Genomic DNA, 72,089 nt, shown 5'->3' with positions numbered 1-72,089 from the left:
TTTGCCCATTCCTCTACCTTCCAAAACGTTACTAGATATCCATAACACGATCTCTAAATTTATTTGGCAGGGGAAAAGACCCAGGATAAGACTAAAAACCATGTTTATTAATAGAAGACGAGGAGGTATGTCTCTGCCCAACTTCACTTTATACTATAGAGCGGCCCAGCTGGCCCAGCTAATAAGTACCAAAGCAGACAAACATAGCGCACCCAGATGGGTGAATCTCAAATCTCACTTCCTGACCCCATTCACTCTTCCAGGCCTCATGTGGTCATTGCAGAGGCTTCCGAAAGGGATCAATGCATCAGCTCCATTCACAGCACATTCCCTGATGTTATGGAGGAAGGAAAGATTTAAACATTCCCTACAATCCAAAACCTCCTTAATGACTCATATTTTTCATAATCCAGCCTTTCCACCAGGGTTGGAGCCTCGCCCTTTCCATTGGTGGGTATCTAGGGGTTTAATTACCCTTAAACATCTTACTTCACCATTCAATATTCTACTCACCAAACAAGAGTTCACCCAAAAGTACACCCCACCAAACTCTGAAATATTGCGTATCATCCACATCTTTCACTTTGCTGAGCAAATTTTAGGACACGGTGTCACCCACCGCCCATCAGATTATGAACAAAAATGTTTGAATGACCCACTGGGTAGGGGAGCTATCTCTTTAATATACTCAACCCTGAATGCAATACCAGAGGATGAAAAACTCAAATATATGACTCAATGGGAAAGAGACTTTAATATGATAATGTCCCCATTGGAGTGGCAAAAATGTTGCTGCTCTCTTTCTAAGGGTAGTCTCCAAACCTCCTTAGTTGAGACATACATCAAGCTCCTACATAGGACATATTTGGTTCCGAGCAAATTACATGCCATCTACCCAAATTTATCGGATCGGTGTTTCAGGGGGTGTGGAGCTCTGGGCGACTTGAAGCATACGTGGTGGGATTGCCCGATTGTATCCGCTCATTGGCTGAGGATTAAATCTATTGTGGAGGAGCTATATGGTGGGGTGATTCAATTAGATGCAACGGTGTTCCTACTGGGGGCCAGATACCCTGGCTTCTCCAACAAACTTCATAATTTAGTCAATCAACTGCTCCTGGCCACTAAGCTACACATCGCAACGAAATGGAAAACAACTACCCTTTCTCTTTCTTCAATAATTGACAAGATAAACACTATCATGCTATGTGAACGAATACAAGCTACAAGAGATGACTCATGGGAGTCCTACTATCAAGTATGGAGGCCGTGGATCGAAAGGAACTCTAGCAGTAATCTTGACCAAGTCTTAACACTATCACTATGAGGTCAATTTAAAGTCTGATAGACTTCCTTGGACTCGCCCCTTGTGCCCAACTATTGATAGTATTCTGATGCAGTATTAGATCTCTTATTCCCCCCCCCTCTTGTCTTTTTCAACCACCTGTCTTCGTCTACGTGTTTAATTGTAGTATTGTTTAAAACTATCAAGGTTAATCTAGAATTTGATTACATTTATGTATATTCCACTGCATGGGACCTTGTTGTGAAACTTTCTTGGTTTTTTGGAAAAATAAAAACATATTGAAACTAAAATGCGTGAAATCTAAAACTCGCCGTCCTCATCAACTGAAGGAACAGTCAGCATAAGCTCCTTATCTGCTGTGTCAACTTTCTTCAGTAAAGATACATGAGAAACTAAATTAATTCTCCAGGGCGAGGGGATGTCTAATGTCTATATAATAACCACTTTGAAGGGTCCTACAAACTTAGGCCCCAGTTTTTTAAAGGGATCTTCAAACGCAGATTCCTGGAAGGCAAACAGACCATGTCCCCAACTGCAAACAATGCCTCCCTTCTTTTCTTGTCAAAATATTTCTTTGACCTCCTATTAGCCTCTTTCAGATTATTGAGTACATTGGTCCAAACCCTGTCCAAATTTCCAGAAAAACTCTCCTCCTCAGGCACCGCTGCCCCAGTCTTAGAAAATGGACCGAAAGATGGATGCCTCCCTGTACAGCAAGAAAAAGGAGAACACCCAGCCGAGGAAGACGTATGATTATTAAGAGCAAACTCAGCTAGTGGTAAATATTCCGACCACATTTCCTGATTGTCTGCTACAAAACATCTCAAAAACTGCATGACGTCCTGGTTCTTCCTTTCGGTCTGTCCATTGGACTCTGGATGATAACCTGACGAAAATGACAAATGAACCTTTAATCTGTCACAAAAAGCACGCCAAAAGTGAGCCACAAACTGTGGTCGTCTATCGGAAACAATGTCCGTGGGAACCCCATGGAGCCTGACAATCTCTTTCACAAATGCCTTAGCTAGAGTCTTGGCGCAGGGTAATTTATTGAACGGGACCAGATGACACATCTTACTAAACCGGTCCACAACAACCCAGTTGACAGAAAAACCCTCAGAGACTGGCAGATCGGTGATAAAATCAATAGCAAGATGTGACCATGGCAAACTAGGAACCTCCAAAGGGCACAGCAACTCTGCAGCCGGGGCATGTGAGGCCTTCGACCTAGCGCACACAGTATACTGATGCACCCACTTGATGATTTCTCTTTGCCACCCTGGCCACCAGAAACTTCGACCGATCGACTTTCTAGTTTCTGAAATCCCTGGATTACCCGCCAACCGAGACTCATGACATTCAGCAAACAAAGCTCTCCGCAAGGCTCTAGGCACAAATAATTTACCATATGGAGTGTTAGATGGTGCAGCATTCTGAGCCTCTAGGATGCTACTCTCCAACTCAGAACCCAATGCTGCCACCACCACCCCTCTCTGCAAAATACATTCCTCCTTCTCAGTATTAACTGCTGGAGAGAAACTACAAGACAAAGCATCCGCTTTAACATTCTTTGTCCCAGGGATATATGTGACGGAGAAATGAAACCGGGCAAAAAACAGTGCCCACCTACCTTGATGGGCATTCAAACGTTTAGCAGCTTTCAGATATATCAGATTCTTATGATCAGTAAAAACCTGTATCGGATGTCTGGCCCCCTCCAAAAAATGTTGCCAATGCTCAAACATGAATTTAATAGCCAGCAACTCTCTGTTCCCAACATCATAGTTGAGCTCAGTCTCCAAAATTTTTTTAGCAAAGAAAGCACAGGGACACACCCCATCCTCTTCCTCCTGGGACAGAACTGCCCCCACCCCTACTGAAGAGGCATGAACCTCTACCAGAAATGGCTTGGTCTCATCCATCTGGATCAAAACAGGAGCTGAGCTAAACCTCTCTTTGAGATGCTCAAAAGCCTTAATAGCTTCAGAGGACCGTTGGACAGTATTAGGACCCTTCTTGGTGAGATCAGTAATAGGTTTAGCAATCACGGAAAAATTCCTTATGAATTTTCTGTAATAATTGGCAAACCCCAAAAATCTCTGAACCAACTTCATACATTCAGGCCTAGGCCACTCCAGCACTGCCTGAACCTTCACCGGGTCCATCTCAAACCCATCACTGGAGACAAGGTACCCCAAAAAACTCATTTTCTGTACCGCAAACTCGCACTTCTCCAATTTAGCAAAGAGTGAGTTTTCACTCAAAATCTGTAGAACTTCGCAGACTCTCTGCCAATGCGACTCCAGATCAGGTGAATATATCAAAATATCGTCCAAATAAACAATAACACTCCTACCGATCTACGACCTCAGAATGTCATTAATGAAATTTTGAAAAAACGCAGGCGCATTAGTAAGGCCAAAAGGCATCACCAGACACTCAAAATAACTTTCCTGGGTATTAAAGGCTGTCTTCCATTCATCGCCCTCCTTCACCCGCAGCAAATTATATGCGTCCACAAAGGTCAATCTTAGAGAACCACTATGCTCCGGTTAGTAGGTTAAACAAATCCGGAATCAGTGGCCACGGGTAAGGATTGCGCACAGTGATTTTATTAATCTCCCGAAAATCCAGACACGGCCTATGGCCCCATCCTAATTTTTGACAAAAAATAATCCTACAGCCACAGGGGATTAAGAGGGTCTTATATGACCTGCAGCTAAACTAGTCTGTAGGTATTTCTTGAAGGCCTCCCTCTCAGGAATCGTCAGATTTAATAAACGACTCTTAGGAAGTGTGGCACCTGGAACAAACTCAATAGCGCAGTCATAATCTCTATGGGGTGGTACAGCTAGTGACTCGACCTCCGAAAATACCCTCCAGAAATCCTGAATGGCTTCAGGTAACTCCTTCTTAACAATAGCAGCAATGTGGACATTGCAACAATTACCATAACACCCCTGACCCCAGGACCTTAAAGTACTAGACGACCAGTCCAACAAAGGATTGTGCATTTTTAACCAGGGTAAACCCAGGATGACTGGGCAAGGTAATTTGGCAAGAACAAACAAGTTTATACACTCCTGATGTTCGATATTCGCAATAAGTGGGAACCCGGAAACCTTTCGAGAAATACACCCATGTTCCAGAGGAGTGTTATCAATAGCCACAACTAGTGTTGAGCGATACCGTCCGATACTTGAAAGTATCGGTATCGGATAGTATCGGCCGATACCCGAAAAATATCGGATATCGCCGATACCGATATCCGATACCAATAGTCAATGGGACATCAAGTATCGGAAGGTATTCTCATGGTTCCCAGGGTCTGAAGGAGAGGAAACTCTCCTTCAGGCCCTGGGATCCATAGGGATGTGTAAAATAAAGAATTAAAATAAAAAATATTGATATATTTACCTCTCCGGCGGCCCCTGAACTCAGCGCGGGTAACTGGCAGGCTTCTTTGTTCAAAATCAGCGCTTTTAGGACCTGAGAATCACGTCCCGGCTTCTGATTGGTCGCGGGCCGCCCATGTGACCGCCACGCGACCAATCACAAGCCGTGACGTCATTCGCAGGTCCTTAACGCGCTCATTTTTTAAAAATGAGCGCGTTAATGACTTTCAAAGACGTAGCGGCTTGTGATTGGTCGCGGCCACGCGACCAATCACAAGCCGCGACGTCACCGCAAGCTATTAACGCGCTCATTTTTAAAAATGAGCGCGTTAATGACTTTCAAAGACGTAGCGGCTTGTGATTGGTCGCGTGCTGCGACCAATCACAAGCCGCTACGTCTTTGAAAGCCATTAACGCGCTCATTTTTAAAAATGAGCGCGTTAATAGCTTGCGGTGACGTCGCGGCTTGTGATTGGTCGCGTGGCCGCGACCAATCACAAGCCGCTACGTCTTTGAAAGCCATTAACGCGCTCATTTTTAAAAATGAGCGCGTTAATAGCTTGCGGTGACGTCGCGGCTTGTGATTGGTAGCGGCCACGCGACCAATCACAAGCCGCTACGTCTTTGAAAGCCATTAACGTACTCAGTTTTAAAAAATGAGCGCGTTAAGGACCTGCGAATGACGTCGCGGCTTGTGATTGGTCGCGTGGCGGTCACATGGGCGGCCCGCGACCAATCAGAAGCCGGGACGTGATTCTCAGGTCCTAAAAGCGCTGATTTTGAACAACGAAGCCTGCCGGTTACCCGCGCTGAGTCCTGGGGCCGCCGGAGAGGTAAATATATCAAAATTTTTTATTTTAATTCTTTATTTTACACATCTCTATGTATCCGATACCGATACCCGATACCACAAAAGTATCGGATCTCGGTATCGGAATTCCGATACCGCAAGTATCGGCCGATACCCGATACTTGCGGTATCGGAATGCTCAACACTAGCCACAACAGAAATAGGAGATGACAATGGTTCAGAATCAAACTTATATTTGTCTAGGAATTGTTGATCAATCAAATTAAGTGCAGAACCACAATCCACCATTACCTGAAAATCAAAGGAATGACCATGATATGTGGTATCACCAGAAAAAAAAAACTCCTGCTGACCATAAAAACACAATACAAACTGGAGTGTTACTCCTACTGCCTTTTTATTTCTTTCCCTATGTGAACCTCACATTGCATAATAAAATGGTCAGCCTTACCACAATACAAGCATAGTCCTTCAGCGAACCTCTTCTCCCTCTCCTGGGGATGAGAGGACATCATCCCAAATTGCATCGGTTCCCCAATGTTGACGGGGCTATCCTGAGAGACTGGGTCCAGCATTATAAGAGTCTTCTCTTCACTCCACCTGTCTCTTAATTTTCTATCCACACGGATAGCTAACTGCATAGCAGTTTCCAAAGTATCAGGTGCAGGATATGCAATGAGCCAATCTTTAAATCTTTCACTCAAACCTGCTAAAAACTGACTTTTGAGCACTGGGTCATTCCACCTGACCTCTGCGGACCATCGTCTGAACAGGGTGCAATACCTCTCAGCATCCACAGAGCCCTGTTTTAAGTCGTCTGAGCTCTGCCTCAGCTGATGTGACCTGATCAGGATCATCATATAACAAGCCCATAGCAGAAAAAAATGCTTCTACTGATGTCAAGCAAGGATCTTCAGGATGTAATGAAAACACCCAGATATGGGGTTCACCTCGCAATAAAGACATAATAATCTCCACACGCTGTAATTCGCTCCCTGAAGATCTGGGTCTAAGCCGAAAATATAGTAAACATGCATTTTTAAATGTAAAAAATTGCTGCCGTTTACCAGAAAAAAACTCAGGTAATCCTACCTTAGGTTCTTCAGGGCGTGCTCCAGTGCAATTACTCACCTGCTGTTGAAGATTGGTTACTTCCAAAGTTAACCCTTACAAGCGTTGAGCAAGTTCCCGGACGCTGCACATTTTGAAAGAATCCGGGAATTTTTTTTTTTATATGTGTGGCTGGACAAACTGTTACAAAACTGCAGCACAGAACTAGGAGAGATGGGGGAAAGCAGACCCTGCACTAAGACTATGCTGAAACCCTACGATGGATTGGGCAACCCATTCCTTGGGAATAGAGCCACCGGCTATCCTAGTCTAAACTCAGCAAAGACCTATAGATAAGGGGAAGGAAGTCCCTAAAAGATCTAAGGACTGGGTACAAAAACAGGTCACTTCCTAATAGGAAACACAGAGAAGGCTGCAGAAACAAACTGAAAACATAAACAAAAGATAGCAGAACCAGAGATCCCAGAACTGCAAAATATCAAACACAGGAAGCTGTCTAATCACCTAGCCAGAACTCAAGCAGATTAACACTGTTGTCCAGCAAGGAATGGGAGGCAGTTGCTGAGTAATAAAGGGTGATACAATCACCTGACCAAGACAACCCAGCACCAGGGGAAAAAGACCAGCAGCCAGAAAACCTCAACAAGATCGAGGATGGTAAAAACAAAACAGATTATAACAGATCGCGCATATTCCAATTAAGTATTAAAGTTGTCAAATTATTGCAATTTTTTCATCTTCTGAGTATTTTTGGCAAATTTCTCAGATAACGTGAGCTGGTTTGTCCTTTGCAGTGTCAAAAAGGGCCGGCTAGGCAATCTTTGCTGCCTCTGTGAACTGCACACTCGTGACCGGTGCGGTCCACAGCCAGAGTTGAAGCTGAAGATGCAGTGCTTGTTATGGTTGCATCACTTCATGTCTGTGTGGGAAGCTGCAATGTAACCTCCTCATCTTCTTCCTTCTCCATCTTCTCCATCTTCTCTGCTGAGCTACTCAGCTGGGTAATTCTGGATTCACACCAAGTGGGATCTGCCACCTCATCTTCATCCTCTCTGTTGTCACACTTCTCTTCCTGAGAGTCACCCTCCTCCTCTTTCTGCTCTGACACAACAGTACAGTTGGTTTGCACCTCTGGTATCTGAGTCTCATCAAGATCACCTCCATAATTGGTGGCTAACATTTGGTAAAGCGGGTCTGGATTCTGCTTGGACCCAAATTCATCCAGCCCCGGATCCAACATGAAAGATTTTGGGGCAGTAGTGCAGATGCTTTCCTCTACTGGATTCTGTAAATCAGAGGTCTGTAAAGACCTCTGATGCCCATGGAATAGAATGTGTGATCAGCTTGGCATAATGGCCCATCTGTGTATTGCACCATCACATAAGAACATTGTAGTTGTATTTAGATTCAGGATGCTAAACGAACATGATTGACAATATTGAAGTAATTTGACACTTGTTTTCAAGTCTATTTACACACAGCGGCACGCGGACCTCAGACTTGGCCGAAGTATCACCTGCCAACAAGTCAATCACCCTAAGCACACAGCTAAAATAACAAAGGAGTGGCTTCAGAATTACTCTGTGACCATTCTTGACTGGCCCAGCCAGAGTCCCGGCCTAAACCCAATTGAGCATCTCTGGAGTGACCTGAAAATGGCTGTCCACCAAAGCTCACCATACAATCTGACAGAACTGGAGAGGATCTGTATGTTAGAATGGTAGAGGATCCCCAAATACAGGTGTGAAAAACTTGTTGGATCATTCGCATTCTCATGCCATAGTTGTCAAAAGGGTGTTTCTACTTAATACTGACAGCTTTTCTTTTTGAATAAATTTGCAAAAATGGCTACATTTCTGTATTTTTTCAGTCAAGATGGGGTGCAGAGTGTATATTAATGAGAAAAAAATTTACCTTTTTGAATTTACCAAATGGCTGCAATGAAACATAGAGTGAAAAATTTAACAGGATCTGAACACTTTCCCCACCCACTGTGTGCCCATATATGTACTGGTTATATATATATATATATATATATATATATATATATATATATATATATATATATATATATATATATACATACATATACTGCTCAAAAACATAAATGGAACACTTTGGAACACTTAAACAAGAGAATATAACTCGAGGATGGCACTTCAATGTGAGCTGTGGCAGGAAGGTTTGCTGTGTCTGTCAGCGTAGAGTGCAGAGGCTGAAGGCGCTACCAGGAGAGAGACCAGTACACCAGGAGACATGGAGAGGGTCATAGGAGGGCAACAACCCAGCAGCAGGACCTCTATCTCAGCCTTTGTGCAAGGAGGAACAGGAGGAGTACTGCCAGAGCCCTGCAAAATGACCTCCAGCAAGCCACAAATGTGCATGTGTCTGCACAAACTGGTAGAAACCAACTCCATGAGTATGGTCTGAGTGCCCGACATCCACAGATGGGGGTTGTGCTCACTGCTAGTGTTGAGCATTCCGATACCACAAGTATCCTACCTCCTAATGCAGGACAATGCCAGATCTCATGTATCTGGAGTGTGTCAGCAATTCCTGCAAGATGAAAGCATTGAAGCTATGGACTGGCCCACCCATTCCCCAGACCTGAATCCGATTGAACACATTCTGGGACATCATGTCTCGCACCATCCACCAACGTCACGTTGCACCACAGACTGTCCAGGAGTTGGCGGATGCTTTTGCCCAGTACTGTTGTAGGAAGGTCATAGAGGCACATGGAGGCAACACACACACAACAGAACATAATTCCAGGCCTTGAGGCATTTCCACTGAAGTTGGACCAGCCTTTGTAATTTAATTCCACTTTGATTTTGAGTATCATTCCAAATCCTGACCTCCATGGGATATTCATTTTGATTTACATTCATCATTTTTATGTTTTATTTTTCTCAACACATTCCACTATGTAATGAATAAAGATTTGCAACTAAAGTTTCAGGTATTTTAGTGTTCCCATTATTTTTTTGAGCAGTGTGCATATATATACAGTACAGACCAAAAGTTTGGACACACCTTCTCTTTTAAAGATTTTTCTGTATTTTCATGACTATGAAAATTGTAAATTCACACTGAAGGCATAAAAACTATTAATTAACACATGTGGAATTATATACTTAACAAAAAAGTGTGAAACAACTGAAAATATGTCATATTCTAGGTTCTTCAAAGTAGCCACCTTTTGCTTTGATGACTGCTTTGCACACTCTTGGCATTCTCTTGAACTTTTGGTCTATACTATATATATATATATATATATATATATATATATATATATATATATATAAAGAACTGATACCACTGATACATATCCTAAATTAAACACCGGGATATAATCCCATATTTATAAGGACAATACAAAAATTACCAGGACACTCCAAAATAGCCAATCCTACAAAAACCAAGGAGTAAGAAAGTCCCATATGCAAGTATAAGACATTAAACATTAAGTTTATTAAACATATAAATCACGTACATACAAATCAGCAACACAAGATACAGGGATGATGCGTGTACAAAAGACACTAACACTGTAATAACACCAAAGGCATAGCAGGCGGATAACCTATAACCGGATATAGTACAACATACATCCCTAAAGTGCTTAGTGCAAAGTAAGGTGCCAAGATGCATGAGGCTATATCCCTTCAAAATATAGTAATCATAACGTGTACTCAATCCTATATAGGGTTATCAAGGAAAGTAAATAGATAGAAGTAGGTACACCGCCAATCTTACCCATATAAATGTGCCAGTGCGTGTCGCCAGCAGCCCCGACGCACGTTTCGCGTTGGGCTTCCTCAGGGGGCTGTGAGTATGTGTGTATCTGAGCGTTTATTTATCTAGAGGGAACACCTGGAAGCAATAATCAGCGCCATCATTGGCGCATGCGCAGCGTCATGCAGGCCAGTATGCTAAGCATCAGATCCGGCGCTTCCTGTGACAGGGCGGGTAGAGGGAAATCCCTCGTGACGTCTAAAGCCCACCGCGTCACATACTGGAGGCCGGAACGAGATGCTTACCGGACTCTGCCGCACTGCGCATGCACGCACGCCTGGAACCACCATATTGGAGAAGGGCAAAGCAAGCACCGAAGCAAAGGTAAAATGCAGCAAAAGAAATATGTAAATAGAATGTCAATATCATCAGGCTGCAGTCCCTACGTGATATTATGTTCTAAGAATTCATAAAATGTACGACCGTAGCCTATCACATAACATCCTTAGGGCCGGGGGAACTGCACGCCGGAGTCCGCCGCACTGCGCATGCGCGCGTGCCACTGCCGCCATGTTGGAGAAGGGCAGAACCAACGACGTTATATAGAGTAAGTGCAGCTATAAAAATATATATATGGAATGTCATTTGCATCTACCCATAATCCTTTACTAACATAGTATTAAAAAGTGAAAGCCAAAAAGTGTGAAAAGTGTAGATTAATAAGACCCAAAAAGGGAAAGGAGCCTAATGATCTAGACCCATGAACAAGCATAATAATACCAACTTACTAAGAAATTGGCATAATAAAAACTAGTGTATAAGAAAGTGTATAGGGGAAACAAGTTCCTCATACATAACAATTACGCTAATATATAACAACGATGTGTCAATGTATGCTAATAACGCACACCAGAAAAAAGGTGAGAACAACACAAAAAGCATGCTAAGAAAACACTAAAAACAGTGAAATAAACTAATAACAAAAAAAGAAAAAAAGAAAAAAGAAATAGTGAACACATTGGTGTTTGTCCAATTTCACTCCAGTACAGCATATGGAAGGGTTCTTGTACGATGTCCCGCTAATGATGCATCATGATGTCCAGCACAGTCCATAAACGCTCAAAAGATGGATGATAAGAATGTGGCAATACAACGACAATACTAAAAGAAAGGAAATTAAAAACACACAATTAAAATCCAGAAACAGGTAGAGACCTAAATCTGAACCCCATCAATTACAGGAAAGATGCAAAACTAAGTGTTAGGACTGGCGGAACGCACCAAGAGAGATGTAATGGATGCGTTCGCAGTCCGGGGTCCACCGTGCAGGTGAAACCTGCTGCTAGGACATGACAGACGATATGGCGGTACTCATAAGTATACACGCGTGGGTTAAACCTCACCCAGCGTGAAGAAAGCGATCCTGTTGCGTCACAGGATCGCGGTACCGCACATAGAGCGCGAGCAAGTGGTCAGCGAACTAGACCCCAACAGGGATAGTAGTCCGATTAGACCCTTGCTGGCACTACACCACAACTGGGTGTGAAAAGTATATACAATAGAGGCACCGAAGTGCAAACTGTGCCGTGCTGGCAGGCACCACTAAGTACCCAGACACGGGTCAGGAAGCGCACACAGGCGCGTGGCGCCGCACTGGCGGTCACAGCAGAGGACGCTGACACGTGTGTGACACGTTGAGTGTTAAGTCGGGCGCTAGATAGCAGCCATACACCATACGCGAACAATCATACAGTAGGGTAGGGGTATTTAAAGGATGACTTGCACTCACAACAAACACACGTATAAAGTTGTACACTAGCGCATGGCCGTGCGGTCATGCGCAGTTTATATAGCTGCAGGACAGGAAGCGGCCACAGAAACTTTGCCCTTCCAAGACCTGCCAAGAGGACCAATAGAATGCGCTGCAGAGTCTGAGCACACGACCCTCGATCTCCAACGGGAGATCTTGCCCTGGGCATGCTCAGTGTGCGCAGACAAGGACTTAGTCCCAGAGAAGTCCACTCGCTGCTGACCAGTATTGGCTTTAAAGGCAGAAGCTGGAGAAGCAGCAGTAACTCTTCTCACAGAGTCAGACTGAGCGAGACGCTGGGATCGACGTCCCTGCTGAGCAGGCTCCACTGCGGCTGGAGGAGAATGGGAGACCGCAGCGGAGACGGATCGAGATTCCCCCTGTGCAGCAGAGGAAACTCGACTCCTAACATTACCCCCCCTCCTAGGGCCCCCCCCTCCTTGGGCCTCGCTACGTTCGAAGGCAGCAATGAGCTGTGGGGCCCGAATGTTTTCAGCAGGCTCCCATGACCTGTTCTCTGGACCATAACCCTTCCAATCCACCAGATAGAACTTTTTGCCGCGTACCACCTTACACCCCAAAATAGCGTTCACCTCGTAATCGTCCGTAGACGAACCCGATGTCCCGGCAGATGACTCGGAAAACCGGGACATGTATACGGGTTTCAAGAGGGACACATGAAAGGTGTCGGTGATACCCAAGCGTGGAGGAAGAGCCAGGCGGTAGACCACAGGATTAACCTGTTCGAGAACCTTGAAGGGACCCAAGTAGCGAGGAGCAAACTTAGTGGACTCAACTCGCAGCCTGATGTTACGGGCGGAGAGCCACACCAAGTCGCCAGGGACAAAAGTCGGAGCAGGGCGCCGATGAACATCGGCGGAGGACCTCATTCTCTCCTTGGAGGCCCGAATGGCATCCTGCGTGCGATCCCAAATGTCCCGTGCCTCCACAGCCCAGTCTGCCACCCTGGGATCAGCGGAAGACACAGGCATGGGCACTGGAACACGCGGATGCTGGCCGTAATTTAAGAGGAATGGAGTCTGACCGGTGGAGTCGGCTACGGCATTGTTAAGTGCAAACTCTGCCCACGGTAGCAAGGATGCCCAGTCATCCTGTCTGGCAGAAACAAATTGTCGCAGATATGTGACCAAGGTCTGGTTGGCCCTTTCTACCAACCCATTCGTCTCGGGATGATATGCCGAAGAGAGATTTAACTCAATACTGAGTAAACGACATAGCTCCCTCCAGAATCGAGACGCAAACTGGGGACCCCGGTCACTAACAATTTTGTCTGGCATACCGTGTAAGCGAAAGATATGCTTGATAAACAAGACAGCCAACGCCTGTGCAGATGGTAGCCGTGGAAGAGGCACCAAATGCACCATTTTGGAGAAATGGTCGGTGATCACCCAGATAATGGTGCAATTACGAGACTTGGGTAAGCCCACCACAAAGTCCATCCCGACCATCTCCCAGGGCCTGTCAGCCACGGGCAGAGGGTAAAGCAAACCAGCTGGCCGTTGCCGAGGAGTCTTGTTCCTGGCGCAAGAGACACACGCCCGAACGTACTCCGTGACATCATGAGCCATATGCAGCCACCAGTATGTCCTCGCCAGTAACTCAGATGTCCTTTTAGTACCAAAATGTCCACCCACCCTGGACGAGTGCGCCCAAGAGAGAACCTCCGGCCGCAAACTAGATGGAACAAAAGTCTTGCCCGGGGGCACAGACTCCAGCGAAACCGGGGCCACGGTTCTCAAACTCTCGGTGGGGACAATAAGCCGAGGCTCCTCCTCCTCCTCCGCAGATGACACAACGGAGCGAGAGAGAGCATCGGCCCGAATGTTCTTCTCCCCAGAAAGGAAATGGAGGGTGAAATGAAACCGGGAGAAGAACAAGGACCATCTGGCCTGGCGAGAATTCAACCGCTGAGCTGTCTGCAGATACACCAAATTTTTGTGATCTGTGAAGACTTGGAAGGGAAAACGTGCTCCCTCCAAGAGATGTCTCCACTCCGAGAAAGCCAACTTCATGGCTAGCAACTCCCTGTCCCCGATGGAATAATTCCTCTCTGCTGGTGCGAAGGTCTTGGAGAAAAAGAAGCAAGGATGCTTCCGACCTTGAGCATCCTTTTGGAAGAGGACTGCTCCAGCACCAACAGAAGAGGCATCCACCTCCATGATAAATGGCTTATCAACATCGGGGCGATGAAGTATGGGAGCGCTAGCGAAGTGTGACTTTATAGAGATAAAGGCCTTGGAGACCTCCTCAGACCACAAATTAGGATTTGCCCCCTTCTTGGTGAGGGCAACCAAGGGAGCTACCAAAGTTGAGAAATGCGGGATGAACTGGCGATAATAATTGATGAACCCCATAAAGCGCTGCACCTCTTTAAGAGAATGAGGTTCCTGCCAGTCCATCACAGCCTGTAGTTTGGCAGGATCCATAGCCAATCCCTGGGCTGAGATGATGTAGCCTAGGAAAGGTAAGGACTCCTGCTCAAACATGCACTTCTCCAACTTGGCATAGAGGGAGTTTGCCCGTAGGAGGTCGAAGACTTTGCAAACATCTCTCCGGTGGGAGTCAATATCTGGAGAGTAGATGAGAATATCATCCAGATAGACTACGACCGAGGTGGAAAGCATATCCCGGAAGATATCGTTCACAAAGTCTTGGAAAACGGCTGGGGCATTTTCAGAGCCCAAAGGGCATCACCAGATATTCATAGTGCCCATCCCTGGTGTTAAAAGCCGTCTTCCATTCATCCCCCTCACGGATGCGAATCAGGTTGTAAGCACCCCGCAGATCTAATTTAGTAAATACCCTTGCTCCCCGAAACCTATCGAACAGTTCAGATATCAAAGGCAAAGGGTATTTATTCTTAACGGTGATGGCGTTAAGACCCCTGTAGTCTATGCATGGACGCAATTCCCCACTCTTCTTCTGCACGAAGAAGAACCCTGCCCCAGCAGGTGACACTGACTTCCTGATGAACCCTCTTGCCAGATTTTCCTGTATGTACTGTGACATTGCCTACGTCTCCGGGAGAGATAGCGGATAGACTCGACCCCGGGGAGGCTCAGCACCAGGCAAGAGGTCAATAGGACAGTCATAGGGGCGATGGGGCGGAAGGGTCTCCGCCGCCTTTTTGGAGAATACGTCTGCATATGACCAATACTGCTTGGGGAGAGAGGATAGATCTGCGGATACCTCAGTAGTAGCAACCTGAACGCACTCCCTCTGACACCTACCCCCACAAGATTCACCCCAACCCAGAATTCTGCCTGAGGACCACTCGATATGAGGAGAGTGGTACCGTAGCCAAGGTATTCCCAACAGGATCTCATCAATTCCTTCCGGAATGACGAGCAGAGAAATTATCTCCTGATGAGATGGCGACATGGACAGAGTAAAAGGGATGGTCTGGTGTGTTATCTGTGAGGGCAATGTCGACCCATTCACCACTCGCACCCTTACTGGTTGAGCAAGCATAACCAAGGGTATTGCGTGACGTTGGGCGAAGGCAGAAGACATAAAGTTGCCCTCCGCCCCAGAATCCACGCAGAGCTCTACCGAGTGGGAAAATGAGCCAATAGTAATTGTCCCCTTAAAGGACAACTTAGAGGCAAACGTCGCCGTGTCTAGTGTACCTCCACCAACTACCACTAGACGCTGACGTTTCCTCGACCGCTGAGGACATCTGGTGGCTAGATGTCCTGACTGCTGGCAAACATGACAGACCCTGAGTGCACAAGCGGTCCGGGACTTAGATCCTGCTTGTGACACCTCCCTGGCCTCATGTGACTCAGGAACCAGGACTGGAAATTCAAGAGGTTTGGCAAAAGTAGGAGCCAGCCGAAACCTCTGCCTACACTGGGCTCGCTCTAACCTCCGCTCGTTAAAACGGAGGTCAATTCGAGTGGAGACAGTTATTAACTCCTCCAGTGTGGCAGGAATCTCCCTAGTGGCCAGAGCGTCCTTTACGTGGTCAGCCAAGCCCCTCCAAAATATGGGGATAAGAGCTTTATCCGACCAATCCAGCTCAGATGCTAAGGTGCGGAATTGGACGGCAAAATGACTGACCAAGGACTCACCCTGAGTTAATGCCAGCAATTGGAGCGCAGTATCATGGGTGACTTGAGGTCCTAAAAAGACCTGTTTCAGAGCGCTCAGAAACAGCGGAGCACTCTGCACCACATGATCGCCACGCTCCCACAGCGGCGTAGCCCATTCCAAAGCCCTGTCCGACAATAGAGACAAAATAAATCCCACCTTAGCCCGCTCTGTGGGAAAACGTGTAGCCAGGAGCTCGAGATGAATAGAGCACTGACTCACAAATCCCCTACAAAACTTGCTATCACCAGAAAATATTTCTGGCAGCGGGAGGTGAGATAATGTCGGAACAGGGGTGGCAATGGACATAGTAGCTGCAGCCACGCTGGCAGCCTGTACAGCTACTGCAGTAACATCCACAGCTGAGGTCGCGCTCTCGAGAGCCGCCAACCTACCCTCCAGCTGCTGGATATGCCGCAGAGATTGCTGTATGTCTGTCATCACTAGCCAGACCCTGGCGCTAGTGTAATGTTAGGACTGGCGGAACGCACCAAGAGAGATGTAATGGATGCGTTCGCAGTCCGGGGTCCACCGTGCAGGTGAAACCTGCTGCTAGGACATGACAGACGATATGGCGGTACTCATAAGTATACACGCGTGGGTTAAACCTCACCCAGCGTGAAGAAAGCGATCCTGTTGCGTCACAGGATCGCGGTACCACACATAGAGCGCGAGCAAGTGGTCAGTGAACTAGACCCCAACAGGGATAGTAGTCCGATTAGACCCTTGCTGGCACTACACCACAACTGGGTGTGAAAAGTATATACAATAGAGGCACCGAAGTGCAAACTGTGCCGTGCTGGCAGGCACCACTAAGTACCCAGACACGGGTCAGGAAGCGCACACAGGCGCGTGGCGCCGCACTGGCGGTCACAGCAGAGGACGCTGACACGTGTGTGACACGTTGAGTGTTAAGTCGGGCGCTAGATAGCAGCCATACACCATACGCGAACAATCATACAGTAGGGTAGGGGTATTTAAAGGACGACTTGCACTCACAACAAACACACGTATAAAGTTGTACACTAGCGCATGGCCGTGCGGTCATGCGCAGTTTATATAGCTGCAGGACAGGAAGCGGCCACAGAAACTTTGCCCTTCCAAGACCTGCCAAGAGGACCAATAGAATGCGCTGCAGAGTCTGAGCACATGACCCTCGATCTCCAACGGGAGATCTTGCCCTGGGCATGCTCAGTGTGCGCAGACAAGGACTTAGTCCCAGAGAAGTCCACTCGCTGCTGACCAGTATTGGCTTTAAAGGCAGAAGCTGGAGAAGCAGCAGTAACTCTTCTCACAGAGTCAGACTGAGCGAGACGCTGGGATCGACGTCCCTGCTGAGCAGGCTCCAGTGCGGCTGGAGGAGAATGGGAGACCGCAGCGGAGACGGATCGAGATTCCCCCTGTGCAGCAGAGGAAACTCGACTCCTAACACTAAGTTGCTCATTCAACCCTGATGGGGACATGGTGCCTAAAATAGTTATCCAATTGTGCTAAAGTGCGCTTCCAATCTCCCCCTCTAATCCCACCTCTCACATGATCAATACCAAAGATCTTCAGATCTTTAGGGTTACATTCGTGGTACAGCCTAAAATGGTGGGGTATAGTTTTTAAGGTAGCAATATCATCCACCTTCCCAGCTCCCATGATGTCTCTTATATGCTCACGTGTCCTGACCCTAAGCTCACGTGAGGTAAGACCCACATACCTCTTTGAATTTACCAAATGGCTGCAATGAAACATAGAGTGAAAAATTTAACAGGATTTGAACACTTTCCCCACCCACTGTGTGCCCATATATGTACTGGTTATATATATATATATATATATATATATATATATATATACTGCTCAAAAACATAAATGGAACACTTTGGAACACTTAAACAAGAGAATATAACTCGAGGATGGCACTTCAATGTGAGCTGTGGCAGGAAGGTTTGCTGTGTCTGTCAGCGTAGTGTGCAGAGGCTGAAGGCGCTACCAGGAGAGAGACCAGTACACCAGGAGACATGGAGAGGGTCATAGGAGGGCAACAACCCAGCAGCAGGACCTCAGCCTTTGTGCAAGGAGGAACAGGAGGAGCACTGCCAGAGCCCTGCAAAATGACCTCCAGCAGGCCACAAACGTGTATGTGTCTGCACAAACTGGTAGAAACCAACTCCATGAGTATGGTCTGAGTGCCCGACATCCACAGATGGGGGTTGTGCTCACAGCCCAACACCGTGCAGGATGATTGGCATTTGCCACAGAACACCAGGATTGGCAAATTCACCATTGGCGCCCTGTGCTCTTCACAGATGAAAGCAGGTTCACACTGAGCACATGTGACAGACGTGACAGAGTCTGGAAATGCTGTGGATAGTGATCTGCTGCCTGCAACATCCTTCAGCATAACCGGTTTGGCAGTGGGTCAATAATGGTGTGGGGTGGCATTTCTTTGGAGGGCCGCACAGCCCTCCATGTGCTCACCAGAGGTAGCCTGACTGTCATTGTATATATATATATATATATATGTGTATATATATATATATATATATATATATATATATATATATATATATATATATAAAGAAAAAAACGTCTTGTTTCTCCAGCGATCAGTCCAATGGTAGAATAAAATATACCTTTTATTTATCCATTAAAAAGTTCCAGATTTCTTCAGTTACAATATAGCAAACATTCAATCCCTTGAATGTATTCAATATTGTAACTGGAGAAATCTGGAACTTTTTAATGGATAAATGAAAGGTATATTTTATTCTACCATTGGACTGATCGCTGGAGAAACAAAAAGTTTTTTTCTTTACATTTGTGGATTTGTCCCAATCTGTTTTCCGTGCGAACTGTCACCACAGGTTGGATATATTCCTGTTTCTTCAAAACGGTAAGCTGGCTTTGCCAAAAACTTATATATATATATATATATATATATATATATATATATATATATATATATATATATATATATATATATACGCGTGTGTGTGTGAGGCAGTGACCCCTGTTACAGCTTGGGGGCACTGTTTGTGCTCTCTAGAATGCGCACAGAGACGTATGAAGGCCAAAGGTGTCCATAGCAGTCACAGGTGTAGCTGTGATTGCAATATGAGGTAGTGACTCGTGTCACAGGTAGGGGTCACTGTGTGTTCTCCCCAGGTTGTGCATGCAGACGGATGAAGTCCATATGTGTGCATGGGAGTCACGGATTTTCGGTACAGGTTTTTCAATGTCGCTGAAGGCCACAGGTTTGTGTGTGTTAAAAGCCCTGCGGTAATAGGTATGGGTGTGTGAGGTGCACATCAGTGTCAGTCTGGTGTGCAGAGCAGAGGCCTGCAGAGCGCTGACTAAGTGCATGGAGGCACAGGCCAGCGGAGCCAGCACCCAGGGCAGCTGAGTAGCCTCGCACCCGCAGCGTATACAGTGATGCAAGTCATCCATTGTACTGCTCTCGGATGTGGATAGTCCTGTGCCCAGAGGTGGATGTCCTGTGCCTGAAGGAGTCGGATGTGGACAGTCGGTGCCCGGAGGTGGATGTCCTGTGCCTGAAAGAGACGGATGTGGACAGTTCTGTGCCCGGATGTGGATGTCCTGTGCCCGAAATAGGACTAGCATGTGTAACGATTGCAAACAGGTGGATATGGTGCCCTGCTGCTACCCGGAGGATATCCTGGGCTGTGTACGGCTGGGTGAGTAAAGAGACTCTAAGAGACTGTGATACAGCGATGCAGGGCACCCACGAGAACTAGTCAGAGGAGGGCTGGCGTGTGTAGTGTCTGCAACATATAAGGCTATGTGTATGGAGACTGTAATATGGCATGCGGTCGCCCAGGGAAACTGGACAAGGGACGTCTGGCCTGTTTAGGGACTGCAAATCTAAAGCCATATGATATGTATTGCCATGTACTGGTGTGAACTAAACACTGATAATATACAGTGAAGTTATATGCATTTGTGTGAATTGGACTTTAATGCTGTGAGGAAACACATCACAGAAACTTTTGTGTTGGAACCTTGTGGTTCACTGCGTGCGATGATACTGCAGCCTTACATAATATATGTATATATATATATATACTAGCTATTGAACCCGTTCTACGCCTGGGTGGCGAGCATTTATATTGGTATATGGTCTCCATCCTGTCATGTGCTGCTCCATCCTGCGTCCCCATCCTGTCATGTGCTGCACCCATCCTGCGTCCCCATCCTGTCATGTGCTGCACCCATCCTGCGTCCCCATCCTGTCATGTGCTGCTCCATCCTGCGTCCCAATCCTGTCATGTGCTGCACCCATCCTGCGTCCCCATCCTGTCATGTGCTGCACCCATCCTGCGCCCCCATCCTGTCATGTGCTGCACCCATCCTGCGTCCCCATCCTGGTATGTGCTGCCCCCATCCTGCGTCCCCATCCTGTCATGTGCTGCACCCATCCTGCGTCCCCATCCTGTCATGTGGTGCACCCATCCTGCGTCCCCATCCTGTCATGTGCTGCACCCATCCTGCACCCCCATCCTGTTATGTGCTGCACCCATCCTGCGTCCCCATCCTGGTATGTGCTGCACCCATCCTGCATCCCCATCCTGTCATGTGCTGCAACCATCCTGCCTCCCCATCCTGGTATGCGCTGCACCCATCCTGCGTCCCCATCCTGCGTCCCCATCCTGTCATGTGCTGCACCCATCCTGCGTCCCCATCCTGTCATGTGCTGCACCCATCCTGCGTCCCCATCCTGTCATGTGCTGCACCCATTCTGCGCCCCCATCCTGTCATGTGCTGCACCCATCCTGCGTCCCCATCCTGGTATGTGCTGCACCCATCCTGCGTCCGCATCCTGCGTCCCCATCCTGTCATGTGCTGCACCCATCCTGCGTCCCCATCCTGTCATGTGCTGCACCCATCCTGCGTCCCCATCCTGTTATGTGCTGCACCCATCCTGCGCCCCCATCCTGTCATGTGCTGCACCCATCGTGCGTCCCCATCCTGCGTCCCCATCCTGTCATGTGCTGCACTCATCCTGCGTCCCCATCCTGTCATGTGCTGCACCCATCCTGCGTCCCCATCCTGGTATGTGCTGCACCCATCCTGCGTCCCCATCCTGTCATGTGCTGCACCTATCCTGCGTCCCCATCCTGTCATGTGCTGCACCCATCCTGCATCCCCATCCTGTCATGTGCTGCTCCATCCTGCATCCCCATCCTGACATGTGCTGCACCAATCCTGCGTCCCCATCCTGTCATGTGCTGCTCCATCCTGCGTCCCCATCCTGCGTCCCCATCCTGTCATGTGCTGCACCCATCCTGCGTCCCCATCCTGTCATGTGCTGCACCCATCCTGCGTCCCCATCCTGTCATGTGCTGCACCCATCCTGCGTCCCCATCCTGCGTCCCCATCCTGTCATGTGCTGCACCCATCCTGCGTCCCCATCCTGTCATGTGCTGCACCCATCCTGCGTCCCCATCCTGTTATGTGCTGCACCCATCCTGCGCCCCCATCCTGTCATGTGCTGCACCCATCGTGCGTCCCCATCCTGCGTCCCCATCCTGTCATGTGCTGCACTCATCCTGCGTCCCCATCCTGTCATGTGCTGCACCCATCCTGCATCCCCATCCTGGTATGTGCTGCACCCATCCTGAGTCCCCATCCTGTCATGTGCTGCACCCATCCTGCGTCCCCATCCTGTCATGTGCTGCACCCATCCTGCGTCCCCATCCTGTCATGTGCTGCTCCATCCTGCATCCCCATCCTGTCATGTGCTGCACCAATCCTGCGTCCCCATCCTGTCATGTGCTGCTCCATCCTGCGTCCCCATCCTGCGTCCCCATCCTGTCATGTGCTGCACTCATCCTGCATCCCCATCCTGTCATGTGCTGCACCCATCCTGCATCCCCATCCTGTCATGTGCTGCTCCATCCTGCGTCCCCATCCTGCGTCCCCATCCTGTCATGTGCTGCTCCATCCTGCGTCCCCATCCTGGTATGTACTGCACCCATCCTGCGTTCCCATCCTGCGTCCCCATCCTGTCATGTGCTGCACCCATCCTGCGCCCCTATCCTGTCATGTGCTGCACCCTTCCTGCGTTCCCATCCTGCGTCCCCATCCTGTCATGTGCTGCACTCATCCTGCATCCCCATCCTGTCATGTGCTGCACCCATCCTGCATCCCCATCCTGTCATGTGCTGCTCCATCCTGCGTCCCCATCCTGCGTCCCCATCCTGTCATGTGCTGCTCCATCCTGCGTCCCCATCCTGGTATGTACTGCACCCATCCTGCGTCCCCATCCTGTCATGTGCTGCACCCATCCGGGGGCCTGAGGAGGCGGGGACACCGGCGCGCTGTGGGGGTCAGGTGCCGGTATCGCCGCCAGCTCAGGCCCCCCCAGCACTTACTATACTCACCTGTCTGTCCCGTTCCACCGCTGGGCGCCGCCATCTTCCCGGTCTCCTGGCTGTGACTGTTCAGTCAGGGGGCGGCGCCGGCGCGCATTAAGCGCCTCATCGCGCCCTCTGAACTGAAGGTCACAGGCCGAAGACCGGGAAGATGGCGGCGCTCAGCGGTGGAACGCAGGACAGGTGAATATAGGCGATACTCACCCTCCTGGCGGTCCCTGCTTCTCTGTTGGAGATCGCGGTGTGGGTTCAGTGTGAACGCACACCGCGATCTCCCAGGAGCGTCACTCTGTGAGGCCCAGACTGCGCCGGCGCTTGCGCCTGCGCAGTCTATAAAGGCTTCGGACAGAGTGACGCTCCCAGTGATATATTATATATATATATATATGTATATATATATATATATATATATATATATATAATTTAAAATAGAAACCTTAATCCAGGAAGCAGTAGAGGAATCAGTAAATGCAACTTTCATTGCTGTGCAGACCAGGCTTTCATTTTAAATCTTCCATTTTCAAGTTATGAATGCCATATAAAAATAGATACATTTTGCATTTTAAAAATGTTAAATTAAGCTCGACGTCAAAATTTCAGACATCAGAGCAATTGCTATAACATAATAACATCCAAACTTTTTTTCAATCTCATTTATAAATTTCCCAAGTATGGAATACTGTAAATGTTATATAAAAAAGTTTCATTTTCAAAAATAATCTATTTTATTTTTGCAAACAAGGCTTTTTTATGACCATGTATTTTTCAAAAGAAAGGAGAAGCAGCAATATGGCAGTAGCTTAGTTGCTAATCCCAGGATCTTGACTTGGTCCTTTTTGTAAATAAAATAAAATGGCAGCATTCCAAAAACTTAAACCTGGTATGGTAAGGATACTAATTTCATGGTGTTAACAATCAGCTGTGGAACCTTTTTCAAGCCTTTTATTTATCAATTATAATGAAACACTTTATTGGTTGTTTTTTATACCTGAACCATTATTACTAGGGTTGAGCAAAACGGATCGTTCATTTTCAAAAGTTGCCGACGAGAGAGAGAGAGAGAGAGAGAGAGAGAGAGAGAGAGGGAGGGAGGGAGAGAGAGAGAGAGAGAGAGAGAGAGAGAGAGAGAGAAAAAAAAAATTCCCATTGACTTTGCATTGGGTTTCGTGTTTCGGTCGATCCCCGACTTAACGCCATAATCGGCCGATTTCACTCGACTCGACTTTAGAGATAGTCGGGTTTCGCGAAACCTGACTCGACCCTAAAAAAGTAAAAGTCGCTCAACCCTAATTATTACTGTTCAGTTTCCTACAATTTGGCATTAACCCCTTCCCATCAAACCCTTTTTATTTTTTTTCCCTTGTAATTTGGACCTGTCTTCCAAAAATCAAAAATATTTTTTTTTTTTTTGAGGAAACGGCTGTGTGCAGGCAGGCTTGCTTCTAGTTAGACATTTTGCAAGTTGACTGATGACATTCTTTTTAGCATGAAAAAAAAAGCAGGATGAATCCAGCTGATTAAAAAGCTTGTCTTTATTCCAAATTCATATAAAATAGTGACATGGCACCCATATGTGCAGCTAAGCGTTTCGAACACGAGCTTTGTTCTTTTTCAAAGCTGAAATGCACACAACTAACCCACAACTTCTTCAATGGTCAATAAACCACACCTCCCAAAACAAGAAAAAAAATCCAGTGATATAAAACCAATAACAGAAATTGTTTAAAATCACAAAGACGCAAATAAACGCAAGCAGCACATAAGTAAAGAACGCAAATTACTAATGGAATAATAATTCCTTGCGGAGATTCAATCCTGCTGGACTACAAGTGTTCAGATAAAACATCCAATAGGCTTCCCGGTCTTGAAGGTGTTTCCTGATGTCTCCTCCTCTCCGTTTCAAATGGGTTTTCTCAATGGCATAAACTTGAAAAGATGATGTATTCTGCCCATGGACCTGTACAAAATGTCTGGAAGCCTGTGACATTGTACGAAATGATTCTGAAATACTATAAATGTCAGTTAGATGTTCCGAAATGCGTTTTTTAAAGTCCTAATAGTGAATCCGACATACATACATTTTATCGCAACTGGAACAGTGAATGATGTATACTACAATCTCACTATTGCAGTTTAGGTATTGTTTAATATCAAAGTGCTTAGATGCATTAGAGTTACTGAAGGTTTTTGTTACAGACATGACATTGGTATTGGTCGATAATCCAGAAGGAATTTTCCCTTTTTGTCCCTAACAACCCGTATTTGTCGCCAAATACCCCCATCCCAAAATAACGACAAAATTCCAAACTTGGATAATAATTGGCCACAGAGGCCTTTATTATAAACATACCAAATAACAGTAAAATAACGTGGGGAAGAGTCCTTGAAGCTCCAAACTGGTGGTCAACCATAATAAAGAGAGTGGACAGAAAAACAGACCATAAATTTACTCCCAGCCGTTACCACCCAGGCTTGGGAGCACCAAAATACCCCGAAGGGTTAACCATGTCCACTTAAAACTTGGGAATCCGGCCCACCATTGCCAAGATCCCTCCCCCGAACCACCAGACCCGAAACCAAAGTTTACACCAATGGAAGAATCCATATCCCGACGGATCCCCCAGGCCAATTTAGCACCAACTCCAAGGACCCCTCCCACCGCCTCAAGCCACCATGACCCAAAAACCCTACGACACAAAAAACAGGGCGGGAGGGCGGGATCTCCTTGTGGCTTCAGAGTGGGAACTGGCTAGCCCCACCCCTTCCTTTCCCTATAAACCCCCTTCATGCATAAGACCCCCCTCCCTCCCCGGCATACGTGCAGGCCGTCATGACAGGGGTTTGAAGCAGAAGGATAGAAGGTAGGGTTTTACCTTCTATCCTTCTGCTTCAAACCCCTGTCATAACAGCCTGCACGTACCCCATCTGTGGGGGGAGGGGACGGCTCACTCCAGCCTGCTCTCAAATTTGCACATCCTACATCGGTTTTCTCCACATTTAAAAAACCACTTACAATCCAGCCATGTACTGTATGTCTATCTTGGTTGGTAGTAAAGGCACAGATGATTGGCCTCGGGGAGACCAAAACTTCCAACACCGCGGAGACACCATCACGTGTTGCTCAACACAGTGATTCCAGAACACTGCCCCCATCCCTTATGGGAAATATGCAGATGCATGTAAAGAAGCTGCGGAGACACCATCACGTGTTTCTCGACGCAAGCAGTGAATAGCCAGGCCTTTCCCCGGGAAGGAACAACCACGGGAAGGGCAGCATCCTATGAAGGAAAGCCACCTATGCCAAGCATGGTATCCATCCACAGACAGCTGTTTCGGGGTTTTTGCCCCTCATCAGTGTGGAGTAGGAATCTGGCTATTAGGAGCAGTGCCTAGTAAAAAGGATATAAAGGCATAGATGATTGGCCTCGGGGAGACCAAAACATCCAACACCGCGGAGACACCATCACGTGTTTCTCAACGCAGTGATTCCAGAACACTGCCCCCATCCCTTATAGGAAATATGCAGATGCATGTAAAGAAGCTGCGGAGACACCATCACGTGTTTCTCGACGCAAGCAGTGAATAGCCAGGCCTTTCCCCGGGAAGGAACAACCACGGGAAGGGCATTGTCCTATGAAGGAAAGCCACCTATGCCAAGCATGGTATCCATCCACAGACAGACCCCGAAACAGCTGTTTGTGGATGGATAGAATGCTTGGCATAGGTGGCTTTCCTTCATAGGATGCTGCCCTTCCCGTGGTTGTTCCTTCCCGGGGAAAGGCCTGGCTATTCACTGCTTGCGTCGAGAAACACGTGATGGTGTCTCCGCAGCTTCTTTACATGCATCTGCATATTTCCCATAAGGGATGGGGGCAGTGTTCTGGAATCACTGCGTTGAGAAACACGTGATGGTGTCTCCGCGGTGTTGGACGTTTTGGTCTCCTCGAGGCCAATCATCTGTGCCTTTATAGCCTTTTTACTAGGCACTGCTCCTAATAGCCAGATTCCTACTCCACACTGATGAGGGGCAAAAACCCCGAAACAGCTGTCTGTGGATGGATACCATGCTTGGCATAGGTGGCTTTCCTTCATAGGATGCTGCCCTTCCCGTGGTTGTTCCTTCCCGGGGAAAGGCCTGGCTATTCACTGCATGCGTCGAGAAACACATGATGGTGTCTCCGCAGCTTCTTTACATGCATCTGCATATTTCCCATAAGGGATGGGGGCAGTGTTCTGGAATCACTGCGTTGAGAAACACGTGATGGTGTCTCCACAATGTTGGATGTTTTGGTATCCCCGAGGCCAATCATCTATGCCTTTATAGCCTTTTTACTAGGCACTGCTCCTAATAGCCAGATTCCTACTCCACACTGATGAGGGGCAAAAACCCCGAAACAGCTGTCTGCGGATGGATACCATGCTTGGCATAGGTGGCTTTCCTTCATAGGATGCTGCCCTTCCCGTGGTTGTTCCTTCCCGGGGAAAGGCCTGGCTATTCACTGCTTGCGTCGAGAAACACGTGATGGTGTCTCCGCAGCTTCTTTACATGCATCTGCATATTTCCCATAAGGGATGGGAGCAGTGTTCTGGAATCACTGCGTTGAGAAACACGTGATGGTGTCTCCGCGGTGTTGGATGTTTTGGTCTCCCCGAGGCCAATCATCTGTGCCTTTATAGCCTTTTTACTAGGCACTGCTCCTAATAGCCAGATTCCTACTCCACACTGATGAGGGGCAAAAACCCCGAAACAGCTGTCTGTGGATGGATACCATGCTTGGCATAGGTGGCTTTCCTTCATAGGATGCTGCCTTTCCCATGGTTGTTCCTTCCCGGGGAAAGGCCTGGCTATTCACTGCTTGCGTCAAGAAACACGTGATGGTGTCTCCGCAGCTTCTTTACATGCATCTGCATATTTCCTATAAGGGATGGGGGCAGTGTTCTGGAATCACTGCATTGAGAAACACGTGATGGTGTCTCTGCGGTGTTGGATGTTTTGGTCTCCCCGAGGCCAATCATCTGTGCCTTTATAGCCTTTTTACTAGGCACTGCTCCTAATAGCCAGATTCCTACTCCACACTGATGAGGGGCAAAAACCCCGAAACAGCTGTCTGTGGATGGATACCACGCTTGGCATAGGTGGCTTTCCTTCATAGGATGCTGCCCTTCCCGTGGTTGTTCCTTCCCGGGGAAAGGCCTGGCTATTCACTGCTTGCGTCGAGAAACACATGATGGTGTCTCCGCAGCTTCTTTACATGCATCTGCATATTTCCCATAAGGGATGGGGGCAGTGTTCTGGAATCACTGCGTTGAGAAACACGTGATGGTGTCTCCGCGGTGTTGGATGTTTTGGTCTCCCCGAGGCCAATCATCTGTGCCTTTATAGCCTTTTTACTAGGCACTGCTCCTAATAGCCAGATTCCTACTCCACACTGATGAGGGGCAAAAACCCCGAAACAGCTGTCTGTGGATGGATACCATGCTTGGCATAGGTGGCTTTCCTTCATAGGATGCTACCCTTCCCGTGGTTGTTCCTTCCCGGGGAAAGGCCTGGCTATTCACTGCTTGCGTCGAGAAACATGTGATGGTGTCTCCGCAGCTTCTTTACATGTATCTTGGTTGGTAGAACGTGGGATAGAGACAATGTTTCCCACAGTCTGGGCTCTTTTTGCAACAACTGCACAACCCGAACGTAGTACTTTGGACAAAATACTGTCCTCTTCCAAAATTGGAAGATATTTGTAAAAAATCCTCTTGATATACCAAAATTGGGGACTATATTGTAGAGAAAGAATGGGTTTATTGTCCCAGTTTTTTGCCTTGCATAAAGTGTTATCTAATAGATCATGACGATTTTTCTGTCCTACAATTTTTTTTGCCCTGTTTAGCATCCAGGCAGGGTAACCTCTATTTCTCAATTCATTCCCACAGTCAAGAAATTCACCCTTTAACTTATCATCCTCACTACAATTTCTTTTAATGCGGGTGTACTCACCCAAAGGTATTGATCTTATTGTGGGCTTGGGCTGACTACTGCACGCATGTAGTATACTGTTACCAGACAAAAGTTTAGAGAATGTACAAGTTGTCATTTTGTTGGTCAAACCACTTAATTGAAGATCTAAAAAAGAAATCGAGGATTTGCGAGAAACCGATTTGAAGGATAAATTATAAGGATTATCATTGATGTATTGGACAAAATCAGGTATTAGTAACATGTCACCCTTCCAAATAAACAATAGATCATCAATGAATCTCCCATACCAAAAGAGATTTGATGAGAAAGGATTAGTACAAACAAATAAGTAATTTAATTCTCAATAGGACATGACCAATTTAGCAAGGGACGGGGAGAACTTCTTTTTAACATACAATGTGCTTAAAATGGGGAAAAAACCTTTATGGGGTGGAAGTGTGAAAAAAACACAATTCCACCATTGTTGCTCAGGTTTAATTTTTATAAAATTTACTTTACACTAAAAGTGTTATTCTGCAAGTGAGTATAATTGTTTCAATATCAAGTTCATTTATTAAGTTTTTATATATATTTATATATATATATATACTAGATTGTGGCCCGATTCTAACGCATCGGGTATTCTAGAATATGCATGTCCCCGTAGTATATGGACAATGATGATTCCAGAGTTCGCGGCTGACTGTGCCCGTCGCTGATTGGTCGAGGCAACCTTTATGACATCATCGTCGCCATGGCAACCATTATGACATCATCATCATCGCTGTGCCCGTCGCTAATTGGTCGAGGCAACCTTTATGACATCATCATCGCCATGGCAACCATTATGACATCATCGTCGCTGTGCCCGTCGCTGATTGGTCGAGGCAACCTTTATGACATCATCGTCGCCATGGCAACCATTATGACATCATCGTCGCTGTGCCCGTCGCTGATTGGTCGAGGCAACCTTTATGACATCATCGTCGCCATGGCAACCATTATGAAATCATCGTCGCTGTGCCCGTTGCTGATTGGTCGAGGTCTTGCGGCCTCGACCAATCAGAGACGCGGGATGTCTATGTCCTTTATGACATCATCGTCGCTGTGCCCGTCGCTGATTGGTCGAGGCCTGGCGGCCTCGACCAATCAGAGACGCAGGATTTCTACGTCGATACTGTGCCCGTTGTTGATTGGTCGAGGCCTGGCGGCCTCGATCAATCAGAGACGCGGGATTTCCAGGACAGACAGACAGACAGACGGAAAAACCCTTAGGCAATTATATATATAGATATATATATTACAACTAGTGTTAAGCGATACCTTCCGATATTCGGAAATATCGGGATCGGATTGTATCAGACGATATCCAAAAAATATCGGATATCGTCGATACCGATACCCGATACCAATGCAAGTCAATGGGACACAAATACTTACCATACTTCAGCGCCTGCAAAAAACATAAAATAATAAACCATATACTACCTGTCCGCCATAGTCCAATTAATAACGAGTGTTAACAACGAGTGTCCCACGACGATCTCCCCTATAGAACAGTGACATCGGGTGATGTCACTGCTCTATAGGACCTTCAGTGACACACTGACAGGAGATAATGGCTCCTGCAGTGCATCACTGAGAGGTTACTAGAGTTCAAAGTCTCACTTAATGGCAATTGCTGCGTGGGAAAATTTCTCACACAGCAATGCAAAAGTGAGACTCGGGACTATTTTTTTACAGCGGCGGAGGAATACAGTGCGGAAGGATACCTGGAGCCCCTAGAGAGCGGTCACATCAGCTGATGCTGCCGTTCTCCACGAGAGATCATCGTGTGACACTTGTGGATTTCTGCGGATCAGGGAGTATATTGGTTGTTTGTTATTTTAATCTTTTTTACAGATGAAACTGGCTTCGGGGATCAAAATGACAAGTGATGGTGAGTAGGTAATCTATGTTATATGTACTGTATGTCTATATGTATGTATTGTATGTAATGTATGAATGTATTGTATGTAGTATGTATGTATGTATGTAGTATGTATGTATGTAGTATGTATGTATGTATGTAGTATGTATGTAGTATGTATGTATGTATGTACAGTGCCTTGCAAAAATATTCGGCTCCCTTGAACTTTTAAACCTTTTCCCACATATCACGCTTCAAACGTAAAGATACCAAATGTAAATTTTTGGCGAAGAATCAACAACAAGTGGAACACAATTGTGAAGTTGATCGAAATTTATTGGTTATTTTAAATTTTTGTTGAAATTCAAAAACTGAAAAGTGGGGCGTGCAATATTATTCGGCCCCTTTAACTTAATACTTTGTTGCACCTCCTTTTGCTGCAATTACAGCTGAAAGTCGCTTGGGGTATGTCTCTATCAGTTTTGTACATCGAGAGACTGAAATTCTTGCACATTTTTTCTTGGCAAACAGCTCGAGCTCAGTGAGGTTTGTGAACAGCAGTTTTCAGCTCTTTCTAGAGATTCTCGATTGGATTGAGGTCTGGACTTTGACTTGGCCATTCTAACACCTGGATACATTTATTTGTGAAGCATTCCATTGTAGATTTTGCTTTATGTTTGGGATGATTGTCTTGTTGAAAGACAAATCTCTGTCTCAGTCTCAGGTCTTTTGCAGACTCCAACAGGTTTTCTTCAAGAATGGTCCTGTATTTGGCTCCATCCATCTTCCTATCAATTTCAACCATCCTCCCTGTCCCTGCTGAAGAAACGCAGGCCCAAACCATGATGCTGCCACCACCATGCTTGACAGTGGGGATGGTGGGTTCAGGGTGATGAGCTGTGTTGCCTTTATGCCAAACATATCGTTTGGCATTGTTGCTAAAAAGTTCGATTTTGGTTTCATCTGACCAGAGCACGTTCTTGCACATGTCTGGTGTGTCTCCCAGGTGGCTTGTTGCAAACTTTAAATGACACTTTTTATGGATATCTTTGAGAAATGGCTTTCTTCTTGTCACTCTTCTATAAAGGCCAGATTTGTGCAGTGTACGACTGATTGTTGTCTTATCGACAGACTGTCCCACCTGAGCTGTAGATATCTACAGTTCATCCAGAGTGATCATGGGCCTCTTGGCTGCATCTCTGATCAGTCTTCTCCTTGTTTGAGAAGAAAGTTTAGAGGGACGGCCGAGTCTTGGTACATTTGCAGTGGCATGATACTCCTTCCATTTAAGTATGATCGCTTGCACAGTGCTCCTTGAGATGTTTAAAGTTTTGGAAATCATTTTGTATCCAAATCAGGCTTTAAACTTCTCCACAACATTATCACAGACCTGCCTATTGTGTTCCTTGGTCTTCATGATGCTCTCTGTGCTTCAAACAGAACCCTGAGACTATCACAGAGCATGTGCATTTATACGGAGACTTGATTACACATAGGTGGATTATATTTATCATCATTAGGCATTTAGGACAACATTGGATCATTTAGAGATTCACAATGAACTTCTGGAGTGAGTTTGCTGATCTGAAAGTAAAGGGGCCAAATAATATTGCACGCCCCACTTTTCAGTTTTTAAATTTCCACAAAAATTTAAAATAACCAACAAATTTCCCTCAGCTTCACAATTGTGTTCCACTTGTTGATTCTTCACCAAAAATTTACATTTGGTATCTTTATTTTTGAAGCATGATATGTGGGAAAAGGTTGAAAAGTTCAAGGGAGCCGAATACTTTCGCAAGGCACTGTATGTAGTATGTATGTAGTATGTATGTATGCACAGTATGTAGTATGTATGTAGTATGTATGTAGAATGTATGTATGTATGTAAATCAAAAAACAGTATTACTAAAAACTCTGTGTTATTTAAATGCATTTTTGCTTTTTTTACTTAGTTATATCAGGGTTTTCATTTACTTTTTTCTCTTGTAGGTTTTATGTTTTGTGGCCATTTTTAACATGTGTTTTACTTCTGCATGTATACCAACTTAAGCTAAGCACAATTTTGTGTTTTTTTTTTTTTTTTCTGTGTATTGTTGCATTCTGTGCAATCCGGGGTGTGGCTTCCCTGTTTCTGAGCTAGAAACTATATAAGGCTTCCCTAGTCTAGTGTTTCACTGTTTGGGCGCAGTCCTTTCATCTGCCCTTATTCACACTGAGGTCAACATTGACACATGGTAAGGTTTTAATATTAGATAGTTTAGGACTGTCCCGATCAGAGTTACCGTGACGAGGTGGGATGGCTTTTGTGCTATTTTTTTGATCAAAAAACAGTATTACTAAAAACTCTGTGTTATTTAAATGCATTTTTGCTTTTTTTACTTAGTTATATCAGGGTTTTCATTTACTTTTTTCTCTTGTAGGTTTTATGTTTTGTGGCCTTTTTTAACATGCGTTTTACTTCTGCATGTATACCAACTTAAGTTATTCTCAATTTTGTGTTTTTTTTTTTTTTTCTGTGTATTGTTGCATTCTGTGCAATCCGGGGTGTGGCCTCCCTGTTTCTGAGCTAGAAACTATATAAGGCATCCCTAGTCTAGTGTTTCACTGTTTGGGCGCAGTCCTTTCATCTGCCCTCATTCACACTGAGGTCAACATTGACACATGGTAAGGTTTTAATATTAGATAGTTTAGGACTGTCCCGATCAGAGTTACCGTGACGAGGTGGGATGGCTTTTGTGCTATTTTTTTTATCAAAAAACAGTATTACTAAAAACTCTGTTATTTAAATGCATTTTTGCTTTTTTTACTTAGTTATATCAGGGTTTTCATTTACTTTTTTCTATTCGCCACAACAGCACCCACTAGAGAGAGGGGATCCGCCCCTAGGAAAAGGAAAACTTCCGAAAGAGAGATAAAAGGGGCGGCCCCCCCTCGCTCCTCAGTTGGTTTCCTTTTCCTAGATGGGAACCCACAGAGAAGACTATATGGATCTAAGAAGAGGAAGACCTACCTGGACTACCGCCTGTACAACTCTGCTGAGCGACAGGGGTCCCAGAGCAGGTAGACCGTGTCGAGGGAATGATCCTGCGGGCTCCCCCCTCATCTGGTGCGGCTGACATGCAGCCTGAAGGTAACCAACGGTCTCCCTGCTGGGACACCGTTGTGTGAGGCGCTGACAGTGTGGCAAGTACCCTGTCTGGCCGGGCCTGGAGCAGGTAGATGACGCCCTCCTGTATGTGAACTGAGTGGCGGTGTGATGACTCCTCGGTCCGGGTTTCCCTCCTGTCCCTCCAAGGTAAGAGGCGACATGGTGGTAGGGGAAGCACTTGCAGCGGCGTCTTCCGGTGTACAGCAGAGACGCGGGCGCATGCGCAGTAGCGTCGGCGTCCCGGAAATGGAGGACTTGAACTTCCGGGGTCACGGGGTTGGAGTATCATGTCCGGGGGAACCGCCATATTGGATTCCTCTATGCGGTGCCATTACTCTGACGCCGGACTTGTGAGTAAAAAAGAAAAAGAAAGGGGGTGTGTACAGGGAGTTACTGCACTATAAAGTGGAGTTAGTAGTGCAGTCAGTGGGCCATTATGTTGTCCCAAGAGGAGGTCAGTGTGCACCCTATGGAAGAGCCATTAGTTCCTAGTGGTGAAGCCAGAAAAAGGAGTAGTGGACACTCTAAAATAAGTGACTCCACTGACAAATCAGGAAGGAAATCGTCCCGTTCCACATCCCAAGCTAAGGCAACCCCGCAGCCGGTATAAAATAATACGCTGGGTGAGTGTATATATAGCTTCACTGAAGCTTATATTGATTCCTTTGCTTATATTGTTTCTAGGCAAAGAGGACGGGGAAGAGCAAGCACAAATAATGTGCTATATGTACCGAACCCCTACCTGACTCCTATCTTAAAAATCTGTGTCAGGCATGTATAGATAACACCTTACGGCAGGAGGAGTGGGTTAAAATGAATGACATACGGCTTATAATTCGGGAAGAACTTCAGTCATTGGGAGGTGGTTCTTCTTCAGTAAATATTGAGAAAAGAAGAAGAGTATCCTCACCTAAAGCTGACACGTCAGCAGAGAGTGGGGAGGTCGACTCGGATATCTCTCAGCTGTCCAATTCTTCAGAGGAAGAAGACTTTGTCTGTTTTCCAACTGAGGGCATAAACAACTTAGCTAAGTCAGTGAGAAATACGATGGGGGTATCTGAGTCAAAAGAACCCCAAACACCACAGGAAGTCATGTTCGCTGGTCTTTCTCAGAGGAAAGGCCACGTATTTCCGATAAACCAGGCCATAAAAGACCTCGTTAAAAAAGAATGGAGTAGAGGTCAAAAGGGGTTTGTGCCAATATCCTGTAAGAGGCGCTACCCCTTCGATGACGAAGATTTGAATACCTGGGCCAAAATACCAAAGTTGATGCGGCAGTTGCGTCTACATCTCGCCGTTTCTCCTTACCCGTGGAGGATGCAGGTTCCTTATCAGATCCCATGGACCGAAAATCAGACGCACTCCTTAAAAAATCGTGGGAAGCCTGTGTCACGGCATTCAAGCCGGCAATTTCAGCCACGTGTACTGGCAGATCAATGCTAGTCTGGCTGGATCAGCTGGATCAAAATATTAAAAGTGGCGTATCCAGGGAGAAATTACGAGCATCTATCCCTTTGATTAAGGGTGCTGCGGCTTTTATATCGGATGCCTCAATTGATTCCCTCCGCCTGGCGGCCAGAACAGCTAATCTCTCCAATACGGCTTGGCGTGCTTTATGGCTAAAATACTGGAAGGGGGATGCCCAGTCTAGATCCAAATTATGTGCCATACCCTGTCAGGGTGAGTACCTTTTTGGAACAGTCCTTGATGATATACTCACTAAGGCGGGCGAAAGGAAGAAAGGATTTCCTAATCCCTTTATTCCGTCTTACAGAAGGGCGTTCAGGAAGCTACCATTCGGAAGGAGGGGAGGCTTCAGAGACAGATGGAATAGTAAAGATTTTAAACAAAAAGGAAATTTGTTTAATAAACGCCCCTTCAAGCCAACAGATAAATTCCATTAATGATATTTCTCCGGTGGGTGGAAGACTAAAACAATTTAGTCAACAATGGAAAGAAATAACAACTAATCCATGAGCTATTGAATTAATATCTTCAGGCCTCACATTAGACTTTATTAGAACTCCTCCGGATTCTTTCCTTCTTACCACCTTAAGATCCAGGCCTCGGCAAGAGGCACTTGAAACCGAGATTAAATCCCTCCTACGCAAACAAGTCCTAGTGGAGGTTCCATCTTCCCAGATAGGGAGGGGATTCTACTCTCCCTTGTTTCTGATTAGTAAGCCGGATGGCTCTTTCAGAACTATAATTAATTTAAGAAAGCTGAATTCCTTTATAAGACCTAAAACATTCAAGATGGAATCCATTTGTTCAGCTATAAAGAATCTATTTCCAAACTGTTACATGGTAGTATTGGATCTTAAGGATGCTTACTACCATATTCCTATACATCATTTACACCAGCAGTTTCTTCGGGTAGCAGTTTGTATAGAGGGGCAAATTTGTCATCTACAGTACAGGGCAATGCCCTTCGGGTTATCTATGGCCCCAAGGGTTTTTACAAAATTACTGTTGGAAGTAATGTCTTTTTTACGGGTAAAGGATACTTTGGTCATTCCATATCTAGATGACCTATTGATTGTAGGTAAAAAACCCCTACAGTGTGAGCAGAGGTTACGGGAAGTAGTGTTATCCTTACAATCCCTGGGTTGGCTGGTTAATTGGGAAAAATCTAGACTTCAGCCTGTAACGTGTCAGAAATTCCTTGGGCTCCTTCTGGATTCGGTTGACCAGATTTGTAAGCTGCCTGAGGATAAGAAAATCTCCATAGTTGATAAGGTATCCCTAGCAATAAAAAAGCGTAATATGTCACTAAGACAGGTCATGTCATTACTGGGTTCTTTAACATCGTGCATTCCGGCGGTCCAGTGGGCACAGTTCCATACTAGGCATCTGCAAAAATTTGTATTGGAGGAGGACCTTAAAAATAGAGGAGGTCTGGATAAAACAGTTTTCCTAACGTCAGAAGTATTACGCTCCCTTAAGTAGTGGTTGGATCACGAAAATCTTTCAAAGGGGGTTCTATGGGTAATCACCCCTTCTAGTATAGTGACCACAGATGCTAGTCCTGAAGGCTGGGGGGCACATTTTCAGGATCAGTGGGTTCAGGATCTTTGGTCCAGCTCAGAACTTAATAGTTCCTCGAATGTCAAAGAGTTGAGGGCTATTTATTATTCCCTACTTCACTTTCTTCCTCAGCTCAGCAGCTCTCATACAAGAGTATTCTCCGACAACACCACTGCGGTGGCTTATCTGAACCATCAAGGAGGTACACGGTCGGACAAACTCAGGGAGGTGGCATCAGACATCATGGAGTTAGCCGAAGGTCATCTGCTATCCCTGTCAGCAGTGCACATCAGAGGCACAGACAACTTTCGTGCCGATTTCCTCAGCCGTCACACTCTTCATCAGGGGGAATGGATGCTAAACAGAAAAATTTTCAAATTGATAACAGCTCGATGGGGTGTTCCTCAAATAGACTTGTTTGCCACAAGAGCCAACCGGCAGGTCAAGGTGTTTGCCTCTATATGCAGGGAGGACAAGCCGGACATACTCGATGCCCTCCAGATACCATGGACATTCGACCTGGCTTATGCTTTTCCCCCATGGAACCTATTGCCTATAGTAATAAGAAAAATAAGGGAGGAGGGCGCAAGAGTTCTATTAATAGCCCCATTCTGGTACAAAAGGCCATGGTTCTCGTGGCTGAGGGCGATGTCAGTATCAGATCCATGGATTCTGCCTCAGTCCAAGGACTTGCTCTCTCAGGGTCCATTCCTCCATCCTCAGGCAAAGGGCATGAACTTGACTGCATGGAGTTTGAGAGGCAGTTACTAAATCTCAGGGGGTTTTCTAATGGGTTAATCGATACTCTTATGAAGAGCAGAAAACCTTCAACTACCAGGATTTACGTTAGAATTTGGAGGAAATTTCTTCAGTTTCATACTACACAACTTTCCTCTGAAGTTCCTATATTTCCAATGTTAGAATTTCTACAAAAAGGTCTGGAATTAGGACTCTCCGTAAGCACTCTGAAGGTTCAGGTTTCAGCCTTAGGAGCTCTTTTTAATTATGACGTTGCGGGTAATAAATGGATATCCCGGTTTATATCTGCTTGTGAGAGATCGAAACCAATTAGCATACCTCGGGTTCCTCAGTGGGATCTATCGATAGTCCTAAATGCATTGACACAACCACCTTTTGAGCCTCTCCATACAGCCTCACTAAAAAATATTTATTTGAAGACTGTATTATTAGTGGCGTTAGTTTCTGCCAGAAGAGTAAGTGATCTTCATGCATTATCTATAGATCCTCCCTTTTTAGCGGTAACATCAGATAGGATACTTTTAAAAACAGATCCTTGTTATCTCCCTAAGGTGGCCTCTACCTTTCATAGATCCCAGGAGATCTTGTTACCTACCTTTTATGAGAACCACTCAACTCCAGAAGAAGAAAGACTTCACACCCTAGATGTAAAAAGGACTGCCTTAGCCTATTTAGAGAGAACTAGGGACTGGAGGAAGAGTAGGGCTCTCTTTGTGTCTTTCCAGGGTAAAACCAAGGGTGCCAGAGTCACAAAGAACACATTATCTCGCTGGATCAGAGAGGCTATAATCTTGGCATATAAAGCTGGAGGAAGAGATCCTCCAATGCATATAGGAGCACACTCTACAAGAGCCTTGTCGACTTCCTGGGCGGAAAGGGCGAATGTGCCAATAGACCTTATATGTAAGGCTGCAACTTGGTCTTCACCTAATACCTTCTACAAGCATTATAGATTAGATCTATCCTCTGCTTCTGATCTAACCTTTGGTGTATCGGTCCTTGACTCAGTAAACCCACCCAGTCTATAGTCTCTGTAATTCTCTCTAGTGGGTGCTGTCGTGGCGAATAGAAAATACCGGATTACTCACCGGTAATGGTCTTTTATAGAGCCCACGACAGCACCGTTCACATCCCTCCCTTTTCTGTATATAGTTGCACATGGTGCTTTTTTGGTGAGGTGTAAATATTAGAAAGATGTAGCATGAGGTTGTAAATATGTATATATATGTGGATATACCTGAACCTGTTAACTAAAACTTGGCGGCGGTTCCTCCTATTCTCTGTAAAACAACTGAGGAGCGAGGGGGGGGCGCCCCTTTTATCTCTCTGTAGGTTTCCTGTTCCTAGGGGCGGATCCCCTCTCTCTAGTGGGTGCTGTCGTGGGCTCTATAAAAGAGCATTACCGGTGAGTAATCCGGTATTTTCTCTTGTAGGTTTTATGTTTTGTGGCCATTTTTAACATGCGTTTTACTTCTGCATGTATACCAACTTAAGTTAAGCTCAATTTTGTGTTTTTTTTTTTTCTGTGTATTGTTGCATTCTGTGCAATCCGGGGTGTGGCCTCCCTGTTTCTGAGCTAGAAACTATATAAGGCTTCCCTAGTCTAGTGTTTCACTCCTTGGGCTCAGTCCTTTCATCTGCCCTTATTCACACTGAGGTCAGCATTGACACATGGTAAGGTTTTAATATTAGATAGTTTAGGACTGTCCCGATCAGAGTTACCGTGACGAGGTGGGATGGCTTTTGTGCTATTTTTTTTATCAAAAAACAGTATTACTAAAAACTCTGTGTTATTTAAATGCATTTTTGCTTTTTTTACTTAGTTATATCAGGGTTTTCATTTACTTTTTTCTCTTGTAGGTTTTATGTTTTGTGGCCATTTTTAACATGCGTTTTACTTCTGCATGTATACCAACTTAAGTTAAGCTCAATTTTGTGTTTTTTTTTTTTCTATGTATGTAGTATGTAGTATGTATGTATATAATATGTATGTAGTATGTATGTAGTATGTAGTATGTATGTAGTATGTAGTTTTTGTTTTGATTTTTTTTTTTTTTTTTTTTTACATTCAACACATTAGCCGAATGATGGGACTACTACTGTCCCATCATTGGCTAATGTGTCAATCACTGCCATTGTAGTATGCATAGCACGATGGGACTTGTAGTCCTATCGGACGATGCCTGCACAAACACAAAGACCCCCGGCAAGCCGCACAGACCCACAAGAGGCCCGTACAGACCCCCGGCAGGCTGCACAGACCCCTGACAGGCCACACAGACCCCCGAGAGGCCCTTATAGACCCCCGGCAGGCCGCACAGACCCACAGAAGGCTGCACAGACCCCCGAGAGGCCCGCACAGACCCCCGGCAGGCCGCACAGACCCCCGAGAGGCCCATACAGACCCCCGGCAGGCCGCACAGACCCCTGGCAGGCCGCACAGACCCCCGAGAGACCCGTACAGACCCCCGACAGGCCCGCACAGACCCCCATCAGGCCGCACAGACTCCCGGCAGGCCGCACAGACCCAGGGCAGCCTGCACAAACCCCCCATGGTCACGCACAGACCCCGCCCACACACACAGACACGTAGTCTTTGCCCACGCACCGCCCACACACCATTATAGTGCATCATTTCACTATAGGAACTTCCAACTCCAGTATCTGATATCTTAAAAGTATCGGAACTCAGTATCAGAAATCAGATACAGCGAATATCGGCCGACACCCGATATTTGCAGTATTGGAATGCTCAACACTAATTACAACTTTTAGTAAATAAAAACTTTTAATAAAATAAAAAACATTATTTGAGATCTAACTTCAGAACTGCACGTATACTTGATATTACATCTAATGAAAGCTAGAGCAAAATCGTAATACAGGCATCTCCAGAAGCGAAAAAAAAACTACTTTCTTGAGGTGAAACTGAAAAGCCTGGCTCCAAAACTTCTCTCGCCCTGCCTACTTGCCTGTCTGTGAAATGCAAGGTCATCTTAAAGTGAGAGTCTGTGAGAAGGAATTATCAAAGTGTTTTTGCCAGAAAACTGGTGTAAAACACTGAAAGTCACAACATTTTTTCCCAACACGGACTTCAGCAAACATTTTGCAACTTTTAGCATCTTTGCCCCAGATTGAAGCAGCACTGCCAAAATGGGCACAAATGGGAAAAGGTCAGGAGGGGGCAGGGTGTGGCTACGCCCAGCCATTAAATTCTCTGAAAGTTATGGCATTTCTAATAACAGAAATGCCACTCCAGGTAATGACTGAGATAGCATTTCTGGTGAGGTTCACAGAGGTGCCTCTGAATGACGCATTATACTCCAGCAAGCTCTTTGTTAGGACTGAAGTGCACGATCCTTACCTTAATGAATCAGCCCCTGAGCCTTTGAACACAAGTTCAGAAATGTAAACTTTATTACTCAGAGAGAGACTGACATACTGTACTACAGTAGACCAAATTAATCAACTCTCCCTTTGAGTATGGGATTGCCATTGAGTTATCAGCTCTCATTAGAGATGAGTGGATCTTTTGAAGTACGAATCTGCCAGTGTCGCTCAGAAAATTTGTAGTGAATAAAATTGTACAAATTACATAATTTAAAAAACCTTTACCTGCCTACAAAATGTGTAGTACACCATAAGTTTCCTTTGCAGTCAATTGAACACATTTTGAGCTCTCTAATGCAAACACTGTATAAAGGACTGGGTGGTGGAACCACTGTGCCGTGATCCGAGGAGAGCCTGAAGGGGCATGAGTAGGTGGCTCACTAAGTTCGACCTAGGGTGCACAGCGTCTGACGATACCGCGATTCGAGTAGAAACGAGGGAGGCGGGACCAGGTGTTACACCAGGATTGACCTCGGGTGCATGGCAGCCGACCCCCAAGGGACAGGAGGCAGGAACGGCCAGGAATGGTAGACTTGGCAAGTACTGGCTGGCATGGCTGATATAGTGACTGGCACAACAGACACACAGGCAGGCAGTACTGGCGGGCACAACTGGTATTTTGCCAGTCAGGTTCAGGTGAGCACAGCTGATAGACAGGCAGGCACGGCTGATAGGTGGGAAGGGGAGCACAACTTACAGACTGGCAGGCAAGGCTGATAGACAGGCTGGTGGGCATGGCTTATAGACAAGCAGGGAGGCGGGCATGGTTGATAGGCAGGTAGGCATGGCTTATAGACAGGCAGGCAGGTGGGCATTTCAGATAAACAGGCAGGCCTGATAGACAGGCAGGCTGGCACGGCTGATGTACAGGATAAGTATACTGGGATATGAGCACTGGGACCTGAGAAATAGCAAGCGTGTTTTAGAAACAGAGTAACAACGTTGCACAGTCATCTTGGTGGGGCATTACAATGGTCAGGCAATTGATTTCTTTAACCCATCACTAATTTAATTAAACTGTACGAATCCTAACTGATAATGAGGAAGCCAAGATATTTTAGTTCAAACTTGAGAAAATGACAAAAATAAATGGGTTTCACATACTGCTGTTGCTTCTTTTTCACTGCAATACTGATTGCACTGTTTTTTGATGAGTTTTTGCAGCTTTTTCGCACTTACTCATTGCTTCCTATGGGTGAAAAAATACTGCAAGAAAGCTGAAATATTTGACATGCTACAGTTTTCAAAAAAGCAGCAGTTTTCCAATTCAGTCTGGTAAAAAAAACAAAGTATGTGCATGAGATTTCTGAAATCTCATCTCTTTTGCTGGTACTGTAAAAAGCGTCTTTTAATTTGCATAAAATACGCAGGAAGAAAAAAGCACCAAAAATGCAAGTTATGAACACAGCCTAACAATTTACTGTAGTTATTCTGGAGATTGAAGATCATTTCTTACATGTCTAAAATTTGGAAATGTGTTGTGAGGAAGACAGTACCACATTTACATAAGCTTCTGGGTGCTCGAAGCTCTGGAAGTATGTAATCATTTAATGTAAGAACCATTCACTGTATGATACATGAAATTACACAATGTGGATTAGCTTTGTTATTTCTTATGTGATGGCACCTATTACTTAATCCCTAGTGGAATATTTGATGTGCCTCAGTCCTGTCCCTGTTTCTCCAGTCCAGTCTAATTCATAAGAAACAGAATTTTTTTCTGGGCAGGGCCAAACACTTCGGCCTGCCCCATTAACTATCTCTGCCAATTAGCACTGCTGACCAACACAATTAGAAAGTGGTTGGGTGGGGCTTCCAGGTCCGAGGTATATCAGTTGGTATCTCTGCACCTCGGACCTGGAAGCTCAAGTGCCAGTCCATATTGTGACTCTTCACTCTTCCTATGCGCCTCTTAGCTTATGTATACTCCAGGATCCTAAAAGTTTAATTCTCCCGTGTCGTTTTGATAAGCAGGCCTTCAGGCCATATAGCATGCTCATTATTCCAGTTTTGTTAAAGATTATTCTGATGAAGGTCTTGTGAATAGACCGAAAACTTTAAAAAAATCTTTGAACTGGATGCACAATAAAAGAAACGTTCAATTCTTTTCTGCAAAACTTTGAGCGCCAAGTTTTTTGTGATTACTAATTGTCGGGCTGGAAACCTGACTTGTGCACCACCAACGAGGACCTTGAGTGCCGTGTGTACCTTCTTCATTAAGTCAAACCTCAGCTATGGACATTGAAAGTTTAAAAGTTTTTTTTTTTTCGGCAGAGTGATATTTATTGTCCATCATTTTCTGCAGTGTGTTCTGTTTACAAAAAAGAGATTGGATCTCCTAAAAAAGGAAAAAGGAAAACCTCACCTTTGGGAAAGTTTTTTGTTTTGTCACTCGGCGGGAATTGTTCATGTAATTGTAAAGCATATATGAAAAGAATATTAGCTTGAAATGCCTTGTATAAATCTGCTCTTATGTATTTGTACCTCTGGCTTTCATTTTTCCTTAAAACAAAAAAAAAATGAAAGTAAAAATAGACATAGTTGCGTTACTGCTGATAGCATGCATGACCTCTTGAGCACCAAGTCATGGATTCTATTTGCAATAATAGTTGTTTCCTACAAGTACTTTGTTGCTATAACTATTTTTGCTGAAACTAAGCCAGAACTGGATACGTGAAATGTATTGGCAAATGCAGAAGATTCCTTCCAGCTATTTTCTATCGTTTTGAAACATATGTATTGCTAGAGCCTAATATATCATTGCTGTAGAAATCTCTTCTGGCATGATTAGCTGGCCCTTTGGGACCTTACAATTTCCTATGGTAACCCACAATCATTAAAACTGAAAGCAGGGGAAATTGTTTAAGATGTTGCACAATGTTTGCCAACAAACGCCATAGCCTGTGTTGCCCCTTGGTATACAAGCTCATTGAATGTGCTCAAATTAATTAGATTTACATGCACATCTGTCTTGCTGTTAGTTATTTATTTACTAGACTACTGAAAGCACAATACGCACTGTAATAAGTAACATTGTTTAGTAATAAGACTAAAAATGGTAATTTAGCTTATTTTTCCTTTATTGGTATTTATTTTTTACAGAAAGGACAAGTAGAAACTTTATAATTTTTAAACTATTCTGTTACAAGCATTTTTGACTATTTTGAATTAAAACAAGATTTTTCCAATTTATTATAATTTAAAATAAGAATTGAAATCGGCATGTGTAAATATATTTTGGCTGTATGTGTTAAAATTATTTCTATCTTAAAAGATATTTACATTTACAATCCAAGTGTTAGGGCTGGCGGAACGCACCGAGTAAATATGGAAATAGTATAGGTGCGTTCACAGCCCGGGGTCCACTGTGCAGGAGTGGAACCTGCTGCTAGTAGATGGTGGCACTATATGGCGGTACTACGCCTGAATAGACATGGGTTCAGTCACCCGGTCTGTAAAGGAGCGAACCCTGTTGCTTCACAGAGTCGCCGGGATTAAAGGTAATGCTGTGTTCTGCTAACCTCACAGAGGATCACAGCTCTCTAATGGAGCAGGTATTATACAGTGGTCGTACAGTCAGCAACAGCACACAAACTCCTCTCCGGAGGTGCCGGAATTCTAGTGGCTATACGCCAGCCCTAAATTCACACACACAGACTCCTCTCCAGAGGTGTCAGAATTCTAGTGGCTATACAGCCCACCCTGAGCACATGCTAACGCAGACTACAAAGTAGCTAAGCTCATAAACATATCTTGATACTAGCGCATGGCCGTGCGGCCATACAAACCTTTTATAGAGAAAGCTCTCCATGATCTTCCTAGTGGTCCAATAGAAATTGCTTCAGGACCTGAGCATGTGACCCCCGACCTCCAATGAGAGGTCGACCCTTGGGCATGCTCAGTAGCAGAAAAGCAGGACTTAAGGTACCTTCACACTGAGCAACTTTCCAAGGAGAACGACAGCAATCCGTGACGTTGCAGCATCCTGGATAGCGATCTCGTTGTGTTTGACACGCAGCAGCGATCAGGATCCCGCTGTGACATCGCTGGTCGTAGCTAGAAGTCTGGAACTTTATTTGGTCGTCAGGTCGGCATGATTTGTCATGTTTGACAGCAAAAGCAACGATGCCTGCAATGTTTTTTCATGGAGCGAACAACCAGCGAGAGCAATAAGTACATCACTGGATCGCTCCTGCATCGTTCTGCTGTTGCCGTGTTTGACGTCTCCTAGCAACCTAAACAGCGATGCTGCAGTGATCAGATCGTTGTCTATATCGCTGCAGCGTCGCTTATTGTGGCGGTACCTTTAGTCCCAGGAGTGTCTGCTCCCCGTTGAACAGTGCTGGTTGCAATGGCTGAGCCTGGAAGATCAACAGTAACCAAGCGCATAGTATCTGACTGAGCCAGACGCTGGGACCGACGTTTCCGCTGAGCAGGCTCCACTACGGCTGGAGAATAATGGGAGACCGCAGCGGAGGTGGCTCGAGATTCCCCCTGTGCAGTGGTGAAAACTTGACGCCTAACACCTAGTCTTTAAGTTTGTATCACTGCATATTAAAAAACTCTATATGTAATAGCAAAGGATTTTTGGGGGGTTGCTAATGCAACATTATACAACTTTCTATATAGTCCTTTAAAATGTTCCTGCTGCAAAGTGTCTAATAGGTAAAGAACTACCTGAGAGCTAAATAAATCATTTAGTGGGGTCCCCCACATTTTTTGCAACCAGCCAAGCTAAAGCAGACAGCTGGGCTGGCTGGTATTCTCAGGCTGGTAAGGGGCCATTGAAATTGTCTCCCACCAGCCTAAAAAGAGCAGCCTGCAGCCACCCAGAAAACAGGCATCTACTAGATGAGCCAATTCTTGTGCTTTGCCTGGCTGTTCCCACTTGCTCTGTGGTGGTAAGTGGGGTTCATATTTGTGGAGTTGAGGTCACTTTTGTTTTTTCCAGTGACATCAAGCCCATGGCTTAGTAATGGAGAGGCATCTATAAAACGCTTCTCAAACACTATTCTTATAGTTATATTGTAAATAAACACACCGCCAGTATAAAGTCCTTTATTTTAAATAAAAAAACACACTTCTCTTTTTCACTTAAAAATAACAAAATAATTTATTCATACTCATTTAATCCCCAATTCCACTGAAGTCAACGTCTCCTAAAAAAAAAAAAAAATATCGCATCTTTGGCATCATCCAGGTTGAAAACTGTTTATCCCCAGACATGGAATACAGCGTGGGACAGAACGAAAGACAGGTCAGGTATATGTTTTTTTTTATTTTTTATCTTTTTATTTCTTACAGCAGACATTGGCTTCAGTGGAGTTGGGTATTAGGTGAGAAATGTTGTTATTTATTATCCAGCACACAGCGCCGGTGATGGTTCTCACATGAGCTGCAGGGGGCAGCAGACCAGAGGTGTTAGAGGTGCACAAATCAGAAGTGGCGTTGGACAGAGGGGTTTTCTGACCAGGTTGTGGAGTGATTTTGCTATGACCGCAGACAGGAGAGGTACTGCAGCATCAATTCAAAGTGACAGGAGACAACATTTGTCCAGTATGGTTACTAACTATTTTTCATCCCTTATAGATGTTCTCCCTCAACCGTCATTCCCATTTGATTACTGGGCATCCAAATTAGACACCTGGCCAGAATTGGCAGAATATGCATTGCAGGAGCTTGCTTGCCCAGCAGCTAGTGTCCTATCAGAAAGCGTATTCAGTGCTGCTGGTTCAATATTAACCGAAAAAAGGACTCGTCTGGCTACCCAAAATGTTGATGATCTAACCTTCCTTAAAATGAACCCCTAGCTTTCCTATGAAAAGGTCTTGCTTGTGGACTACTCTGAATTAGGGTTGAGCGAAACGGGTCGAACATTTTCAAAAGTCGCCGACTTTTGGCTAAGTCGGGGTTTCATGAAACCCGATCCGACCCCTGTGCGGGGTCGGCCATGCGGTACGCGACTTTCGCGCCAAAGTCGCGTTTCAATGACGCGAAAAGCGCCATTTCTCAGCCAATGAAGGTAAACGCAGAGTGTGGGCAGCGTGATGACATAGGTCCTGGTCCCCACCATCTTAGAGAAGGGCATTGCAGTGATTGGCTTGCTGTCTGCGACGTCACAGGGGCTATAAAGAGGCGTTCCCGCCGACCGCCATCTTACTGCTGCTGATCTGAGCTTAGGGAGAGGTTGCTGCCGCTTTGTCAGAAGCAGGGATAGCGTTAGGCAGGGTCCATTAACCACAAAACCGCTTGTGCTGCAGCGATTTGCACTGTCCAACACCACCCTCGGTGTGCAGGGACAGTGGAAGTTTTTTTTTTTTTTTTTTTCCCCTCAGCGCTGTAGCTCATTGGGCTGCCCTAGAAGGCTCCCTGATAGCTGCATTGCTGTGTGTACGCCGCTGTGCAAACCAACTGCTTTTTTCAAAGCACAAATCCTCTTGTTCCTTCCTTTCTGCACAGCTATCTTTTTTGTTTGTCCACACTTTTTATTTCATTTGTGCATCAGTCCACTCCTTATTGCTGCCTGCCATACCTGGCTGAGATTACTGCAGGCAGGGAGATAGTAGCTGCCTGCCATACCTGGCTGAGATTACTGCAGGCAGGGAGATAGTAATTGTAGGACATTCCCTGTTTTTTTTTTTTTTTTTTTTTTGGTGGGAGATTAAGATTGGCAATTTGGCATTTCTGCTAGAGTGCCATCCCTGTGTGTGCCATCTCTCTCACATAGTGGGCCATAGAAAGCCTTTTCATTTTTCTGTATTTTTTTTTGTGGGGTGTATAAATTCTCCCTGATAAAAATACAGTGGGAGATTAATATTGGCCTTTGGGCTTGTGTGCCAGTCCTGAGTGTGCCATCTCTCTCACAAATAGTGGGCCATAGAAAGCCTATTTTATTTTTTTTTGGGTTTTATAAATTCTCCCTGAAAAAAAGGGAGATTAATATTGGCCTCTGGGCTTGTGTGCCAGTCCTGAGCGTGCCATCTGTGCCAGCCCTGAGCGTGCCATCTCTCTCACAAATAGTGGGCCATAGAAAGCCTATTTAATTTTTTTTTTGGTTTTATAAATTCTCCCTGAAAAAAAGGGAGATTAATATTGGCCTCTGGGCTTGTGTGCCAGTTGTGAGCGTGCCATCTGTGCCAGTCCTGAGCGTGCCATCTCTCTCACAAATAGTGGGCCATAGAAAGCCTATTTAATTTTTTTTTTGTTTTATAAATTTTCCCTGAAAAAAGGGAGATTAATATTGGCCTCTGGGCTTGTGTGCCAGTTGTGAGCGTGCCATCTGTGCCAGTCCTGAGCGTGCCATCTCTCTCACAAATAGTGGGCCATAGAAAGCCTATTTAAATATTTTTTTGGTTTTATAAATTCTCCCAGAAAAAAAGGGAGATTAATATTGGCCTCTGGGCTTCTGTGCCAGTCCTGAGCGTGCCATCTGTGCCAGTCCTGAGCGTCCCATCTCTCTCACAAATAGTGGGCCATAGAAAGCCAATTTTTTTTTTTTGGGGGGTTTTAGAAATTCTCCCTGGAAAAAAAAGGGAGATTAATATTGCCCTTTGGGCTTGTGTGCCAGTACTAAGCGTTCCATCTCTCTCTCTCTCTCAGTCAGTGGGCCATAGAACGCCTATTTTTGGTTTTATTTGTTTTCTAAATTCTCCCTGAAAAAATCATTTTATTTTATTTGGTTTCTAAATTCTTCCTGATAAAATCATATTTTTTTTATTATTTTTTTTTCTAAAGTCTCCCTGAAAAAAAAAAAAAAAAAAAAAAAAAACAGTGGGAGATTAATATTGGCCTTTCTGCTTGTGTGCCAGTCTTGACTCCTGGGTGCGTCATCTCTCAGTCAGTGGGCCATAGAACGCCTATTTTTGGTTTTATTTGTTTTATAAATTCTCCCTGAAAAAATCATTTTATTTTATTTGGTTTCTAAATTCTTCCTGATAAAATCATATTTTTTTTATTATTTTTTTTTCTAAAGTCTCCCTGAAAAAAAAAAAAAAAAAAAAAAAAACAGTGGGAGATTAATATTGGCCTTTCTGCTTGTGTGCCAGTCTTGACTCCTGGGTGCGTCATCTCTCAGTCAGTGGGCCATAGAACGCCTATTTTTGTTTTTATTTGTTTTATAAATTCTCCCTGAGAAAATCATTTTATTTTATTTGGTTTCTAAATTCTTCCTGATAAAATCATATTTTTTTTATTATTTTTTTTTCTAAAGTCTCCCTGAAAAAAAAAAAAAAAAAACAACCAAAAAAAACAGTGGGAGATTAATATTGGCCTTTCTGCTTGTGTGCCAGTCTTGACTCCTGGGTGTGCCATCTCTCTCTCTCTCTCTCTCTCTCTCTCTCTCTCTCTCTCCAATTGTGGTCCATAGAAAGCCTATATTTTTTTTCCTTGATTTGGGTTCCAAAATCTACCAGAGAAAATAACTCCATCAATCATTGGTAGAAAAATATTGGCCTCTGGGCTTGTGTGCCACTCCTGATTCCTGTGTGCGTCATCTCTCAGTCAGTGGGCCATAGAACGCCTATTTTTGTTTTTATTTGTTTTATAAATTCTCCCTGAAAAAATCATTTTATTTTATTTGGTTTCTAAATTCTTCCTGATAAAATCATATTTTTTTTATTATTTTTTTTTCTAAAGTCTCCCTGAAAAAAAAAAAAAAAAAAAAAAAAACAGTGGGAGATTAATATTGGCCTTTCTGCTTGTGTGCCAGTCTTGACTCCTGGGTGTGCCATCTCTCTCTCTCTCTCTCTCTCTCTCTCCAATTGTGGTCCATAGAAAGCCTATATTTTTTTTCCTTGATTTGGGTTCCAAAATCTACCAGAGAAAATAACTCCATCAATCATTGGTAGAAAAATATTGGCCTCTGGGCTTGTGTGCCACTCCTGATTCCTGTGTGCGTCATCTCTCAGTCAGTGGGCCATAGAACGCCTATTTTTGTTTTTATTTGATTTATAAATTCTCCCTGAAAAAATCATTTTATTTTATTTGGTTTCTAAATTCTTCCTGATAAAATCATATTTTTTTTATTATTTTTTTTTCTAAAGTCTCCCTGAAAAAAAAAAAAAAAAAACAACCAAAAAAAACAGTGGGAGATTAATATTGGCCTTTCTGCTTGTGTGCCAGTCTTGACTCCTGGGTGTGCCATCTCTCTCTCTCTCTCTCTCTCTCCAATTGTGGTCCATAGAAAGCCTATATTTTTTTCCCTTGATTTGGGTTCCAAAATCTACCAGAGAAAATAACTCCATCAATCATTGGTAGAAAAATATTGGCCTCTGGGCTTGTGTGCCACTCCTGATTCCTGTGTGCGTCATCTCTCACTCAGTGGCCCATAGAAAGCATATAGTTTGTTACATTTGTTTTCTAAATTCTCCCTGCAAAAATCAATTTTTTTTTTTGGGGGGGGTTTCTAAAGTGTTCCTGAAAAAAATAAAAATAAAAAAAAAATAATAGTGTGACATTAATATTAACATTTGTGCTTCAGTGACAGTCCTGCGTGTGGGGCATCTCTCTAATTTGCAGCCACCAAAAAAAGAGTGTGTAACATTGGGCCTGATTTTCGCTGTGGTCTCACCAACCTGTAAAGGGGTAGCTAAATCATACTGAAGTTATAGCTCACCGTGTAAGTTGTGTGACTGCAACAAATAACGTTAGTTTGGTTACGTTTTTAAAACAATGAGGAAGTCTAGTGGAAGAGGTCGTGGCCGGGGGCGTTCATTGTCAGCTGGTAATGAGGGTAGTGGTAGTGGTGGAGCATCAGGTGGTCGTGGGGAAAAAAATATTGCACCTAAGTCTGGAGCTGTGGAGCCAGGTTCGTCGTCCGGCTACACAAGGCCTCGAACGCTCCCTTTTCTGGGATTAGGAAAACCGCTTTTAAAGCCGGAGCAGCAAGAGCAAGTTTTGGCTTATCTTGCTGACTCAGCCTCTAGCTCTTTTGCCTCCTCTCGTGAAACTGGTAAAAGTAAAAGCAGCGCGTCGTTAGTGGATGTTCACGGTCAGGGACAAGTCACTTCCTTGTCCTCTTCAGCAAAAACAACAACAGAGAAGAATGCAGCAGGCGACACAACGGGTTACTCCATGGAGCTCTTTACACATACCGTCCCTGGCTTAGAAAGTGAAGCAGTTAACAGTCCATGCCCATTACAAATTGAATCTGACATGGAGTGCACTGACGCACAGCCACAGCCAGACTACTATGCTGGTCCTTTGACTCAGACCACAACATTGCCCTCGCAGGGTGCTGATCAAGAATCAGACCCTGATGAGACTATGTTGCCCCATCACGAACGCTATACCACCGAACGACACGGTGACACAGACGAAGTTGCGCAGGAGGTACAAGAAGAGTTATTAGATGACCCAGTTCTTGACCCCGATTGGCAGCCATTGGGGGAACAGGGTGCAGGCGGCAGCAGTTCTGAAGCAGAGGAGGAGGAGGGGCCGCAGCAGGCATCAACATCGCCACAGGTTCCATCTGCCGGGCCCGTATCTTGCCCAAAACGCGTGGCAAAGCCAAAACCTGGTGGAGGACAGCGTGGCCATCCGGTTAAAGCTCAGTCTGCAATGCCTGAAAAGGTATCCGATGCTAGAAAGAGTGCAGTCTGGCATTTTTTTAAACAACATCCAATTGATCAGCGCAAAGTCATCTGTCAAAAATGTTCTACTTCCTTAAGCAGAGGTCAGAATCTGAAAAGTCTCAATACTAGTTGCATGCATAGACATTTAACCACCATGCATTTGAAAGCTTGGACTAACTACCAAACGTCCCTTAAGGTTGTTGCACCCTCGGCCAATGAAGCTAGTCATCAACGCAACATCCCTTCCGGCAGTGTAGGACCACCATTTAGCGCACCACCTGCTGTATCTGTGCAGGTATCTTTGCCAGGCCAAAGCAGTCAGGGTCAGGGAATCACCAGTTTCGTAGTAGGAAACACTGCATCTAGGGCACCGGCGGCAACAATACCATCTCCCACCGTCTCTCAGTCTGCCATGTCCACCGGCACCCCCGCTAGTTCCACGATCTCCATCTCTCCAGTCCAGCTCACCCTACATGAGACTATGGTTAGAAAAAGGAAATACTTAGCCTCGCATCCGCGTACACAGGGTTTGAACGCCCACATAGCTAGACTAATCTCGTTAGAGATGATGCCCTACCGGTTAGTTGAAAGCGAAGCTTTCAAAGACCTGATGGACTACGCTGTACCACGCTACGAGCTACCCAGTCGACACTTTTTTTCCAGAAAAGCCATCCCAGCCCTCCACCAGCATGTTAAAGAGCGCATCGTCCATGCACTCAGGCAATCTGTGAGCACAAAGGTGCACCTGACAACAGATGCATGGACCAGTAGGCATGGCCAGGGACGTTACGTGTCCATCACGGCACACTGGGTAAATGTGGTGGATTCAGGGTCCACAGGGGACAGCAAGTTTGGGACAGTTCTGCCTAGCCCACGGTCTAGTAAACAGTTGTCTGTAGCCGTTCGCACCCCCTCCTCCTCCTCCTCCTCCTCGTCCTCCTGCAGAAGCAAGAGCTCGTCCACAGACCGCAGTCGCACAAACACTCCATCCGCACCTGCCACTGTTGCACACCAGGTCTCCCATTATGGGGCAGCTACTGGCATACGTCAGCAGGCTGTATTGGCTATGAAGTGTTTGGGCGACAATAGACACACCGCGGAAGTTCTGTCCGAGTTCTTGCAGCAAGAAACGCAGTCGTGGCTGGGCACTGTAGATCTTGAGGCAGGCAAGGTAGTGAGTGATAACGGAAGGAATTTCATGGCTGCCATCTCCCTTTCCCAACTGAAACACATTCCTTGCCTGGCTCACACCTTAAACCTGGTGGTGCAGTGCTTCCTGAAAAGTTATCCGGGGTTATCCGACCTGCTCCTCAAAGTGCGTGGACTTTGCGCACATATCCGCCGTTCGCCTGTACACTCCAGCCGTATGCAGACCTATCAGCGTTCTTTGAACCTTCCCCAGCATCGCCTAATCATAGACGTTGCAACAAGGTGGAACTCAACACTGCACATGCTTCAGAGACTGTGCGAACAGAGGCGGGCTGTTATGTTTTTGTGGGAGGATACACATACACGGGCAGGCAGTAGGATGGCAGACATGGAGTTGTCAGGTGTGCAGTGGTCGAAGATTCAAGACATGTGTCAAGTCCTTCAGTGTTTTGAGGAATGCACACGGCTGGTTAGTGCAGACAACGCCATAATAAGCATGAGCATCCCCCTAATGCGTCTGCTGATGCAAAGTTTGACGCACATAAAGGATCAGGCGTCTGCACCAGAGGAAGAGGAAAGCCTTGATGACAGTCAGCGATTGTCTGGTCAGGGCAGTGTACATGACGAGGTACCGGGCGAAGAGGAGGTGGAGGATGAGGAGGATGATGGGGATGAGTATATTTTTAATGAGGAAGCTTTCCCGGGGGCACGGGAAATTGGTGGCGTGGCAAGGCCGGGTTCTGGTTTTTTGAGGGACACAAGTGACGTAGATTTGCCTGCAACTGCCCCTCAACCAAGCACAACCGCAGATTTGACAACGGGAACTTTGGCCCACATGGCGGATTATGCCTTGCGTATCCTCAAAAGGGACACACGCATTACAAAAATGATGAACGATGACGATTACTGGTTGGCCTGCCTCCTTGATCCTCGCTATAAAGGCAAATTGCAAAATATTATGCCACATGAGAACTTGGAACTAATATTAGCAACAAAACAATCAACTCTTGTTGACCGTTTGCTTCTGGCATTCCCTGCACACAGCGCCCGTGATCGTTCTCACACGAGCTCCAGGGGCCAGCAGACCAGAGGTGTTAGAGGGGCAGAAATCAGAAGTGGCGTTGGCCAGAGGGGTTTTCTGACCAGGTTGTGGAGTGATTTTTCTATGACCGCAGACAGGACAGGTACTGCAGCATCAATTCAAAGTGACAGGAGACAACATTTGTCCAGTATGGTTACAAACTATTTTTCATCCCTTATCGATGTTCTCCCTCAACCGTCATTCCCATTTGATTACTGGGCATCCAAATTAGACACCTGGCCAGAATTGGCAGAATATGCATTGCAGGAGCTTGCTTGCCCGGCAGCTAGTGTCCTATCAGAAAGAGTATTCAGTGCTGCAGGTTCAATACTAACAGAAAAAAGAACTCGTCTGGCTACCCAAAATGTAGATGATCTAACCTTCATTAAAATGAACCACAACTGGATTTCAAAATCTTTTGCCCCACCCTGCCCGGCTGACACCTAGCTTTCCTATGAAAAGGTCTTGCCTGTGGACTATTCTGAATGACTTTTCCAATCTCGTAATTTTCTTCACCTGATTGTCCAGCATACGACATGTTTCCACCTCACGAAATGGCCAAACTCCCCACACGGGGCCGTGCTATCGCCACTTTGCGCTTGGACCCTTGAGAGTGCTGTTTGTCTGAAGAGGTGGGTGTGGCCGCTTTTGGTCGACGGCACTGCCACTGGGTCCCTCATAGTACAATAAAGTGTCTCTGGCGGTGGTGGTGCGCACCCAACGTCAGACACACCGTTGTAATATGAGGGGCCCTGGGCCTGTACCGCCGGCCACAAGACAGTTCCCCCCCCCAGCTCAAACAGTGCTCTACCACTAGCAAAATTATCTCTCACAGCTTCACCAATGTGTAGTCTAGGCGCTGACATCCTTCAATGCCTGGCACTGACAATACCATTGTTTTGACATTTTTGTTATGTTAGGCCTTCGAAGCCTGTCTGCGGTCCCTTCTTTCTACAACTACTACACTGACCAGGCCACTGCTGGCCGTGTTACCCTGGAACCAATTCAAAAGTGCCTACAGTCAGCCCAATTTTGTTATGTTAGGCCTTCGAAGACTGTCTGCCGTCACTCCTTCCACTAGACTTCCACTGACCATACACTGCTGCCCATGTACCCCTGGAACCAATTTAAAGTGCCTACAGCCAGCCCAATTTTGTTATGTTAGGCCTTGGAAGCCTGTCTGCGGTCACTCCTTCCACTAGACTTCCACTGACCAGACCACTGTTGCCCGTGTACCCCTGGAACCAATTTAAAAGTGCCTACAGCCAGCCCAAGTTTGTTATGTTAGGCCTTCGAAGCCTGTCTGCGGTCACTCCTTCCACTAGACTTCCACTGACCAGACCACTGCTGCCCGTGTACCCCTGGAACCAATTTAAAAGTGCCTACAGCCAGCCCAAGTTTGTTATGTTAGGCCTTGGAAGCCTGTCTGCGGTCACTCCTTCCACTAGACTTCCACTGACCAGACCACTGCTGCCCGTGTACCCCTGGAACCAATTTAAAAGTGCCTACAGCCAGCCCAAGTTTGTTATGTTAGGCCTTCGAAGCCTGTCTGCGGTCACTCCTTCCACTAGACTTCCACTGACCAGACCACTGCTGCCCGTGTACCCCTGGAACCAATTTAAAAGTGCCTACAGCCAGCCCAAGTTTGTTATGTTAGGCCTTGGAAGCCTGTCTGCGGTCACTCCTTCCACTAGACTTCCACTGACCATACACTGCTGCCCATGTACCCCTGGAACCAATTTAAAAGTGCCTACAGCCAGCCCAAGTTTGTTATGTTAGGCCTTCGAAGCCTGTCTGCGGTCACTCCTTCCACTAGACTTCCACTGACCAGACCACTGCTGCCCGTGTACCCCTGGAACCAATTTAAAAGTGCCTACAGCCAGCCCTATGTTATTATGTTAGGCCTTCGAAGCCTGTCTGCGGTCACTCCTTCCACTAGACTTCCACTGACCAGACCACTGCTGCCCGTGTACCCCTGGAACCAATTTAAAAGTGCCTACAGCCAGCCCAAGTTTGTTATGTTAGGCCTTGGAAGCCTGTCTGCGGTCACTCCTTCCACTAGACTTCCACTGACCATACACTGCTGCCCATGTACCCCTGGAACCAATTTAAAAGTGCCTACAGCCAGCCCAAGTTTGTTATGTTAGGCCTTCGAAGCCTGTCTGCGGTCACTCCTTCCACTAGACTTCCACTGACCAGACCACTGCTGCCCGTGTACCCCTGGAACCAATTTAAAAGTGCCTACAGCCAGCCCTATGTTATTATGTTAGGCCTTCGAAGCCTGTCTGCGGTCACTCCTTCCACTAGACTTCCACTGACCAGACCACTGCTGCCCGTGTACCCCTGGAACCAATTTAAAAGTGCCTACAGCCAGCCCAAGTTTGTTATGTTAGGCCTTGGAAGCCTGTCTGCGGTCACTCCTTCCACTAGACTTCCACTGACCATACACTGCTGCCCATGTACCCCTGGAACCAATTTAAAAGTGCCTACAGCCATGTGTTATTATTTTAGGCCTTCGATGCCTGTCTGCGGTCACTCCTTCCACTAGGCCTCCACTGACCACACCACTGCTGCCCGTGTACCCCTGGAACCAATTTAAAATTGCCTACAGCCATGTGTGATTATTTTAGGCCTTCGATGCCTGTCTGCGGTCACTCCTTCCACTAGGCCTCCACTGACCACACCACTGCTGCCCGTGTACCCCTGGAACCAATTTAAAATTGCCTACAGCCATGTTTTATTATTTTAAGCCTTCGATGCCTGTCTGCGGTCACTCCTTCCACTAGGCCTCCACTGACCACACCACTGCTGCCCGTGTACCCCTGGAACCAATTTAAAATTGCCTACAGCCAGCCCAATTTTTTTATTTTAGGCCTTCGATGCCTGTCTGCGGTCCATTCTTTCAACTACTACTACACTGACCAGGGCACTGCTGCCCGTGTACCCCTGGAACCAATTTAAAATTGCCTACAGCCATGTTTTATTATTTTAGGCCTTCGATGCCTGTCTGCGGTCACTCCTTCCACTAGGCCTCCACTGACCACACCACTGCTGCCCGTGTACCCCTGGAACCAATTTAAAATTGCCTACAGCCAGCCCAATTTTTTTATTTTAGGCCTTCGATGCCTGTCTGCGGTCCATTCTTTCAACTACTACTACACTGACCAGGGCACTGCTGCCCGTGTACCCCTGGAACCAATTTAAAATTGCCTACAGCCATGTTTTATTATTTTAGGCCTTCGATGCCTGTCTGTGGTCACTCCTTCCACTAGGCCTCCACTGACCACACCACTGCTGCCCGTGTACCCCTGGAACCAATTTAAAATTGCCTACAGCCAGCCCAATTTTTTTATTTTAGGCCTTCGATGCCTGTCTGCGGTCCATTCTTTCAACTACTACTACACTGACCAGGGCACTGCTGCCCAAGTACCCCTGGAACCAATTTAAAATTGACTACAGCCATGTGTTAATATTTTAGGCCTTCGATGCCTGTCTGTGGTCACTCCTTCCACTAGGCCTCCACTGACCACACCACTGCTGCCCGTGTACCCCTGGAACCAATTTAAAATTGCCTACAGCCATGTGTTATTATTTTAGGCCTTCGATGCCTGTCTGCGGTCACTCCTTCCACTAGGCCTCCACTGACCACACCACTGCTGCCCGTGTACCCCTGGAACCAATTTAAAATTGCATACAGCCAGCCCAATTTTTTTATTTTAGGCCTTCGATGCCTGTCTGCGGTCCATTCTTTCAACTACTACTACACTGACCAGGGCACTGCTGCCCGTGTACCCATGGAACCAATTTAAAATTGCCTACAGCCATGTGTTAATATTTTAGGCCTTCGATGCCTGTCTGTGGTCACTCCTTCCACTAGGCCTCCACTGACCACACCACTGCTGCCCGTGTACCCCTGGAACCAATTTAAAATTGCCTACAGCCATGTGTTATTATTTTAGGCCTTCGATGCCTGTCTGCGGTCACTCCTTCCACTAGGCCTCCACTGACCACACCACTGCTGCCCGTGTACCCCTGGAACCAATTTAAAATTGCATACAGCCAGCCCAATTTTTTTATTTTAGGCCTTCGATGCCTGTCTGCGGTCCATTCTTTCAACTACTACTACACTGACCAGGGCACTGCTGCCCGTGTACCCCTGGAACCAATTTAAAATTGCCTACAGCCATGTGTTATTATTTTAGGCCTTCGATGCCTGTCTGCGGTCACTCCTTCCACTAGGCCTCCACTGACCACACCACTGCTGCCCGTGTACCCCTGGAACCAATTTAAAATTGCCTACAGCCATGTGTTATTATTTTCGGCCTTCGATGCCTGTCTGCGGTCACTCCTTCCACTAGGCCTCCACTGACCACACCACTGCTGCCCGTGTACCCCTGGAACCAATTTAAAATTGCCTACAGCCATGTGTTATTATTTTAGGCCTTCGATGCCTGTCTGCGGTCACTCCTTCCACTAGGCCTCCACTGACCACACCACTGCTGCCCGTGTACCCCTGGAACCAATTTAAAATTGCATACAGCCAGCCCAATTTTTTTATTTTAGGCCTTCGATGCCTGTCTGCGGTCCATTCTTTCAACTACTACTACACTGACCAGGGCACTGCTGCCCGTGTACCCCTGGAACCAATTTAAAATTGCCTACAGCCATGTGTTATTATTTTAGGCCTTCGATGCCTGTCTGCGGTCACTCCTTCCACTAGGCCTCCACTGACCACACCACTGCTGCCCGTGTACCCCTGGAACCAATTTAAAATTGCCTACAGCCAGCCCAATTTTTTTATTTTAGGCCTTCAATGCCTGTCTGCGGTCCATTCTTTCAACTACTACTACACTGACCAGGGCACTGCTGCCCGTGTACCCCTGGAACCAATTTAAAATTGCCTACAGCCATGTGTTATTATTTTAGGCCTTCGATGCCTGTCTGTGGTCACTCCTTCCACTAGGCCTCCACTGACCTGTCTACTGCGGCCCGTGTACCCCTTGAACCAACCTAATAAAATATTTAAAAAATTTATTTGATTATAAAAAATAAGATCGTGTTGAGATCTCAAATGCAGACATTTTAACAATCAAAACAAACACACAACAAATATCTGGAACTGTACTACAAAGGTCCAACAGCTACAATTTCTTTCTCCTGCAAGAAGTTAACTGAAAGTTTTTTGGAGTTGTTAACACAGATATGGCATCCACCGAGTGTTGTCCTGTCGCGTCTCCTTTAAATTATTTCCAATAAGATGTTAAACTATTAATTTAATAAAATCAATAATTAAAAAAATAATTGAGTAAGTCAAAAGCACATTGCAAATAAACATTAATTACAAATCAAGAAGCATGGCGCGTCCGAGGGTGAGTAGATACCGAATAAGAATATAATCACCCTCGGACGCGCAATGCTTATTTACAACAGCCTTCCTTCCTAAGAATCAGCCCTTCCGTGGTGTAGAGAGAGGTTGTTGTTACACTCCAAGGTGTTCCCCAGGTTGCCTTTCCTGAGCTTCGATCTTCCGGCTCTCGTTTAGTAGCTGTTGGAAACTACGCTGCATTAGGCCTACTAATTGTGTATGGGTGAAACAGTGGCGCATCTGCGGTCCCTCCTTCCACTAGGCCTCGACTGACCTGTCTACTGCGGCCCGTGTACCCCTTGAACCAACCTAATAAAATATTTAAAAAATTAATTTGATTATAAAAAATAAGATCGTGTTGAGATCTCAAATGCAGACATTTTAACAATCAAAACAAACACACAACAAATATCTGGAACTGTACTACAAAGGTCCAACAGCTACAATTTCTTTCTCCTGCAAGAAGTTAACTGAAAGTTTTTTGGAGTTGTTAACACAGATATGGCATCCACCGAGTGTTGTCCTGTCGCGTCTCCTTTAAATTATTTCCAATAAGATGTTAAACTATTAATTTAATAAAATCAATAATTAAAAAAATAATTGAGTAAGTCAAAAGCACATTGCAAATAAACATTAATTACAAATCAAGAAGCATGGCGCGTCCGAGGGTGAGTAGATACCGAATAAGAATATAATCACCCTCGGACGCGCAATGCTTATTTACAACAGCCTTCCTTCCTAAGAATCAGCCCTTCCGTGGTGTAGAGAGAGGTTGTTGTTACACTCCAAGGTGTTCCCCAGGTTGCCTTTCCTGAGCTTCGATCTTCCGGCTCTCGTTTAGTAGCTGTTGGAAACTACGCTGCATTAGGCCTACTAATTGTGTATGGGTGAAACAGTGGCGCATCTGCGGTCCCTCCTTCCACTAGGCCTCGACTGACCTGTCTACTGCGGCCCGTGTACCCCTTGAACCAACCTAATAAAATATTTAAAAAATTAATTTGATTATAAAAAATAAGATCGTGTTGAGATCTCAAATGCAGACATTTTAACAATCAAAACAAACACACAACAAATATCTGGAACTGTACTACAAAGGTCCAACAGCTACAATTTCTTTCTCCTGCAAGAAGTTAACTGAAAGTTTTTTGGAGTTGTTAACACAGATATGGCATCCACCGAGTGTTGTCCTGTCGCGTCTCCTTTAAATTATTTCCAATAAGATGTTAAACTATTAATTTAATAAAATCAATAATTAAAAAAATAATTGAGTAAGTCAAAAGCACATTGCAAATAAACATTAATTACAAATCAAGAAGCATGGCGCGTCCGAGGGTGAGTAGATACCGAATAAGAATATAATCACCCTCGGACGCGCAATGCTTATTTAAAACAGCCTTCCTTCCTAAGAATCAGCCCTTCCGTGGTGTAGAGAGAGGTTGTGTTACACTCCAAGGTGTTCCCCAGGTTGCCTTTCCTGAGCTTCGATCTTCCGGCTCTCGTTTAGTAGCTGTTGGAAACTACGCTGCATTAGGCCTACTAATTGTGTATGGGGTGTAGAGACAGGTTGTGTTACACTCCAAGGTTTTCACCAGGTTGCCTTTCCTGAGCTTCGATCTTCATGCTCTCGTTTAGTAGGTGTCGGAAAGTAGGCTGTATTAGGCCTACAAATTGGGTATGGGGTGGAGAGAGATGGTGTGTTACACTCCAAGGTGTTCCCCAGGTTTCCTTGCCATTGCTTCGGTCTTCCGACTCTCGTTTAGTAGTTGTAGAAAAGTACACAGCATTAGGCCTACAAAATGGGTATGGGGTGGAGAGAGATGGTGTGTTACACTCCAAGGTGTTCCCCAGGTTGCCTTTCCTGAGCTTCGATCTTCATGCTCTCGTTTAGTAGGTGTCGGAAAGTAGGCTGCATTAGGCCTAAAAAATGGGGAATGGGGTGGAGAGAGATGGTGTGTTACACTCCAAGGTGTTCCCCAGGTTTCCTTGCCATTGCTTCGGTCTTCCGACTCTCGTTTAGTAGTTGTAGAAAAGTACACTGCATTAGGCCTAAAAAATGGGTATGGGGTGGAGAGAGATGGTGTGTTACACTCCAAGGTGTTCCCCAGGTTGCCTTTCCTGAGCTTCGATCTTCATGCTCTCGTTTAGTAGGTGTCGGAAAGTAGGCTGCATTAGGCCTACAAATTGGGTATGGGGTGGAGAGAGATGGTGTGTTACACTCCAAGGTGTTCCCCAGGTTTCCTTGCCATTGCTTCGGTCTTCCGACTCTCGTTTAGTAGTTGTAGAAAAGTACACAGCATTAGGCCTACAAAATGGGTATGGGGTGGAGAGAGATGGTGTGTTACACTCCAAGGTGTTCCCCAGGTTGCCTTTCCTGAGCTTCTATCTTCAGGCTCTCATTAAATTGTGGTTAAATGGAACAACTGCATTTGGCGTACTAGTTGGTTTGGGGCCTACTATCGGTGTCTGCCACTCCTTGCTGTTCTCCTGGTTTCCTGTCCTGAAATACCATTTTCAGCCTCTCGTTAAGTAGTTGTTAATGTTAGACTGCATTTGGCCTACTAGTTGGGTTGGGGCCTACTATCGGTGTCTGCCACTCCTTGCTGTTCTCCTCCACTGAACAAAGCTGTGCCGCCTGTTTACTACGGTTGCCAATTTTGAACTGCATTTCGACTACTTACTGATTTGGCCCTACTCTCTGTGTCAGCCTCTCATTCCAGTTGTCCTCCACTGCAATGCCCCCTGGTTATTCCTGTGTTACCAATTTTGAACTGCATTTAGCCCACTTTCTTCTTTGGGCCTATATCTGTGTTTCCACTTCATCGTGCCCATTGCCCAGCCAGTGATAGATGAGTCTGCTGGTACATTGACCCATAACGCAACATTCCCCGTGCACGCTACACAACAACATTGTGACCCTGCTGAAAGTCAGGTTGCTCTTCCCGCATACCATACCACCTTACACGGGGACAAAGAGGAAGGTGCAGATGAAAGTGCAGGTTCCTTCATCAGGTGGGGGGAGGAATACTAGTTGGCGACGTCACTGGCACAGGGCCTCTCATAGTACGCAAAAGTGTTGCTGCCGGTGGGAGGCGCCCCCGCCGTGCAAACACACCGCTGTACTTTGAGGGGCCCTGTGCCAGTGCCAATGCCAACGAGTGGGCCCCCCCTGCTTGCTCAGGTTCACAGCACTTGCAAAGTTGAAATACTTACCTCTCCCTGCTCCACTGCCGTGACGTGGTCCAGATTTCCTGGGCCCACTAATTACTTGAACCAGCCCTACCCCCCACAACTTTAGCCAAATGACCCCCAATTTCAAATGCCTTCCAATTATTATAAGGTAAATTACGCTTGACAAGCTTCATTAAGAAGAATGGATGGTTTTGACATTAAAATGGGCACTCTAGGTGTTTTCCTGGCCCCCACTCACTGCCGACTATGCTGCCCCATTGACTTGCATTGGGTTTCGTGTTTCGGTCGATCGCGACTTTACGTCATAATCGGCCGATTTCACTCGACCCGACTTTGGACATAGTCGGGTTTCGCAAAACCCGGCTCGACTCTAAAAAGGTCAAGGTCGCTCAACTCTACTCTGAATGACTTTACCAATCTCGTAATTTGCAGCAGCTGATTGTCCAGCATACGACATGTTTACACCTCCCTAAATGGGCAAACAATCCCCCACGGGGCCGTGGTCTCGCCACTTGGCGCAAGCACCTGTGAGAGTGCCGTTTGTCTGAAGAGGTGTGTGCGCACGCTTTTGGTCGACGGCACTGCCACTGAGTCCCTCATAGTACAATAAAGTGTCTCTGGCGGTGGTGGCGCGCAACCAACGTCAGACACACCATTGTAACATGAGGGGCCCTGGGCCTGTACCGCCGGCCACAAGACAGTTCCCCCCCCCAGCTCAAACAGTGCTCTACGATTTACAAAATTATCTCTCACAGTTCCACCAATGTTTAGTCTATGCGCTGACATCCTTCAATGCCTGGCACTGACAATACCAATGTGTTGACATGTATGATGCTACTTAAAATAGTTAGGGGCAGTGTCCTGTATTTACACCAGTAAATTCTTAGCGCCAAATTACTAGGTCTGAAACTCAGCAGAGGAGCCCACCCCTGTACCTAAGTATGCCACCCTTTTGTTTTTTGGTTTTGTTGTATTGCGAGACATTAACATCTATTTATTTTTTGGGAGTACTAACTGTCAGACACTCCTTACAATCGGCCTCCGCTGACAACAACAATGCTGCCTGTGTACCCCTGCAAGATAATTCCAAGTGCATAGAGCCTACTTTTGTTATGTTAGGCCTACTAAGTCTGTCTGCGGTCCATAATTGAAATTGTCCTCCACTGACCACACCACTGCTGCCCGTGTACCCCTGGAACCTATTTTAAAGTGCCTACAGCCTACTTTTCTTATGTTAGGCCTACTAAGCCTGTCTGCAGTCCCTCCTTCCAATAGTCCTCCACTGACCAGACCAATGCTGGCCGTGTACCCCTGGAACCTATTTTAAATTGCATAGAGCATCTTTTTTTTTAATTGTAGGCATACTAAGTCTGTCTGCGGTCCATAATAGAAATTGTCCTTCACTGACCACACCACTGCTGCCCGTGTACCCTTGGAACCTATTTTAAAGTGCCTACAGCCTACTTTTCTTATATTAGGCCTACTAAGCTGTCTGCGGTCCCTCCTTCCAATAGTCCTCCACTGACCAGACCAATGCTGGCCGTGTACCCCTGGAACCTATTTTAAATTGCATAGAGCATACTTTTTTTAATTGTAGGCGTACTAAGTCTGTCTGCGGTCCATAATAGAAATTGTCCTTCACTGACCACACCACTGCTGCCCGTGTACCCCTGGAATCTATTTTAAAGTGCCTACAGCCTTCTTTTCTTATGTTAGGCCTACTAAGCCTGTCTGCGGTCCCTCCTTCCAATAGTCCTCCACTGACCAGACCAATGCTGGCCGTGTACCCCTGGAACCTATTTTAAATTGCATAGAGCATCCTTTTTTTAATTGTAGGCGTACTAAGTCTGTCTGCGGTCCATAATTGAAATTGTCCTCCACTGACCAGACCAATGCTGGCCGTGTACCCCTGGAACCTAGTTGAAAGTGCATAGAGCCTACTTTTTTCTTTATTTTATATTTATAAAGCCCAGATGAACTACGCTGTACCACGGTACGAGCTACCAAGTCGACACTTCTTTTGCGAGAAAAGCCATCCCAGCCCTCCACCAGCATGTAAAAGTCCACATTGTCCATGCACTCAGGCAATCTAAGAGTAGAAAGGTGCACCTGACAACAGACGCATGGACCAGTAGGCATGTCCACGGAAGGTTACGTGTCCATTACGGCGCACTGGGTTAATGTGGTGGATGCATGGTCCACAGGGGACAGCCTACTAAGTCTGTCTGCAGTCCCTAATTCAAATTGTCCTCCGCTGACCACACCAATGCTGCCTGTGTACCCCTGTAACCTTTTTTAAACTGCATTGAGCCAAATATTTTGTTTAAGGCCTACTACCTGTGTCTGTCTGCGCCACTCAATACAGCTGTCCTCCTCTGAAAAAAGCTGAGCGTCAATTGTCTGGTTTTCAGCCTATAGGAATTTGAAAACTGCATTGGGGCTACTACTTCGGTAGGGCCTATTAACGGTGTCTGCCGCTCCAAGGTGTTCTCCTGGTAGCATTTCCTGAGCTTCAATTTTCAGGCTCTCGTTGAAGAGTTTTTTAATTTAAAAACTGCTGTGGGCCTACTTTTTTGGTTGGGTTCTAGAAACGGTGTCTGTCGCTCCAAGGTGTTCTCCAGGTAGCATTTCCTGAGCTTCAATTTTCAGGCTCTCGTTGAAGAGTTTTTTAATTTAAAAACTGCATTGGGCCTACTTGTTTGGTTGGGTTCTAGAAACGGTGTCTGCCGCTCCAAGGTGTTCTCCAGGTTGCCTTTCCTTAGCTTCAATTTTGAGTCTCTCGTTAAATTTTGTAATATAACAATGCATTTGGCCTACTTGTTTTGATGGCCCTACTAACGGTGTCTGCCGCTCCTTGCTGTTCTCCAATGAACAAACCAGTGCCGCCTGTTTACTTCTGTTTCCAATTTTGAACTGCATTTAGCCTACTTACTGATTTGGGCCTACTCACTGTGTCAGCCTCTCATTACAGTTGTCCTCCACTGAACAAAGCAATGCCCCCTGGTTAGTCCTGTTACCAATTTTGAACTGCATTTAGCGCACTTTATTATTTGGGCATATATCTGTGTTTCCTCCTCATCCTGCCCATTGCCCAGCCAGTGATAGATGAGTCTGCTGGTACATTGCCCCAGACCACTACATTCCCCTTGCACGCTACACAGCCAGAATGTGACCCTGCTGAAATTCAGGTTACCCTTCCCACATACTATACCACCTTACAAGGGGACAAAGAGGAAGGTGAAGATGAACAAGTTCCATCATCAGTTGGGGGGGGCATACTCGTTGGCGACGTCACTGGCACAGGGCCCCTCATAGTACGCAAAAGTGTCTCTGCCGTTGGGAGGCGCCCCCGCCGTGCAAACACACCGCCGTACTTTGAGGGGCCCTGTGCCAGTGGCAATGCCAAACAGTGGGCCCCCCCTGCTTGCTCAGGATCACAGCACTTGCAAAGTTTAAATACTTACCTCGCCCTGCTCCACTGCTGTGACGTGGTCCAGATTTCCTGGGCCAACAAAATACTTGAACCAGCCCTACCCCCAACAACTTTAGCCAAATGACCCCCAATTTCCAATGCCTAACTATTATTGTAAGGGAAATTAAGATTGACATGCTTCATTAAGAAGAATGGATGTTTTTGCCATTAAAATGGGCACTCTAGGTGTTTTCCTGGCCCCCACTCACTGCCGACTATGCTGCCCCATTGACTTGCATTGGGTTTCGTGTTTCGGTCGATCCCGACTTTACGACATAATCGGCCGATTTCACTCGACCCGACTTTTGAGATAGTCGGGTTTTGCGAAACCCGACTCGACTCTAAAAAAGTCAAGGTCGCTCAACCCTACTAGTGACCCAATGCCACTGGAAGTCATGCATGCTCAAGCCATCACACTGCCTCCACCATGTTACCATGTTTTACATATAATGTGGTGTGCTTTGGATCATGAGTCGCTACGAGCTTTCTTCGCAGTTTTTTCTTCCCATCATTCTAGTACAGGCTGACCTTTGTTTCATCTATGCATAGAATGCTTTTGCAGAACAGCGCTGGCTTCTTTAGACTTTTTTTTGGAAAAGTCTAATCTGACCTTTCTACAGTGGTTTTGAAAGTATTCAACCAAAACGCCCCCCACCAGCCCCCCCCCCCTTACATTTTACCTATCATACTACATTACAAATTGTGTTAAAATATTTTTGTTATGCGATTTTTGTGTGATGTATCAGCACTAAAGAGTAGTGTTGAGCGATACCGTCCGATATTTGAAAGTATCGGTATCGGATGGTATCGGCCGATATCCGAAAAATATCGGATATCGCCGATACCGATATCCGATACCAATACAAGTCAATGGGACACAAATATCGGAAGGTATCCTATATGGTTCCCAGGGTCTGAAGGAGAGGAAACTCTCCTTCAGGCCCTGGGATCCATATTCATGTGTAAAATAAAGAATAAAAATAAAAAATATTGATATACTTACCCTCGGACGCGCCCCGGTTGTCATAAGACACATGCCTAGTGAAAGGAAGTCCACCTGTGTGCAACATAAGTATCACATGGTATATACACACCTTTTCTGAAAGGCCACAGAGGCTGCATGTCCCACTATGCTAGTCTTCAGTAAGGAAGAGGGGCCTCTAACTGTCCTTGGAGCTGGCACCCTAACTATCCCTTTCCTGGGGGTACTCCTAAGGGAAGGTGTTATGTTTGCTAATGACAGGTGTTATGAAGGCAATCCAGAAACACAGTGTGCTTAGCGATCAGAGCGCACACAGTGATCTGACAAATACCCAAAAATACAAGAACGAGCTCTGAGACGTGGAAACTCTGTAGACTGCACACCTGATCCTATCCTAAACACAACTAAAAGCGGCTGTGGATTGCGCCTAACAACTACCTAGGCAACTCGGCACAGCCTAAGAAACTAGCTAGCCTGAAGATAGAAAAATAGGCCTGACTTGCCCCAGAGAAATTCCCCAAAGGAAAAGGCAGCCCCCCACATATAATGACTGTGAGTAAGATGAAAAGACAAAACGTAGGGATGAAATAGATTCAGCAAAGTGGGGCCCAATATTCTAGGACAGAGCGAGGACAGTAAAGCGAACTTTGCAGTCTACAAAAAACCCTAAAGCAAAACCACGCAAAGGGGGCAAAAAAAACCCACCGTGCCGAACTAACGGCACGGCGGTACACCCTTTGCACCTCAGAGCTTCCAGCAAAACAAAAGACAAGCTGGACAGAAAAAAAGCAACAAAAAAGCAAAAAGCACTTAGCTATACAGAGCAGCAGGTCACAGGAACAATCAGGAGAAGCTCAGATCCAACACTGAAACATTGACAAGGAGCAAGGATAGCAGCATCAGGCGGAGTTAAGTAATGAAGCAGTTAACGAGCTCACCAGAACACCTGAGGGAGGAAGCTCAGAAACTGCAGTACCACTTGTGACCACAGGAGTGAATTCAGCCACAGAATTCACAACAGGAAGGTGCCGCATTTTATTTTTTGTATAAAAAATGATTGTTTATATAAACAATTATTTTTAATGCAAATTTACTTTTTTTAACTTTAACATTTTTTTATTATTAATTATTTTTTCAGCCACTGGGCGCAGCCATTCTCTTTTGCAGGAGTGTAAGTGTAGCATGACACTTACACTCTGCAAATACGGCAGCCCTGGGCATAGGACTCAGTAGTCGGCGTCCGACCCCATACCTATCATTGAGCTGCTCCCTGCTGTGATCTGGCCACGCCCCCTGAGCCATCCACATCACAGCAGAGGCATGAGGTCAACGCCATCTTCCTGGAGCTCACAGTGCATCTGTGAGTTCCAGTTTCCCAGTATAATCGCAGGCTCCTGCGGTTATAGGAGGAGGAGAAGGAGGAGACCAAGGACGGGAGGGAGAAAGGACTCAGCAGCCAAGCAGTGAAGTAAGTATAAGTGGGGAGGGGGAAGGGAAGAGGCACTCTAATCCTATCCTTTGTGGTGCTGACTCTGAGCAGTTATCTTCTCCCATGTGTGTTACTGTGCTGAGCCGTGTATCTAATCATATCCTGTGTGATACTGTCTGCTGAGCCGTGTATCTAATCCTCTCCTGTGTGATACTGTCTGCTGAGCTGTGTATCTAATCCTCTCCTGTGTGATACTGTCTGCTGAGCTGTGTATCTAATCCTCTCCTGTGTGATACTGTCTTCTGAGCCTTGCATCTAATCCTATCCAGTGTGATACTTTGCTGAGCTGTTTATCTACTTCTTTCCTGTGCGATACAGTCTGCTGAGCCATGCATCTAATCCTATCCTGTGTGATACTGACTGAGCTGTGTATCTAATCCTCTCCTGTGTGATACTTTGCTGAGCTGTGTATCTACTCCTCTCCTGTGTGATACTGTCTGCTGAGCTGTGTATCTAATCCTCTCCTGTGTGATACTGACTGAGCTGTGTATCTAATCCTATCCTGTGTGATACTTTGCTGAGACGTGCATATAATCCTGTCCTGTGTGATACTGACTGAGCTGTGTATCTAATCCTATCCTGTGTGATACTGTCTGCTGAGCCATGTATCTAATCCTACCGTGTGATACTGTGCTGAGCCATATACCTAATCCTGTCCTGTGTGATACTGTCTGCTGAGCCATGTATCTAATCCTGTCCTGTGTGATACTGTCTGCTGAGACGTGTATCTAATCCTATCCTATGTGATACTGTCTGCTCAGCCATGTATCTAATCCTATCCTGTGTGATACTGACTGAGCTGTGTATCTAATCCTCTCCTGTGTGATATTGTCTGCTGAGCTTTGCAAAGAAGGAGAAAGCTGGAGCAACTAGGTAAAAAATATATACTTTATTAACAATAATCTCAAGTGCGTACAAAAGTCATAACACCACAATAGTAGAATGTATACAGAACCAGGATAGACACAGATATGCCCAGAAGAGTCCACCATTAAACATGCCCATATAAGTAGATATATAGATCCATTAAGTAAAGTGACAGTGCATATAGTTATATTGCTATGGTAAGATTGTCATCAGTAGTCATATAAAGATCAGTAAAACCGCTGGACAAAAGATCGCCAGGAGGGCAGAGCTTACCGGGGGCAGAGCTGGGGGACCCAGGGTATGGATGCAGGAGACCCTCCAAGCTGTGTATCTAATCCTCTCCTGTGTGATACTGTCTGCTGAGCTGTGTATCTAATCCTCTCCTGTGTGATACTGTCTGCTGAGCCGTGTATCTAATCCTCTCCTGTGTGATACTGTCTGCTGAGCTGTGTATCTAATCCTCTCCTGTGTGGTACTGTCTGCTGAGCCGTGTATCTAATCCTCTCCTCTGTGATACTGTCTGCTGAGCTGTGTATCTAATCCTCTCCTGTGTGATACTGTCTGCTGAGCCGTGTATCTAATCCTATCCTGTGTGATACTTTGCTGAGCCGTGTATCTACTTCTCTCCTGTGCGATAGTCTGCTGAGCCATATATCTAATCCTCTCCTGTGTGATATTGTCTGCTGAGCCGTGTATCTAATCCTCTCCTGTGATACTGACTGAGCTGTGTATCTAATCCTCTCCTGTGTGATACTGTCTGCTGAGCTGTGTATCTAATCCTCTCCTCTGTGATACTGTCTGCTGAGCTGTGTATCTAATCCTCTCCTGTGTGATACTGTCTGCTGAGCCGTGTATCTAATCCTATCCTGTGTGATACTTTGCTGAGCCGTGTATCTACTTCTCTCCTGTGCGATAGTCTGCTGAGCCGTGTATCTAATCCTCTCCTGTGATACTGACTGAGCTGTGTATCTAATCCTCTCCTGTGTGATACTGTCTGCTGAGCTGTGTATCTAATACTGTCCTGTGCGATACTGACTGCTGAGCTGTGTATCTAATCCTCTCCTATGCACTCCTCTCCCCCCGTTATGTGTGACCTATATGGCGGTATTATGTGAGAACACTGGTGGTGTTATGTGAAATCTATATGGCGGTATTATGTGTGAAGTATATGGCGGTATTATGTGTGAAGTATACGGCGGTATTGTGTGCTCTATATGGCGGTATTATGTGTGCTCTGTATGGCGGTATTATGTGAGATCTATATGTTGGTATTATGTGAGAACACTATGGCGTCGTTATTTGCAATCTACAGTATATGATGGCTATTATGTGAGAACTATAGGACAGTATTATGTGTGCTCTATATGGCGGTATTGTGTGCTCTATATGGCGGTATTATGAGTGATCTATATGGCGGTATTATGTGAGATCTATATGGCGGTATTATGTGAGAACACTATGGCAGTATTATCTTCATAAAAGCGGACCCATTCTAGGGTTGTTCTGGTTGAGCACCTGCACGCGGATCTGGGGTAATAGAGGGGGCAGCATGACCTCCAGTTAGGTGCAGTCAGGGGAGGGTTGGTGAGGCAGCTGAAGAGAGGCGTCTCATTTTTATCGTTACTATATGGCTGCATTTCCCCCCAGCGTCACCCCGGACTGCGCCTGTTGCCTCGCTTTCACACATCGCCAGGACAGGAGCTGAGGAGGGGAATGGGGTCTGCATGCAAAGTCTGGATCAGAACAGGCCATCAATCCACAGAAATGTTTCCTGGATTTCAGTGGAGCAGACAAGCAGACGGCCCATCCATGTGTATAAAAGACAGCGCTCTATGTACAATCCCTGGCAGCTCCACGCACTGCACATGGTGCCCCCCATAGACAAGCACACTGCTCTCCTGAAATACTCTGTGCTGCTGTCACCCTGCTCCCTCCACCACATATCTCCCAGAATCCTTGCTGCCTGCCATCCTCGGTGACTGTCTACTTGTCAGTATAACTTTGCAGTCACCAACAAAATGGCTGCTCACTGGGTTCCTGAATATCATCCTCTCTTATCCCTTAGCAAACATCCAGAAGGGGAGGAGAGGAGACATCACACCCGTGTCAGCTGACTCCGCCCATAATTACTGCAGTGCAGTAATGTGAGCTAGTTGTACACTAGGTTTTTGTCAAATTTCAGCAGCTGCTCCCCCTAGTGTTTAAAAGTGGAAATGCCAAACCTTTTAAAATTATTTTTCATAGTTTACTAAATTATAAACAAATGATAATATTTTTTAAGAAAATGTAAACATTAATTCTTTACATTTTTCAAAGGCTGGAAATTTTTTTTTTTTTTTATGGCACCTTCCCTTTAACCCCTTCATGACCCAGCCTATTTTGACCTTAAAGACCTTGCCGTTTTTTGCAATTCTGACCAGTGTCCCTTTATGAGGTAATAACTCAGGAACGCTTCAACGGATCCTAGCGGTTCTGAGCGGTTTCGTGACATATTGGGCTTCATGTTAGTGGTAAATTTAGGTCAATAAATTCTGCGTTTATTTGTGATAAAAACGGAAATTTGGCGAAAATTTTGAAAATTTCGCAATTTTCACATTTTGAATTTTTATTCTGTTAAGCCAGAGAGTTATGTGACACAAAATAGTTAATAAATAACATTTCCCACATGTATACTTTCCATCAGCACAATTTTGGAAACAAAATTTTTTTTTGCTAGGAAGTTATAAGGGTTAAAATTTGACCAGCGATTTCTCATTTTTACAACGAAATTTACAAAACCATTTTTTTTAGGGACCACCTCACATTTGAAGTCAGTTTGAGGGGTCTATATGGCTGAAAATACCCAAAAGTGACACCATTCTAAAAACTGCACCCCTCAAGGTGCTCAAAACCACATTCAAGAAGTTTATTAACCCTTCAGGTGCTTCACAGCAGCAGAAGCAACATGGAAGGAAAAAATGAACATTTAACTTTTTAGTCACAAAAATTATCTTTTAGCAACAATTTTTTTATTTTCCCAATGGTAAAAGGAGAAACTGAACCACGAATGTTGTTGTCCAATTTGTCCTGAGTACGCTGATACCTCATATGTGGGGGTAAACCACTGTTTGG

This window comes from Ranitomeya imitator, chromosome 4 (genome assembly GCF_032444005.1).
Source record: "Ranitomeya imitator isolate aRanImi1 chromosome 4, aRanImi1.pri, whole genome shotgun sequence".
Taxonomy (NCBI): domain Eukaryota; kingdom Metazoa; phylum Chordata; class Amphibia; order Anura; family Dendrobatidae; genus Ranitomeya; species Ranitomeya imitator.
The sequence above is the reverse complement of the archived record's forward strand: the minus strand, read 5'-3'. Positions refer to the sequence as shown.